Source organism: Lactuca sativa, chromosome 6, assembly GCF_002870075.4.
Source record: "Lactuca sativa cultivar Salinas chromosome 6, Lsat_Salinas_v11, whole genome shotgun sequence".
In the NCBI taxonomy this organism is placed as follows: domain Eukaryota; kingdom Viridiplantae; phylum Streptophyta; class Magnoliopsida; order Asterales; family Asteraceae; genus Lactuca; species Lactuca sativa.
Window position 1 is genome coordinate 6,731,915 of NC_056628.2, and position 72,089 is coordinate 6,804,003.

General features: G+C 36.7%; 2 protein-coding genes and 1 long non-coding RNA gene across 3 annotated transcripts; 2 read left to right on the forward strand and 1 right to left on the reverse strand.

Moving 5' to 3' along the window:
* Positions 1–10,860: 10,860 nt before the first annotated feature.
* Positions 10,861–12,436, reverse strand: LOC122194801 (uncharacterized). The gene is made up of 3 exons (XM_042896032.1): positions 11,847–12,436; positions 11,534–11,741; positions 10,861–11,142 (listed from the first exon to the last, which is right to left on the reverse strand). Exons 1-3 carry the CDS (start codon positions 12,434–12,436, stop codon positions 10,861–10,863), a joined length of 1,080 nt encoding a protein of 359 aa, XP_042751966.1.
* A 6,164-nt stretch (positions 12,437–18,600) lies between these two features.
* On the forward strand, positions 18,601–19,684 carry LOC128126573 (uncharacterized). Its single transcript, XR_008224536.1, has 2 exons — positions 18,601–18,809; positions 19,091–19,684. It is a non-coding gene; the product is annotated as an uncharacterized LOC128126573 (long non-coding RNA).
* Positions 19,685–34,573: 14,889 nt separating this feature from the next.
* On the forward strand, positions 34,574–35,464 carry LOC111913886 (auxin-responsive protein SAUR36). Its single transcript, XM_023909599.3, has one exon. The coding sequence runs from the start codon at positions 34,765–34,767 to the stop codon at positions 35,266–35,268; it is 504 nt and encodes a 167-aa protein (XP_023765367.1). The 5' UTR covers positions 34,574–34,764; the 3' UTR covers positions 35,269–35,464.
* Positions 35,465–72,089: the final 36,625 nt, after the last annotated feature.

Below are 72,089 nucleotides of genomic sequence, written 5' to 3' on the forward strand. Positions count from 1 at the left end.
TTATTTTAAAACAAAGTATTTCTTTTATTTGCGAAATTGGTCCCAAAAATATTATTTCAATGTGAGATAATATTAACATTAAACATTTGTGAAGAAATGTTCGATATTGATATCTTTTCAAAACTTGGGATGTCAAACTTGATACAAAACATAATCATAAACAGACCTTACATTAATGTCTACATCTCATTTAATATCTCAGTGTAATATATCTTCGCATCGATACCTATGATACAAATAAACTGAGTGGGTCGGGTTGGAAAACTTGGTCAGTACATAGGTTTTTCAACCTACAACAATATGTTTAATTATCAAATAACTAACCCAATTACCCATCTTCGTTTTATTATTTATTCTTCCGTAAGGATTTATCATAAGGGTAATCACCTTCATCACATTTACCTATCATGTCCGACATTGTATTTCCTTATATGTTTGTTGCTAAGGATTTTTCCTAAGGATCATCGCAAAGATAGTACTGCTTCCGGGATTACTCCCCGAATATGTGTCAAGTAAGGGTTATAGTATCATCGCATGGATATATAGTTAGTACATCGCGTGAACTCGTAATTCATCACCTATAGGTTATGAACCTGTCGGTGTTTCCACATGACTTGTTTAGATTAGTCAGTGGTCTCCATCTATACTCCGGTAGGTGACTACATCACAACATCACAAGTCAAGGTTAGGACATTTCCTAGTCATCTCCTGTTTATCATCACCTATTTATCATTGACTTTATTTTTAAAGTTATATTTTAATAGGCGTAGACTGTTCAAATCCATTAAAAGTTCATAACTCTCTTTTCTGACATCCATTCTCGACTGTCTTTATATCAACGGACTCCTATTAATAAGATCTTCAATTATCATTTAGATCATTTTGGCTAAAAATCGACCGATATAAAATTCAATTTCTGAGTTGTATGTTGTTATGCTGAATCTTAGAAAAATCATAACTTCCTCTAATAAATTCATATTTAGACGTTGTATATATGCACACTCTTGGTTAAAGACTACTACAACTTTCGTTTAGACCACTTAGGCTAAAAAGTAATTTATCAAAAATTCACTTTTTACGATACGCAGAGCTGTGTCGGTTTAATCGCGAAACTTCAAAGAAGCATAAATTCTTCATACGAAGTCGGATTTCAACGTTATTTGTATGTAAGGAATCTTTGTGACATATACTATAATTTTGGTTCAAATTGTTTATCCTAAATAATCTCCTATAAAAAAGACATTTTCAACGCTTATTATATCTTAATTGACTAGCCCGAATATGCGGGTGTTACAGGAAGCAAGAACATTATTGAAACCCTTGTCATTCTTGTATACCAAAGACACCAAAGAAGACAATAGTATTGAGTGTTTTATGTTTCCTTAGGAAGTTACACAATGACGCAACAAAGTCTAAGAGGGGTTAGGGTCAAAATGTGAAGTTTTAAGGATAGAAATTTGTTTAAAAGTAAAAGAAAAAAAATAGGAGGACTTAATATCTTGGTAAACACTGTCATTTATTAAAAGAAAACTCGTCCACAAGAAGATCCCAAAGGATGTTATAAAGTGGTTTTGAAAATTGTTTGGTAATCAATAATTTGATTTCTTAAAATAGGAATTTGTTTGAAAGTAAAAGTAAAAAATATGTGAGGAATAAATTTCTTGGTAAACTTAATTAACTCTTAGGGGAAAATCTGGCCACAAGAAGATGCCAAAGAATGTTATACAGTGGTTTTGAAAACGATTTGGTAATCAATAGTTGGATTTCTTGGATACCTGATTGATTGTTTATACATATTTTTCATGATTGATATTTCAACCCTACTTTTGCACTAAATCTGGATTAAGATAATTCATTGAATTGAACTTTTCAATTCATACACAAAAATCAATGTTATGGGAGAGAGTAGGAATGCAAGATCTTAATAGACTGCCAATGTAGCATCCCTCGCATGGGCCTATTTGAAATAGCCTTAAATTAAATCTTTCAAAATGATTTCAGAGTTTTAGTTGCGGAAAATGGTCCCAAAGTTTCAATCAAAATATTTTTCAAAGTTCAAAAGCGGATAACGATCCCAATAAAAGGTTTCCCAAAACATTTAGTAGTTTAATACAACATTTCATACGACGGTGTTACAACAGATATCAAAACAAAGGTTTAAGATAACATTATAAACCAAAGATCATCTAAAAATCCAAAGCTTATGAGTCTCCTAAGCTTCTGACAATATCTATTAACCTACAAAATTTTTATCGGCAAGTGGGTTAGGCTACGGGAAGCCTAGTAAGTATAATCCCAGGGTTAGACACGATGGATGGTGTATGAATGAACACTATGGTTCATACACCAACATATAAATTTGTACCTTATCAAAACAACAAAATCAACATCAAAATTTAGCTTGGCGTAAAAAATTACATCAGTCAAAGTACATTTTCATTTATAACAAATCTCATATAAACTTCACAAGTAAATAAACAATATAAAGTATATGTATCTCAAGTAAAAGCTTCTCCAATTTCCAAACACGAACATGATCATATAGATCAAACAATACTCATACGAGTCGCAGTAATGTAACACCTATAAAGATCAAGCCAATTTAAAACCTTTTCAAACATCCAAAAGCCATTAATTATTACAAAATGTTTTCAAAATAGTTTCATATCAGATTATCCCAGAAACCATAAGTCCAAAACACGACGATGTGTACAGTCACGCTTTCGCCTTGCCGAGACATCTGAAGCACCTAAAACAATAAACTGAAACCGTAAGCACAAAGCTTAGTGAGATCCCCCAAAATACCATACATACAATAATACACATTTAATCACATACATCATACTATGGGTCCAGTTAACCATCTGGTCGGAATACCCCAGGCCCTCAACCATCAAGTTGGAATGCCAACATATTATGGGTCCAGTCAACCATTGGGTTGGAATACCCAAGGACCTCAACCATCAGGTTGGAAGCCAACATACTATGGGTCCAATCAATCATCGGGTTGGAATACCCCAAGCCCTCAACCATCAGGTTGGAAGCCAACATACTATGGGTCCAATCAATCATCGGGTTGGAATACCCCAGGCCCTCAACCGTCGGGTTGGATTGCCACCATACTATGGGTCCAGTCAACCATCGGGTTGGAATACCCCAGGCCCTCAACCATCAGGTTGGAATGCCAACATACTATGAGCCTAGTTAACCATCGGGTTGGAATACCCCAGGCCCTCAACCATCGGGTTAGAATGCCAACATACTATGGGTCCAATCAACCATCGATTTCGAATACCCTAGGCCCTCAACCATCGGGTTGGAATACCAACATACTATGGGTCCAATCAACCATCAGGATGGAATACCCCAGGCGCTCAACCATCGGGTTGGAATGCCAACATACTATGGGTCCAGTCATCCTTGGGATGGAATACCATCGGCCCACAACCATCGGGTTGGAATGCCCACATACTACAAGTCTAATCATCCTCGGGATGGAATACTCACAGCCCACAACCATCGGGTTGGAATGCCCAGGTCTATTGGCTCTCACATAAAGCAAATAAGCCTCAATCACTAATCAAACATGTGCACATATATCAGATAATTACATAATAGTCTATAGACAGACAAACCGATTTAACATGTCATAACAGCATAATAACATCCTATCTACCAGGATACCGATCTAACATATCATAACAGCATAATAACATCCTATCTACTAGGATATCAATCTAACAGATCATATGATACTCGAGCATATATAACATATAAGGATGACAATACAAAAAGGGCCAGCCTTAGTGCCTTAGACCCTTGAGTATAGTGAGGAAACTCACCTCACACTGCTGAAGTCTCGCGGATAAAACCCCAGTTGCTGGATGACAGATTCCCGAACAGTCAATATCAAACAACACCCAATTAATAATTGGGTTCCAATCCCAAGGTCTAACTCACACTCCAAAGGCCCAATAGTCAAGTAATGGGCCAAAGCCCAACATATGGCCCAAATTTTCAAATTGGGCCCTGAACTTTACATGGTCTTTCTTTAAGGCTCATCCATTCATTCTAGTCTAAACTCTTGGTATTCCAATGGCCAAATATCTCATAATCGTCAAGGCCCAATTATGGCCCACCTATGGCCCAATTTTCCAAATTGGGCCCAAGTCCTTCACATGGGCATTATCCTAAAGTGCATTCAATTATTTTAGTCCATTTACTTGTTCTTGGATAGCCCATCAATAGTCCACTCACCAAAGCCCAATAGAAAGGCTCAACTCAAGGCCCAAGTGAAATTAGGGTTTTCACATGAAATGATGATTAAGGTTAAGTGTTTCTTACTTAACCCATTAAGGACTTAATCCATTAAGTCCATCACTCTACTAGATAAATCATATGGTGTGATCAAGTGTAATTCACAATTCAATTCCAATGGCCCAAAATGTGGGTCCCGATAAGTCCAAAACAATAATTCCAAAATTAGGGTTTTCTAAACCCTAATTAGGGTTTTCAACTCAATCGTGATCCAATTAGCCCATTTTTTAAGTTTTTAGGTTTATATATTATTAATTAAATTAGGCACCACCCACTACCACCTCGAGCAGTGGTGGTCAATGGCGGCTCACGGCGGCAACCACCTCATGGTGGTGGTGACGAGTTTTTCTTAATTATTCTAATCAAAATACAATATTACAACGAATTAATCAAATGAACACACACACAAATATCACATACACACACACCCAACCACCCTTGTGGCGGCAGGCGGTGGTTGCAGGTGGTGGTGGTGACTTTTTCGGCCGAATAAACACACATGTTTCAGTTTGCAAAATGGACCCAGCCACCCACCTGGTGGCGTACGAAGACGGCGATGACGTAAGATGACGGGCAACAACGGCTAACGGTGGTGTTGACGACAGCAGCCACCATGGTGGTTCTTCACAACTTTACTCGACAGAAAACCCACACACACGAGCATTCGCATCACAAACCATGAACGTTGCCACCATCTTATTGGAACAATCCAACAACGGAAGCAACAACGACGCTACGACCGGCGGCGGGCGATGACGGCTACATTTGACGACACCAGAGCGTAACATACGGCAGGTTGGAGAAAGGAGGGGGTTTATGCGACCCACAACAATGACAACATCAGCCACCCCAGTTCTTGTCTTCATCGGCAGTAGGAGCTATGGCGGTGGCCTCTTGGTGGTCATTGTGTGTTACCGGCGAACAGAAGAAGAAGAATGAAGGACGACAGTTTAGAACAGCAATAACAGTCACGTTATCGATCTCTTCCGTCGACGGATTCGCAAGCGGTCGTCAGTGGTCTTTGCCCGTCGGAAAACGAGTGTAAAGGGGTGCTGGCGGCTGGAGGGAGGGAGGCATAAGGGTGGCGGCTAGTGTGTTGCGACTAGGTTTAGGGTTTGATAACCGGTGGTGCTAGGGTTGTATACCCGGTATTATGAGACTTCACCCCATAATGACAGTAATGGTCCCTCCCCAATAAGAATCTTTCCAAAAGAAGTCCATAATTTACCTGGTATTATGAAACTTCACCCCATAATGACAGTGATGGTCCCTCCCCCATAAGAGTCTTTCCAAAAGAACTCGATAATTTACCATTTTAACCCCACCTTCTGAAATACCTTACAAATCAAGTTCGGAATTTACCAAGCAGCCCCACCCTTTATGAATTGTTTTCATTTGAAGTCATTATGTTACCAAATGGCACCTCCTCTACAAAACCTTTTCAACTTAGATCCAAAATTTACTCTTTTAACCCTAACCATCCAAAACCCTTTCATATTAAGTCCAAAGGATACCAAACACCCCCCGACTTCTAAAATCCTTTGCAAAATAAATATCGAAATTACACTTTAACCCCCAGAGATTCAAATCTTGTCATTTGGCTCCCCGAAACCAACACCCCGCTAATTATTATTTGATTTTTGGCTATAATAATATAAAATAATAATAATAATTACTTCTCGGGGTTACGGGTTTATTATTTAATTATTCTATTTTAAACGGAATGTTACAAGAACACTTGGAAATGGTAATCCAAAAGATAAATAAGTACGCAAAACTTTATACTTTTTAAAATATGTTTTAGGAAGAAACAATCCAAATGTATAATGCAATGCATGCAAATATCCAAACCCAAGTCAATCTTAAAAGTCCAGCTCACAACAATCGCCGAAAAAGAAGTACTCATGACAGACAACCAACTTTTGCACTCACATCCGACAACAAAATAAAGATGGTCGAGTGTGAAAAGCGTATGACATGACATTGCCAATTCGCCGTTGGACGCACAAAAAAGGAACTGGGGCCCATCCAACTTAGGTCACACGAGGGGTAGTGATCCTCTACTCATACACGTGAAGATTGTCAAGAAATGCACTCAGAAACAAACAACTATCCATTTGACTACAAAGTCACACCCATCCTAGTATGATATGCATGTATGCAACAAGTAGGATGTCAAAATCTCTTTTCTTAAAATAAGCATTTTTAACTTTATATAAACTAAAATCATTTCTGAAAAATATAAATTCATAAATACACAAATAATCCTCATATGGGCAACTAGCAATCTGATATACGTTGGATAGTTTTAAAATACAAAACCAATAATAAAGGATGTGTACTCCTGAATGTTATCAAATTACAAGACAAGACTATCTGAATTCTTACTATCAAAGAATAAGATAAAGCACCTCAATGCATAATATTTCCAAAACATGCCCTTGATTTGATTATGAGAATCCCCGAATTATAGAATATAATATCAAGTACAGGAAAACACTTAAGGGATACATATAGACGAAATCGCAATTATATATGTACTTTTACTTTAAATAATGGGAAACACATATAAAATAATCATATAGTGGGGACAGTGTTCCATGGTAAAAGTAGTCAGCGTAAGTCCTAAGCTTGTAACAACAAAGATCTTCTAACTTGAGTTATGCTAATTCTAGCTCCAAACCTCCCAATAATTCACCTAATATCACTACAAGGTTTCTAATGACTAAAATACACTTCAATGGGTCAACTCCTTATTCTAAGCTCAAAAATACTCCAAAAATAATCTAAGTTTAATTTAGGATGTCATAGGAGACCAAAGGAAAAAAGTCAAACTTGAAACACAATGAATTACATCCGAGGAAAATGGAACAACTCAAGGACATGTCGTATCTATAGAACAAATTGCATATTGAATTTTTTTCTCATTTAAGCATCCTACTTTCAATAAAACTCCAAAACAATTCAAATGACTCCAAGGACATCACATAGATTATAATACTTCAAAAGAACATAAGAAATGATCACCAATTGGTTCATATCCTTGGAATAACTTTAAAATGCCTAGATATCTATAAAACTCATTTTAAAGATCCAAGAGGATCAAGAATCAAAAAGTGGAATGATTCCTTCAAAAGACATATTAATTTGATTTCACATATACCAATACTTATTTCGAAACCATTTTCATAAAAGAATGATCTTATTAAAAACCAAAACTTGAAACATAACTAATCATCAAATTCTATCACTTCTTAAGAACTTTACAACCATTAAAACACCATTTATAACACACGATGAATAGATTTTTATACGAATCATCAAGGATGATAAATATCAATACTAGACATGAGGATAAGTTAAATGTAGGAATTCAAGCTTAGAACATAGTTCCATAATCAACAAGGTAAATGATCCCCAACCAACTTCATAATCTCACCATGAGTCAACGATTGCCAAATGGATCCTAAATTAGAATATAAATACATAATCTAAGCATGACATCCAACTCATATCATTGTTTGAAATCATAAATCTTGATTTATGTTAGTCACGTTATATATATATATATATATATATATATATATATATATATATATATATATATATATATATATATATATATATATATATATCAGTGTTGTAAAAATCCCGACTAGATCCCGATTAATCGGTGATTAATCCTTAGATGATACCGACCGATTAATCACTGCTAGCAAAATGAGTGAAGTCATAGAAAATTACGAAATTGTAACACTTTGAAGAAATTCTACCTCAATAGAAACCATATGAGGACTGAATAGTATTGTATTAATCATATTAACCTATTTTATTATGATATTAGTGGTATTTACGAACTTTGTTATGATATTAGTCATATTTAATTTTTAAAAAGTCAATGAATTAGAAATTAATGGTCCTCGATTAATCTCTGTCTAGTCGATTAATCCCTTAACCCTAGCACACAGACTAGCTAACGTCGAGCGTTTTTTTATAACCATGATATATATACTTTGTTTTCAACTTCATATTATTTTGTGTTCTCGGTATATAACATTATCGATTCGAAGCAACCACTCTTGTAAAACTCAGCTAACTAGGGCGGATACTTGGACTTGACCTTTTATTGAGGCGAGTTAAGCCAACTCGGCCAAATAACTTGGAATTCGGTCAAACTCGGATCCACTCGAACAAACTCGATCAAATTGTCAAAATTGACTTAAAAGAGAGAAAAAATAAAAAATTTCAGGATTAATATGTGTATTTTAGATTTTATCTAATATACTAACCCTTACACTAAAGTAAAATACCGGATAAACGAATTGTATATGCTTTTATCTCTCATTATCATCTTCAAGATTTTTATGATTAAAATCTTAATTGTTTTGAACTAATTTAACATTTATATCTTTTTTATTGATATCCCACCTACTTTGTTATAAATATTAATAAACTTTTAATTTTTGGTATATATATATATATATATATATATATATATATATATATATATATATATATATATATATATATATATATATATATAATTTTTACAAAATTAAATTCTTTATAAAATATCATATCCGAGTACTCATCGCCTAGACCGAATATTTGTTACTCTCTAGGCAACCGAATGAGTACCAAATAGTGAGTTCCGCAACAATGATACCAAGTAAACATGTTGGTATCCAAATAAGTTAATACTATATATACGACGATGCTTGTAATTAAATTTATATACTAAATATAGTTGGCAAGGTAAAGTGAACGAGAAAAAAAAATGATATAGTATCGTATTCACTCCTAATTAAACTTAGATAGATAAACATAAACAGAACTCTCTATAAGTTGGATAAACTAATTCTTATATATTTTAAGAATTTAAAATGTTATGATTGTCGACATATGTAATTTAAAAAATTATAACTAGACTAGGACGAGTGATGGATATTAGAAAGTCAACTATTTTCATCATAGAATACCCATCATTAAAGTTAATATTACATGTAATAATTTGATAACATAATAATGCCATTTCGTTCATAAATAAAACTAGAAGACGTAGCATACATGCCCTACATAGAAATATTATTATTGGAGCGTAATTTGAAATAAATATTGGGTTGTGGGCACTATAGCAATGTGATTTTCCTTAACTTAATATGTGCATACAATCTTATAACATGCAGAAACAAGTTTACAATTTATGGAACCTTAATATTTAGCTTTAATCTCCAGCTAAAAAAATTAATAAAAATCATTCCATTCTTTAGTATGGAGTAATCAACTAATCTTTTACAAAAAGAGAAAAAAAAATCTAACTAATATTCATGGTATTTTCCAAGATTTTTTTAGAACGCGACATTAACAAAAAAAAAAAAAAAAGCTAGCAAAAGGTAGGAATTACATATAAAGAGTTTGAAAAAAGCACATTTCACCCGCTCTAATCAATTAAGACAAAATTTAGGATTTCTAGCTCTAATCCAAAAGAACCATTGAGACCGAATAGAATCCCAAATTAAAGACTTAATAGGTATGTGGTTGCTAAAAAGCAACATAGTGCAAAAAGACCAAATAAACCAAAACATGGTCAAGCAAGCATCATCCAACCATCTTTTAACATTGTCGGCAAGACGCACTTGATCAATCCAAGCAACCCAAACCGAAAAGAGCTAAAGATTGGAATGTCCAATTCCCACCAAGTTGCAAAAAGTTCCACAAATCCACCGCCATGCCACAAGAAAAGAAGATATGATTGATTGTCTCCACATCAAGATCACATATAGGACACCTAACAGAGCCAATATCAATACCTCTCATATCCAAATTGACTCTAGTAGGGATTTTATTCAAATTTATCCTCCAAAAAAGCACATTCACCTTGGAAGGGAGAAGCCGATTCCATCAAATAGAGCCGATACCAACCTCCAATAATTTGGAATCAATAAAAGACCTAGCAGAAGCGACATAAAATCCCGTAGAAGCATCAATGGATCAAGTCCATGTATCCAGATCAGAATAAAATCTAACTAGATTAATAAACTCCCGTAAACCTGCAAATCGGAGGGTCTCCACACCTCCTCTCGGAGGCCTTCTAAAAACCGAGAACCATTCCAAAGGACGCAATCGATCAGAGACTTTACACATCTTATCATCTAACATGTAAATCCGAGGAAATTGCACTTTAAGACTTCGAGATCCGCACCAGACGTCATCCCAAAACAAAGTATTAGCACCATCACCCACCTTTCGAATGCCAAAGAGAGCAAACCAATTCCTTTCTCTTTGAGATTTTTAGTAGAATTAAGAATTGCAATCTAAGGACTCAACGCAAATCTAGGCATCCCCCTTCTCCCTATAAAACCATCAACACCATAAATATTGGAGATGACCTTTGCCCATAAACAGGCAGGATACAAATAGAACCTCCAAATCCATTTGAATAGAAGAGATCTATTTAAAGCAAAAATACTCCCAATACCCAAGCCTCCAAGCTCTTTACTAGCCATACACTTATCCCATGCCACCCAAGTCATTTTTTATCATTCAAATCACCACAATAAAAAAACTATTCCTCATTGATTCCAAAAGTCCCTCAACAGTCCTCGAAATTTTATAAAGAGACATGTAATAAGTAGGTAAATTTCCAAGAACTATCTTAATCATAGTTAATCTAGCACCAACAGAAAGGCAATTAGCTTTGCAACTAGAGAGCTTCTGCTTGAATTTGTCAATAACACCTTTCCAGTTAGAAATATGAGACATATTGCAACCTACAGGAACACCAAGATACGAAAAAGGCAAAGAAGAGACCTCGTAACTAAGAACCTGCACCATCAAAGTCACGTCCAAATCAGAGACCCCAATACCAAGAATCTTACTCTTTTGGACATTTATTTTAAGACCAAAAGATATAAAAAAAATATCTCAAAAGACAAATCAAACTATTATCATTTCTAAGCGACCCTTCTCCTATGAAGATGACATCATTAGCATACATCAAATAAGAGACAGTAAGGCCACGAGAATAAATAGGGGTACCTCTGAATATACCTATATGTAAGGCTCTACGAATAACAACATGCAAACCCTCCATAGCCAAGATAAACAGAAAATGTGAAAAATGATCACCTTGACGAAGACCCCTACAAATTTTGAATTCATCAGTAGAAGAGTCGTTAATTAAGATAGAAGTCCGAGCATTCATAAGGCAGCATACAATCCATTTTCTCCATTTACACCCAAACCCAAAATCTGCCAAAATAAGATCCAAATAGTCCCATCTAAGAGAATTATAGGCATTTTCAAAATCTACTTTAAAAATAGGCAAGGATCGATTACTCTTATAATACCACTCCATAATTTCATTAAGAATGAGAGGACCATCCAAAATATTTCTGCCTTTAATAAACGCGTATTGTTCACCACTAACACACCCACCAATAACTTTACTTCACCAATTAGCTAACAGTTTACCAATAATTTTGTATTAGCATTCGATTAAGCTAATAGGCCTATAATCAGAAACAAACATAGCATTAGCAATTTTCAGTATCAAAGCTAAAAAAGAAGAATTACACCCTTTAGGAAAGCATGAAGAGATCGCAAAATCCTCCATAGAGCAAACGACATCATCTTCCACAATATCCCAAATGGCTTTTATAAAATTGAAATTAAAACCATTAGGACGAGGAGCCTGATCACTACCACGATCCCACACAACCCTTTTGATTTCATCACACGAGAAAGGAGTCTCCAGATTTGAAGACTGAATAGAAGAAAGCCAATTTAGCATATCAACCCCACACCAAAACCATGAGCCAGAAACAAGAGCGAAACGTTTCCAAAAATGATCAAAAAACTCGACGTTAACAAGACCCAGGTCAACAATCCAACTCCCATCTCGCATAACACCTATACTAACCATCTGTCTTCGCTTCTTTTCAAGAATACCATGAAAAAACTTAGAATTTTCATCACCTTCTACCGTCCATTTAACCTTAGCCTTCTGTGACACATCAATAGCCTCGCGGTTATTAATTTCAGCCAATTTATTAACCGAATCATTTCTACTTCCCACTTGCTCTTTCGTAGCAATTCCACGATCAATGAGACTATCCATGGCAGCCAACTGATTAGAATGGAATTCCTTATCAACATGAAGTCTAACACGATTGGAAGCATTCCAAATTCTAATGACCTTCTTCAAATTTCATAGCTTCTTTTTTAAAAGCAACCATGCCATTAGAATCAAAAATACCATCTTGAGTCCAGGTCTTGACCTCTAGCTCACGAAAATCATCCATAAGTAACCAAGAATTAAAAAACCGAAAAGTAATAAGACCATAATCAACTTTCTTTTGAAACAAGAGAATAGGTCTATGGTCTGGAATAAATTTTTCCAAAATCACAACTTAAGAATCTAGAAAATTTTCAAGGAGAGAATCAGAAATCAGAAACCGGTCAAGTTTGCTCATCTTTTGCACCATCTATCCAACCAAGGGAAATACTAACCCACTTTATCCTCTTTCTATATTTTTTCTCTCTCATTTTCTCTTGTACCATGTGTTTTAAGACTTGTACCTTAGTTATTTTGCATTTTTTTAATTGAGTGGGTTGAGAAAGATATGATCTTCGCGTGTTGTGAGTTGGAAAAGATTAAAAGAAAGAAGGAAAAACTGATGCGACAGTGGGTTAGGAGGGAATGACTCCCTCCTCCCTAATGGATTTTGAGATCCATTTGAAGATTGAAGACCATTAGCATCAATTTTTCAAATGTATGACTAAACCTGTAAAATGGTGCAAAGCAGAAGGATCAAAACTATAATTCACTTTTTGTTTTCACATATACTAGTACCAAAACAACAAGAAGTGGAAATCACATAGATACCATCTATCAAGTTTGTAAAAATTGGATTGAAATTAGGAATTTAGCAACACACAAAGACTATTTATGTAGTTTCCTCTTTATATACGAAACACAATTCACTAAAACTGTTTGATTTTTTACACGTTTTGTTACTTTTCTCATCTTGGGTCAATTTTTTCCTAAGAACATTTTGCCCGACTGAATTCAAAATATTTCAATATGTATGCCATTGTATTTTCGTAGCTTCTTTTTTAGATAAAAAAGAGTATATTTTTTCTTCAAAAGAAAACATACAAGTTGTAAAACCAGAAAATGGAAGGCGCGAGCTTTAGGGATTGAGTGGGGAATGAGGAGGGTTTGTTAGAGGTGTTTTCTCATGATGTGTCATCACTTGCTATGTCCTACATAGATCTTTCTAGGGATTTGTAGGCTTATAAATGTACAACTTATGAAGCAATATGTGCTATTGTTAAGCTACACATTTAACAACTTGTATCTACATGTGACTACTAAGTGGAAATCTTTTCACACACAAGACTCTTCACAAAGGATAGCATGAGCATCTCTATCCACATCTAATTGATTTTTTATTATTATTTCATTTTCTTTATATTGAATGAAATATAATTTATATAATTACGTTCTAGACGCGTTCCAAACATTTCCTTATGTTAATAACTTTCAGATTGATATAAGCAAGTAAGCAAGTTAGGGGTTATGGCATCTCCAAATCAAGATCATTTATATTGTTAAAAACATTTTTAATGAAAATGCTTCGATCTAACTCTATTCTCAACTTCAAAAACAATGTTATAAATAAAATAACATCAAAAATTAGGTTTTACTTATATTCACCAACAAATCTTTTTGTGTCAATATATTAGTCAGGAATAACTCAATCTTTTCTTAAGCGTAGTCCAATTTTTTTTTTTAGGGATAACGTGGTAATATAAAATAATGCAGAAAAAATTACATTAGTAGACGAAATTTTAGAGGTAGCACGGCCTAGCCGTGGCTTCTTAAATTTGTTGATTTTGTTTGTTTTTGTAATGTTTAAAGGTATTTATGGATCGTATATTTCAGCCATCGAAAGAAGTAGGTTTGATGAGGTTGGTTTATTTACTTATAAATTTTAGCGAGACTCATGTATTATATGAGTTTATTTAAAAAAAAAATATGAAATTTTAGCAATTTAAAAGTTTAAATTTATAAGAAAAATAAGAAAAATTTTGAATTATTAAAATTAATGAGGCTTTAATGTATTGAATACATTACATATATAAACAATTTCTAATAAATATTTTACATATATATTACCATACATATTAAATGTGAAATTTTAATTTAATAAAATGAAAAATACAATAAAATGAAAAGTGGAAAATAGAAAACTCAAAAATTCCAGAAAATGTGATGTGTCTAAACGAAGGAGAAGAGGGCATATGATAAAAAGTTATTTATTTATTAGGAAGGATACGGTGCCAATCTTGAATTTTGATATCGGAAATAAAACCAAAATTTTTGGGCTAATTTCTAGGTTTGTTTTTTTCCACAATTAAGAATTAGCCCTTCTATTTTTCTCAGTGACATCGTTAACACCTGACTTCTATGTACACACCAAAACTATTTGAAAATCTTTTTTCTACTATATGCCACTATTATTTTTTCCAGTGTTACACTTAGTATAAAATATTATGTCCATCCCGTATCAGTGGATGATTATCTTAGTGTCATGTGTGGGAGCAGTAGAGATGAAGTCTCGTGGAGTTATTTCTTATTTTAAAATTTGTTGAATATCAAAAGTATAGAAATATAGAATATAAATCAAAGGGGTATATTAGTCATTTTGAAAAATGTCAAATCAAATCCGTAATTTTGAAAATGTCAGACGGTAACCAAAAAGTTGGTAAACAGCGACCATTTTGGTAAATTTAAAATTAACGAAAAACTTGTATAATAGAAACAAAAACTCATTATTCTAAATTGATGAAATCTAGAGACAAAAAAGTATATATTCTAAAATTAACGAAAACTTGTATACTAGGCAGTAGGGAGGATCAACTTGATGGGCTGTAGGATTTGATCAAGTCCAGCCATAGATGAGGAACTTAGCCCATGGATTTGATCTAGCCCGCTATTCACTTTTTGAGCCATTTTTCTTATAACTCTCATGGATTTTTGACCGAATTAAAACACAATTTTTTTTGCCAACCATTTAAAACTGTTTTGTTCTACCCATTGTAACGGTTTCGATTTGTTATTAACTTATTAATTATTAATATACTCATATATTTCGATTTTCCAATAAACATAAAATAGAGACAAAAATATCTTTACATATAAGGGCCCACGGCTTTAAGCTTTTTGTTCTCATCATTATTTTATACTCTTTTTTAGGGATGAAAGTGAGTCCAAATCCGGCCCCTTAGACATTCCTTATCAGCCACCATTCCCTCAAAAACCCTAATCTCAAATCTAAGTTTGTTTGTGAGAGTTTAGGAGCTTATTAAGTGATCTGGTGCATATTGTTGAAAAAGGAGGCTAGAGAAGAAAGAGGTGTTTCTTCTCTAGCCTCCTTTTTCAACAATATACACCAAAATCACTTATTAAGCTTGTAGATCCAGAAATTACTCCTGTGTGCATCTTTTTCAAGTATAAAGTTTATACCTTGATGAGTTTCCTTTTTGATCTCCATGGATGAGTTTTATGAGCTTTTTGTACCAAAGTTTGGACCTTTATGAGTTTCGAGTACTCCAGAGAATATTAGATGTCCTTTCATGCATTTTAGGTCTTATAGGTTCGTAAAAATGGTTACCTTATCATTTCCCTTGGCCCATGCATGAGTAAAGTGACTTAGAGTGTGATGGAAGTTAAAGTGTGTTGCATTGGGTCCTTTTCTAGCCATGCAAAGACTTAAAGTCAATGACTTTATGGGTTAAGACACCCTAGGATGGTCAGATCTGAAATGGGGATAGGTGTCTTAACGGATTAAGACATAAAAGTTGATGAAGTTAGATTAGGCATAGTACGCCAGACATACTCTTGGCTACGTCCCACGTAGCCTTTCTCGTGCCCGATTGGTCGCTTCCCCGATTGGTCGTTGAGTGAGTTGTACGTACTGGGCAGTTGACTTTTATTGACTTTTGACATTTGGTCAAGATTTAGGGTTTTGGACCATGGGAAGGGTAAAATGTCTCTTTGTGATTAATGGACATAGTTATGGGTTTTGGACTCACGAGTTGAGTTATGGACCTTAATTATTAATTAGGGTTAATTATTGTGTAAAAAGGTGGAGTCTAGTTTCGGCAGTTCGGGTGTGAGATTTATCTGTCATCAGTATCAGATGAGTCTCCTCACTTATTCTTACCTGTGTGGTAGAATAGTCGTATTCGTTAGGACCAACTGGGTCTAGTGTTATTTTGTATTATGTTATTAATGTGTGATTGAGACAACAAATAGTCTCCAGGGTTGCGGATAACCCATAAGGCATGTTATTGCCCACTGGTGCTGTTGATAGTCCTTAGGGTTGTTGATAACCCATAGTTGTTTATTTATGTTGTGTTGTATATGGTATCTTGGGGAACTCACTAAGCTTCGTGCTTACAGTGGTTGATTTGTGTGTTTTAGGTGCGGTGGAGCATGTGGTTTAATTCGATACAACGCGCAAAACCTTACCAGCCCTTGACATATGAACAAGAAAACCTGTCCGTCTGAGTAGGGGTGAGCATGGACCGGGTTGGGTCGGTTTTGGGGTAAAACCGAACCCAACCCATGTATTTCAATTTATGGGTTTTAGAACACGTCGGCTTCGGTTTTTGGTCGGTTTCGGTTTTTGGGTTCTTGGGTCGGTTTCATCGGTTTTCGGCTTCAACCCATGGGTTGATGGGTTTTGGGTTGTAACTTGTTTATCAGAAAATCTTTATAAGTTAAAAATGAAATAAATTTAGCAACCTAGATTAAAGAAACTAAAAAAAAAAGCATTTCAGCACCAACACAACATCAAAAGTATGTTGCTAAAATTTTACAACAACCAAGTTTAACAAGTTTTTAGAAACAAAAACAAGTAGCAAACAACCAGGTAATAATATCGGTTTCAATAAAACAATACCACAACCATATATTAGGTGTAATTTAGTACCAAAATCCACCTCCTTTTGCATTTGACGTATACTACCTTTGACATTGAAAGTCAAATTATAGCATATCATTGAAAAACATGTAATAATATCGGGTTGGGTCGGTTTCAAATCCAATGGGTTGGGTCGATTTCAAACCCAACGGGTTGGATGGTTTGAGGTATTAAAACCGAACTCAAAACCCATTTTTCGGTTATAAAAATTTAAACCCAAACCTGAGAGTTTGGGTTCGGTTTCAGTTTCTTGGTTTCGTTTTTGTCGGCTTTTGGGTTTTCGAGTTCGGTTTTGCTCACCCCTACATTTGAGGACCGCGAGAAGGCAAAGGTTTGATTTTACACGCTCAATGAGAGATTTTTTACTAGGACAGTTTGAGATACTTTGATATTTTGTGATGATGCTTGTTTTAGACACTTATGTTTTTGGTGACTTCGTTTCTAAAAATTTGTTTTGGTGAATTAAAAATGAAAAAATTGGTTTAAAATTTGAGGTGTTACAATTTGGTATCAGATTCCTAGTTTGAGAGATTTAGATGAACCTCAGGATAATTTCAAACTCAAACTGAGGATCTGAAGATTTTTTTGTCTGTATCGTTGGTTATACTTTGTATTGGGGTTTAGAGCGTGTTTTCCCCCCTTTTAGTTTGTCTTTAGTTAGTTAGGTTGTTTTGGTCCCTAGGGTCTATCCCAGGGGCCTTTTTCTTTTCCATAGGTGGAGAGTCCATAACATGTTATTGTATTTATTATTTTTTTTATTAATAAAAAGTTAATGGATTTGTTGCCCTCCTTTACCAAAAGAGAAAAATAATGCATGTTGAAAATTTTCCATTGTTCAACATTGGTAGGGGAGGAACTTAAAGTGTGTGTATAATTGTTTCTCATTGTTGATCCTTCAAAGGCTTTGGGGAATACAAGAGATGAGCCAAACCCACACACGCACGCTCAATAAGAGCATTGCGAGCTTAGGATCTAATATTTTTGACAAGTTCGGTTCGAGTCGATTGGACTAACCCAATCAACACGTTAACCGACATTGACTTTGTGGATAAGCATATAGAATATTTCTAAAGCCTTAGGAAACAATAGCTAAACACCAATTTTGAATCGGGGGAGATATGAGATAACAACATCATTGAAGTTGCATTCGAACCGTCACGTGGAAGCCGATTAGAGGCCAAACATTGTTATCAAATCTACTTTTTGGGGATTTGGTTTTTCGTATTCATTTCAAATAGGGACCTCTCAGTTTTCTTTATTCCATACCAAAAAAAAACACATCATTCATTCCCCTCTCCACTTTCCCTTTGCAAAACACAAATTTCTTTCGATTTCTGAGTAATCAACTTTGCGTTTATCACTTCTTCCATAGTTGTTGGAACGAAAGATATTTTGCATCAAATCATGGGATTTTACGTTGAAGCTTGCAACCTTAAAGCGACGTAAAATGTTTAAGGACAAACTTCTTCAATACAGTCAAGTTCAACAAAAATTTAGGTGAGCTTTAAATTTATTAGTTGTCTTTTAATATGTCCGACAACGAGATAGTCTCATTCTATAAACATATATGATCACGTAGGTTCAATCTGATTTTTTGGACGAAAATCGGTAATTAATTAATTAATTAATAATAATAGTAAATAGATTTATTATTAATAACTAATCGACATTGATTGGTCTATTTTGTGAATGTATTAAATGGTTTTAAATATATTAAATTGATGTGTGATTGCCCAAAAATGACACTACTTTGATGAATTGGTAAATACTATGTGCAGGTAATCATACGTGCTTAAAATCGGGTGGAACTTGCAAATAAAAAGGAAAAATTAAAGCTGAAATTTGACTAGCATTGGAGTGGTACACTAAAACTCCAGAACAACAATCTAAAGTTGGATAGCATTGGAGTTAGCATTAAAGCAGCGTTGGAGTCAACATCTAAGACACCATCTTCAACACCATGGTGTAAAGTGTCCGAAAGATTAGTATTTTAACACATATTTAAAGGAGACTCAACCCTAATCAAAAAGCTTCTTATCCCCCTATGATTTTCCTGCATTTTAGAGGCTTGAAAACAAATTCAAACCTTCTCCAAACACGTTTGTAACCACTCCAATCCGGATTCAATGCGAGATTTCAACGAAATCATCATCAAGCAAGGATCATTCAATCGGTAGATCATCATCAATTCCATTAAGTTTCAAATTTTATCACTTCTTCCTCAAGGTTTTATTGTTTCAATGTTTGATAATCATTAGGTTACAGTTGCTTTATGATTGCAAGTTTGTTTATGGACTTTATTAGTCATTTTATAATTTTCATTCAAGTTATTGGTTTTATGAACTCAATGGAAGGCTAAACCATTAGGGTTACTTTCAGGGATGTTTAGGACTTGTAGATGAACACGGTTGATTATTACTTGGTTCTGATCAATTTTGATTGTTGTTTTGTGGTTAATGTTATGATTTTCAGTAATAATAATTGAAATTGGGTTGTATGAATTTGTTTGATGTTATAACTAATATAGTAAATTGCCAATTCACATATTGTTCCATGTTCAAGTAGCTTAGAAACAAAGACATTTGGTTGAATCCACATTAATTCAAATTCACTAATTGTTCATAATCCAATAAGACATACGAAGTAAGACAACTAGTTAAATGAACATATCGTGTACCCAAAATTATATGTTACAAGATAATAAACCTCAATTACATCTAAGTAATTGCTTTAGGATTTTAAGAAAGGAAGTGTGTGACTCTGAAATGTTCGACAACCAAACCAGGAGTACCATTTTTTTATTGAAGGTTTCTTTTTCATTAATAAAGCTCCAAGCTTTTTGTTTAATATTTTTTTTGTGACAATTACAAGTGATACTTTTTCCTTTGATTATTTTAACACAAAATTTAACCACGAACTCCTTTTGGATTCGACCTGACTTACCTTATTTACGTAGGTTAGTTTGTTTATTTTTTATTGAGACAACGACCATGATCAAACATACAATTTTTAATATTATATGTAGGTTTAATTACTTGTCTATTAAAGTTGATATCCAACTAATACCATGAAAATATGAACCTCTGTTTTCTGATATAAAATTTAACCAAATCAACTAAAAAGTCGCCTATTATTTCATATTACTTCAATGAAACAGCATTAATAACTCGAGTCATGAATTTGTATATTGAAATATGAAAATAAATAAATCAAAAAATTTAGTGATTTTTACATAAAGTTTTACTTTTTGCATGTTCAAATGATCTAAACATAACATGAATATTTTGGTACAACTTAGCTCTTAGTGCCAAATGACCTATGAATACAAAAAGACAACCAACCATAGATCATCGCCAACACCCTTTAATAAATAACTAAAACTTTGTTTTTCATGTCTTAAACAAGTATTTTCCAATTAAATAACTTCTATATATCTCTGTTGGCGTGCTTATAGTATTCCAATCTTGAGTTTTAATAATAAACAATATGTATGATGCAAAGAAATGGATTATATATAACATGTTTGATGTTTCCTACGTTGTTTCGTCTGGATGTCTATCAGGGATTTTAGTACAGGTGCTTCTCGATTATACTAAGAAAACACTCGAACATCATATAATAGTACCATATAGTTTAAAGTACAAATGAAAATAATAATAAATATTGGTACAAGTGACAAATACATCCGGAAATCAAGATCTTTGTATGTTGGAAGCAATGCAAAATGTTATAACAACATTTGTCGTGTTGTATCGTAAAGCATATAACATGCTTATGTCTAAACTGCCTCGTAATCGATAATTATAATTAGATTAAGAAATTGTTCTCTAATCAATTAATTAGTGTCAATATTATTTTTGAATTTTTTTGCTTATCTTCATTTCGGTTTGTCTTATTGTTCGACAATCCATTATTAATTTTTAATACAAAATTCTGAATTCATGTCCATCTTGAGACGATGGAGATGACATATTTATAGATTATGATTGACGTTTCTTATTTCTCCAATAACATGCAATTTGGTTTGTTTGATCATATTTTCTTGTTTGTTAACGGTGACAAATAAGTTTTAAGAAAATTTCTCGCAAATGTATCTTATTTCGACGTAAAAACGTGATTTGTATAGCATTTGTTTTTGGAACAACATGAATTTTATAGCCGACGTTAGAGAGGGCATTACAAAAAGTTACTACGAATAGTTGGGTCTTGTAAACACGAAACCGGATTCAGTCTAGTTTTTCATACATTTATTCAAAATCCAAAAAAAATGCATTGCTAATTATATCACTAAAAATAGTGGATTCTTAGGCAAACCCTTCCAAAAAAAGAAGGCAAATTCGAAACTTCCAAAGCATTCATAAATTAGTAATCACGACCATATCAATCGCCTTACGTTGAAGGTGTATCCTTCACCTTATCAACCAATGTAATACGAGACGCCATCAAACAAACCTTTAGAACACGGAACCCTACCAAACATCTACCTGTCTCCAAATACAAAGTAAATGACACGTTGAAAAAACATGTCTCACAGTCTCAACATGATTCATGTAGGAATGACAAAGAATTAACTCCACCTCCACCAATCTAGTCGAAAGTCTCTCTTTATGTTGAGGGAGTGGTGCCAAGTTTGTCATAGTCTACGTAGACATCATCTAGGATTGTCACTCTCTAATTTTTGTCATTTACATGGCGTGAGTTGCCACATTTACCATGCCAATTTTTTTAATAATTAATGTAAAAAATAAACATTTCAAACATACTATTTTCTTTTAAACTAAAATTTCATTTAACTAGAATTATATATATATATATATATATATATATATATATATATATATATATATATATATATATATATATATATATATATATATATTAAAGCGCATGGCATGTAACAACAGTAATATTTAGAACTTTAGGTTTTTGACAGCATAGAATGGAGGGTTTCATAATTTTGGTCCCTTCAATATTTACCCATGCAATCTCCACCCAAAAGTATCCAATTGTGTAGTCTCCACCCAAAAGTATATCCATTTGTCAAATTGGTCCCTAGCTTTTGTAACATTGTTCTATTTCAATACTTTTTTTTCGCGTTATTACAAATTTGTTCATTCCTTGGTCAATGAATAGTGAGCCTTACTATACATTTTTAGAGTTAGTCTTCGCTATTACATGTTTTTGAAAACTTTGAAACTTCGCTTTTTTAGTTAATTTTATTTTTAGAAAACATTAAATTATTTCTAACCCATGCAACGCATGGGCTCTTTCCTAGTTATAATTAAGATTTATAAGTCAAGGGTTGACTTTGTAATTTCAAAAACTATTTATGTTGAGAGAATTTAGGGCGGGGTATTTTTTGTTACTAGACCAAACCCTAGGGACCTTTTATGTTAAATCTGAAAAAACTTGTTGTCTTCTCCTAGTATTTGGCGCATACGACACGAAGAGTTTCTTCCATTTTTATATATGTGATTAACTACAACTTCAAGAGAAAAATTAATCCTTGCCATGTGCATACTCCTTTTTGTGTCTTTTTTCCCCAAACCATACTCTCTCTCTCTCTCTCTCTCTCTCTCTCTCATCGGCAATATCCCACCGAGTTGTCGAGCCGAGCTCGACATGTCGATTCATCGGCCGGTGTTCGCCGTCCGTCGATGTTACCAAGTGGGTAGCCGAGCCCACTCCCACTATCCTTAGTGGGAATCCAGTCCTAACCCTCGAAAACAATGCATTCAACTTAATCAAGACCCAAGTGTTACATCTCGTGGCCGTGTCACCTCCTAATAACAAATTGATATCTAAAAACACCCAAGCTGAAGAAACAATAAAGTCATCTGAAGAGTCTAAAGTCCCACCCAACCTGCTAGCATAGATTAATAAAATAATATAAATGTAACGTCTCAAAAATCAAGACTAAAAATTTTCGTTTTTAAATTAATAAAATTATTATCTAAAACGTCATCATAAAAATCATGGTGGAACAAGTATATCAACGACATCACAAAAGATCAGAGTAACATAAAATGTGGAACGAGATGGTGTGTGCATTGCAATCATCTTGGGCTCTTCCCCTTCGAACCAGAAGTACCTGAAAACATAAACTAAAAACCGTAAGCACAAAGCTTAGTGAGTTCCCCAAAATATCACATACCATACATAATAAACATATAATGAGCCCCGCCCAGCATCGGGCCCCGCTCGGTATATAGATCTGTCAGCCATCGGGCCCGCCCAATATACATATAAGCATATAAACAGATAAACACATAACACATGCAATAATCACAAAGATATATAACATATAGAATGGTCATTGAGCCCCACCTAGCATCGGGCCCTGCTCGGTAACATATAAACACATAACATATGCAAGAGTCACGCAGACATCTAGCATCCTATACATAATATACGATGGGTCGGCATTGGTGTCTTCGACCCGCTAAACACAATGAAGAAACTCACCTCTACCTGTTGAAACACTCAAATGAATCTTGGTCTGTTGATCTAGAAAACCCCGCACTATCATCAACAAGATAATATCCAATTAATAATTAGATCTTGGCCCATAACCAAGACTCTAAGCTACTTAGCCATAACCAGGGTAAAAGACCATTCTATCCTTTTTTCTTACTTGGCCCAATACCAAGGCCCAACTTAACTACTCAAAAGGCCTAAATCCTAAATTGCAACCTAAAGCCCAATATGGCTCAATCTTCCAAATTGGGCCTAAAACCCATCATGGAACTAAATCCAAGGAAGCCCAACATGTTAGCCCAAAGCCTAATTTAGAAGTCTAATGGCCCATCAAGGCCCAATCGTAAAAGTCCATAGCATGGCCCAAAATCTATGAACGGCAAGCCCATGTTTCCATTTGTTGAGTACGCGGAGCGTACTCAGCTCGTACGCCCAGCGTACACCTCAGACTCCCAAACCACTTCATTAAGCACTTAAACAGTTAAAACCATTTGCTAAACTCTCAAATTTGGTCTGTAACAACACGTTATTTCAGGTTAATGTAATGACTAAAAGTCGAGTCTTATAACCTCTTTGTAAATTAATAAGAATATCATCGAAAATGAAATGCTCAAAAAGCCCTGTTTGGATACACTATGTGGTAGATATCGTGATAAGGTTTCCAAAAATATAAACAACACTAAAATCCGAGTCATAACGAAGGAGTTATGACCAATCAAAGATTCGTAACACTACCGGTAAAGCGTTGTTAAGCATAAAACGAGAAATTTCAATAAAATACTTTTTAGCCTTAGGTATCTAAATGAAAGTCGTAGATATCTTGAAACCGCAAACATACATAAAAAGAACGCCCCAAATCTGACTTCGTTTGAGGAAGTTATGATTTTTCGAAGTTTCTGACCTAGCAGTAGACAGCTAAAAACTCGAAATAGAGATCGAGCGGTCTTTAGCCGACACAACCTAAACGAAAGTTGAAGACCCTGACAATAGGAGTACAACAATAAAAAGTATGACAAAAATGGACACCAGATGAAGGAGTTATGGAATTTAAACGGACTTTTCCAGGCCCGGCCTGTTAAAAATAATATAATAAAAATAAATCATAATTAGTTGATGGAGTCTAAACGAGAGTTGTAGAGCCTTTTCACACCTACGCGTGCATATAAAGAATGTCAAAATCGGAGCTCGTACGCGAAAGTTACGGATTTTACAAGTTCGGGACACAAAACTCGAGGCTGACTCAGCCTCACGACGTGAGCTCATGATTGATGGGTTCCAGAGTGTCAGCCACGTCAATTTGTCGAAGAGGATCATGCTGACTTCACGACGTGAGAAATCCAAAACTCACGACGTGAGACCCCAAATCAGCCCCTATAAATAGAAGCTTAAGGCTGTCAGGTTTGGTGCTCATCTCTTTCCATCTGAGTGTCGTTACTCTGCGTGATTACCTCGAGAAGCCTTCCCGAAGCCCTGGTTTTTCATACTCGAGTCCCGAAGGAAGTTCTACACTCCCGAGATCCCTGAGAATCCTGAGATTTCAACTCTCTCTAGTCGAAGTTCTGCTCGATTCTTCTCTCGACTACTTCAAAACAACCACTTCAATCAAGTGAGTTCATACCCCTTTTTATACACCTTCAAATACTTTATAATGTACTTTTAATACATTTCGGGGGAGAATACAAGTAAACACCCGGTTAATCCCGGGTGAAAACGTGAAAACTCTTGTCATACTTTGCATGCATTAGATTTATACAAAATGCATAGTATCCAGGGTAGCCATCCTTGTTAAACCATTTTATGCATTCAAAGAACTTATGATTTATGCTTTTTCAAACATTGTGAAAGAGGATAAACATTGCATACGAAACTATTATTTTAATACAGACTTAGTTGAGAATCCGTGATACGATTACATCTTTAAATGCTACCTTTTTGTTAAAAAGGTACTACCTAAAGTCCTGTCTATTATAACTAGAGTCTCCCGTTAGGAGAGCGTGTCAAATGTGTAAAGATCTATACGGGAAGTCATGATCCCGCGCCCTGACTGTTAGCTACAGTCCTTTGGGTGACAGTTTGTCATAAACATTTCGACGCCTGAAGACCGTCGCCACAAGCATATTATGTTTAGTCTGGTTATAAAACTCACCGGATAGACAATTATTATGGTATTCTGCTTTTATGAATGGGTAGATATTAAAACTATTCTTCATCTAACGAGTGCGATCTTCTTATAGCTTTATTATATAAAACTATGTCTCAACCTTTTACGCATGTCAGTTGCTTGCGATTTTCAGTCTTGGACATTAGAGACTGCCTGTTACTTTAGGAAAATAAGGGATTTTCATGTATCCAAAACAATCAACTAATAGGAAAATAAGGGATTTTCCTGGTACAACTATTTACAATTCACAACGCGAACATTCATATGCATTTCATACTTTTATAAGAAAATAAGGGATTTTCTTGGAAAACGCACGAACTTTGGAATGCATACATTTTCTCAAAACTGCTTATGAACTCACCAACTTAATTGTTTATACTTTTTCTTTGAAATAACTTGTATTCTCAGGGAACCGCTAAGCAGGTTTGGAAATCAGCTTTTGGGGATTAACGCTCTGATGTTAATTACTTCTTTTGAAAGATGTTTATGTATTTATCTTTTGAACATGTAACAAATACAATTATGTAAACGTTTTGGAAACTTTTTATATATATGGTGGTATGTACTTTCCTTACTATGAACTGTTATGATACTGAATATGACGTCCTCCGCCCCCGAACATTTCCGCCGTTCTGGTTTGGGGGTGTGACATGGTCCCTAAGGGTGACTTAATACGTAAAATTGGCAACTTTATACCCATACATGGCTTAATTGGATCCAACATTAAAAAAGAAGCTTAATAAATCTCTTAACACTTGCATGGACCAATATCTTTCACAAAGTTTGCATTTTTATGAACAAGGGACATCCATGAAGCTAAGATCTAACATTCATTGCTTTTGGAGTAGATAAAAAGCTTAACTCTAACTCAAAAGACTCAAAAATGTATAAATAACACAATAAAATAGATCTAGCACGAATGACCATCAAGGTAAGAGTTTTTTTTTTACCTCAAAAGGCTTGCAAATATGAAGGTAAGTCTAGATCTACAAGCTCAAGCTATTCCTCTAAGTGTTCCTCTTCTTCTTCACAACAAAACACTAACAAATTCACTTTCAAGCTCAAATCTCACCAAATGCACTTAGGGTTTCGTTTTCTAGGTAAAGGGAGATGGAGGTTGGTCAATAAATGTCCAAGAGGTGATTTAAGTTGTTTAAATAGGGTGCAAACCCTAAAATTTAGGGTTTGACCAAACCATACGTACGCCCAGCATACTCCCATGTACGCCCAGCGTACGTGGGTGAAGTCCGCAATCAGCAGGGAGCTAGTACGCTAAGCGTACTCATAAAGCATGCCCCACATACTTTCAAAGGACCAAAATGAAAAGAATTTTGCAATAAGGGCTAAAAGGAAACTTACCACTTTACAAGTGTTACAATTCTCCCCTACTTGAATCGGACTTCGTCCTTGAAGTCCGCTGCACCAAACAACTCTGGGTAACGCTCCCTCATATCGTCCTCCGTTTCCCACGTCCATTATGAACCCTTGCGATGCTACCACTGGATTTTCACAAACTCAACAACCTTGTTCCTCAAGGTTTTTGTCTTCAGGTCAAGAATCACCACCGGTCTCTCGATATAATTCAGGAAATCATCCACCTGAATATCCTTTAATGCAACCACCGTGAAATCATGCACTAAACACTTCCGCAACTGAGAGACGTGGAAGGTACTATGGATCTGACTGGCTCCTCGGGAAGATCCAAGTGATAAGCAACCTGGCCCACCCGGGCCAAAACCCTGAAAGGACCGATGTATCTGGGTCCCAATTTGCCCCTATTCCTAAATCGGATGACACCTTTCCAATGTGACACCTTTAGGAGAACCATGTCCCCAACCTGGAACTCTATATCTGATCGGCGCTTGTCGGCGTAGCTCCTATGCCGAATCTAAGTTGTTTGCAGTCTACTCCAAACATGCTGAATCAACTCGGTAGTATTGTGTACCACTTTGGTACTCCCCATGGCTCGTTGACCGACCTCACCCTAACATATCGGGGTCTTGCATTTCCTCCCATAGAGCATCTCAATAGTAGGTCGATGAATATTGGCATGATAACTATTGTTACATGAAAATTTTGCTAACAGAAAATATGTATCCCAACTCCCACTGAAATCCAATACACACGCTCGAAGCATATCCTCCAAGGTCTGAATAGTTCGCTCGCTTTGTGCGTCAGTCTGTGGGTGGAAAGCCATACTGAAATGGAGATGATTACCCAATTTATTGTGGAACCTCTTTCGAAATTTGGAAGTGAACCGTACGTCCCTGTCTGAAACCACCGAAATCGGCACCCCATGTTGTGCTACGACCTCCCTGATGTATACCTCAGCCAACTTCTCTACAGAAATACTCTCATGAATCGGGATAAAATTCGCGCTCTTGTTCAATCGATCTACGATGAACCAAATCGAATCCGCTACGCGTGCAGTCTGAGGCAAATTCGTAATGAAATACATGGTATTCTGCTCCCATTTCCCAACGGGAATATCCAACGGCTGCATCTTGTTGTGAGGTCACTGATGCTCGGCCTTGACTTTCCTGTAATTCAAGCACCTCTCCACATACCAAGCTATATCACGCTTCACTCAGGGCCACCAATAATAAGGACGAAGATCTCTATACATCTTCATCATCCTGAGAAGAATGGAGAATCTCGATTTGTGTGCCTCTTCCATCAGAACTTGACACACACCACACCAATACGGAACCCATACTCTCCGATGGAGAGTCAATAACCCTCGACTATCATAATCAAAGGAAGCCACCTAACCCACTATGTGCTCACTCTTTTGGTGCTCTTCCTTCATAGCCTCGATCTGAGCCTCTCGAATCCGCTCCAAAAGCGAAGTAATCACGGTCATCCTCAAACAAAAATCTCTGATCAGATTCATGACCGCCTTGAGGCGAAGAGCGTCGACCACCACATTAGCCTTTCTCGGATGGTAAAGGGTCTCACAATCATAATCATTCACCACATCCGACCACCGGCGCAGCCTCATGTTCAGATTCGGCTGATCCATCGGATACCTCAGGCTCTTGTGATCCGTGTAAATAGAGCAACGGAACCCATAGAGGTAATGTCGCCAAATCTTGAGGGTGAAAACCACAACACCTAGCTCTAAATCACGTGTTAGATAATTCGCCTCATGAGGATCCAGCTGCCTCAAAGCGTAAGCGATCACGCAACCCCTCTATATCATAACTGCACCCAAACCCATGATCAAAGCATCACAATAAACCACGAAGTCCTCAAAACCCTCCGACAGGGTCAAAATCGATGCCTCACACAATCTCTGCCTCAGGGTCTCAAAAGCTACCTGCTGCTCAGGCCCCCGTCGAAAAGTGACGGTCTTCTTCGTTAATTGAGTCAGAGGAACCACTATCTTGGAGAAATCCTAAATGAATATTTGATAGTAACCTGCTAAACCAAGGAAAATTCGAATCTCGTATGGAGACCTCAGAACCTCCCATCTTCTCACGGCCTCAACCTTGGCCGGATTGACCAGAATATTGTTCAGGTTGACAAGGTGCCCCAGAAACTGTACCTTGTGCAACCAGAACTCACACTTGGAGAGCTTTGCATAAAGTCTCTCCCTCATCAAAGTCTCAAATACCTCCCTCAAGTGCTCTTCATTCAGCTCCTGGGTCTTGGAATAGACCAGGATATCATCAATGAATACAATCACAGACTGATCCAGCATCGGTCTGCATACACGTTTCATGAGATACATGAACATGGCTGGAGCATTGGTGATCCCAAAGGGTATCACCACAAAATCATAATGATCATAACGAGTCCGGAAGGTCTTCTTCTACACATCCTCCTATCTAACCCTCATCTGATGGTAACCCGCACGGAGATCAATCTTGGAAAACCAAGATACACCCTGAACCTGGTCAAACAAATCATCAATCATCGGGAGTAGATAACTGCTCTTCATTACTAGCTTATTCAACTCCGAGTAATTAATACATATCCGATGAGACCCATCCTTCTTCTTTACAAATAGGATCGATGTTCCCCATGACCCAAAACCAAGGCTCAACCTAACTACTCAAAAGGCCCAAATCCTAAATGGCAACATAAAGCACAATATGGCCTAATCTTCCAAATTGGACCAAAAACCCATCATGGGCCTAAACTCAAGGAAGCCCAACATGTTAGCCAAAAGCCCAATTCTAAAGTCTAATGGCCCATCAAGGCCCAATCATAAAATTCCAAAGCATGGCCCATAATCTATGAACGCCAAGCCCATACGCCCATCTGCTGAGTATGTGGGGCATACTCAGCTTGTACGCCCAGTGTATGCCTCAAACTCCCAAACCACTTCATTAAGCACTTAAACAATTAAGACCTTTTTCCAAACTCTCAGATCTGGTCCCTAAGGGCGACTTAATACGTAAAGTTGGCAAATTTATACCCCTACATGGCTTAATGGGACCCAACACTCGAAAAGAAGCTTAATATTGCTCTTAACACTTTCATGGACCAATTTCTTTCAAAAAGCTTGCATTTTTATGAACACAGGGCCTCCATGGAACTAAAATCTAACATCCATTGCTTTTGGAGTAGATCAAAAGCTCAACTTTAACTCAAAAGACTCAAAAATGCATAAATAACACCATAAAATAGATCTAGCATGAATGACCATCAAGGTGAGAGCTTTTTACCTCAAAAGGCTTGCAAATGTGAAGGTAACTCAGGATCTACAAGCTCAAGGTATTCCTCCAAGTGTTCCTCTTCTTCTTCTTCACCACAAAACACCAAAAAATTCACTTTCAAGCACAAATCTCACCAAATGCACTTAGGGTTTCGTTTTCAGAGTAAAGGGAGATGGAGGTCGGTCAATAAATGTCCAAGAGGTGATTTAAGTTGTTTAAATAGGGTGCACACCCTAAAAATTAGGTTTTAACCAAACCATGTGTATGCCCAGTGTACTTCCACATATGTGCAACGTAGGTAGGTGAAGTCCGCAATCAGCAAGGAGCTAGTACGCTAAGCGTACTCATAGAGTACGCCCGCATACTAGCCATGGACAAAAATGAAAAGAATTTTGCAATAAGGACTAAAAGGAAACCTACCACTTTACGATTGTTACAATAAATTAACAAAATCACAATATAAAGCATTTTAAGCACCTTTTACTCCCAATAATGTCAAAACATTGCTTAAATTAACAATATATATATATATATATATATATATATATATATATAGAGAGAGAGAGAGAGAGAGATTTAGGATCATATATTACCTATAAATATCATGTGAATGTATCACCAAATGTGGTCCACTCATCTCATAATAGTATTATAGTTATTTAATTATATAAATAATTTTTATAAAAAATAAATCCATTTAATTTTAGAAACTTAATCAAGTTAAATATGGAAGAATCACTAATCACGGCTATACCTCTTTTATTAATCAATTTCTATTGATCGTCACTTTTATTTCCTTCGTCCCGAACTCCCACTTACTCTAAACCAAGCAGAAGAAAGAAACTCAAAAATTGAAAATCATTAAATCGAATCCAAATTGGAAAAGCGTGACAGTCTAAATATTTTTCATCCACTACGCAATCCAAATCGGAAAATCATTAAATCAAATATCGATATCTCGTCTTTAGTTGGGTTCATGCTTCGACGAGACATTGGTGGACGTTGTTGAAGACGAAGTTGACGAAGACAAAATATTCGGTGAAATCATCACGAACACAAACTCATGAAGGCAAATCGTCTCGGTCACCATTCTGTACTTCGATGAGATGATGGTGGACATCGGCAAATCGTTTAATCAAATTCTCTCGAGCCCAAATAACTGAATAAGAGACAATCATGAAATCACATAGGTATTCCTTCTTAGTCTTCATTCTCTGTTTTGATTCACTTCTCTAATTTCTTTTTTGATCATTATGTACCTTCAAAGAATTAAAAATACCCATGTAATGTATATGTGAAACTTTGGATACGATATTCCTAGATGTATTTGTAATCAATTATTCATATGCAAGGCTGAACCCACATATGTATGGCTAAAACTATATGTATGGCTTAATCAATTTTGTATAAATACTGTTGAATCTATATATGGTTCTAGAACTAAATGTATCTGTAATTCATCTTCTAACCCAAAAGAAATAGATATATATAGTGACAAATTGTTTCACATCTTTTACCATATCAACATTATTATTACATTATAATATTTGACAAGGACTTTATCGGGCATTAGTCAAATTAAAGTTGAAGAAATCAACCACCTCAATAGTTTATAATTTGTTGACTAAATTACAGATATAGAATTTTTATGGTTAGTATAAGTAGGAATTTTGTGTCCGAGTTTTAAAATTTTGACATGACTAATTATATCAGATTTATATTTTATAGGGTTCAAATGTTATATTTTCATATATAACCCTTTTTTTATGAAAGTGAACTGGTACGGACAAATTTGCAATTTGCTCATATTTCTACCACAATCCTTTTTATTCTTTTCACTTATTTTTGCAGGTCATGTACATAGGATAAAAGCTTGTTTTTCTCACCGTAGTCATTCTCACAGAATTTGATTCCATGGTAACTATTCTCACATAATGTTACGATCAAGGGCCTAAATGCAGAAGATATAAATGGTGTATGAAGGGGAGTATGATGATCAAGGAACTAAAGGCTTGATGATGAGTTTTTAAGCAAAGACACTAGATAATATTTTCACCATGCTCTTCTTGCAGAACAATGAAGAGCTTTACACCATTTGGTTCCTTATCCACCTTTTGGGAAGTAAGAAAGACCTAAACCACATTCATTGTTGTAGTTAGCTCCTCATACAGTACAAAAATCGAGCCATAAGGTTTATATAATTGTACTCTATTTTCATTCTCATAAGAATGTTAAGTTTCAAAATTGTAAACCATCTTCATCCTAATAAAAATGTCATATTTTTATATTTTAATTTTAGGTTCTTTTATTTCTTGTCTTATTCTTCAAAAATGAACTTTTATTATTTCTAGAACTATAAATATTCTTCAAGTATGTTGGTTATTTACTTGGAATTAATGTCTTATTCCGATAGAATTTTAAACTCTTCTTTAAAAATGTAGAATTATTCTTCAAGAATGTCAGTTATGGTCATCAAATTACTGTCTTATTCTAGAAGAATATATTGCAAGAATGTCATTCTTATCATCAAGCATGAACCTTTAACTAAAAATATTGATTTTTTACCATGTTCATGATATGTAAGAAACGTTACTTTTTTATAATCGATTCTTCACATTGTATCAACCATGAGAACTGTAAAAATATTGCAATTCTTAAGTATAAGAATGATAAAAAAAAAAAAAAAAAAAAAAAAAAAAAAAAAAAATTCACAGCAACTAATTCTTAATTGTTCCCATAATCAAGAATAAAATCAAATCTTATAGGTTTGAAAAAAAACCTAATTCTTAAAGAATAGTATGTGTTTCGTGTTTTTTACTATAGTGTAAAAATTATTGCACTACGTAAATTGAAATTGAAATTAATATCACATGAAAGTCTCCTTTCCATATATATATATATATATATATATATATATATATATATATATATATATATATATATATATATATATATTAACCGTTCTTATGATTTTCCCTAACAATTAATTAAAGACAATTATATAGTAAATGTTATCCCATATTATTAACATGTATCCTCATATCTCAACCTTCATTTTTTTTTAATCCAGTGAACAAGATTTAGTAATACACTCACACAATAATTGTAGTTCATATTTGATCCTAACCCTATATATATATATATATATATATATATATATATATATATATATATATATATATATATATATATATATATATATATATATATATATATATATATAGTTCAACAAAGAATCATTTTAAACCTTAAAACCAAGGAACCAATCTTTTTTCAACTTTTAAAGCAAAATTTTCATTTACATAAGTATCATTTTCATTTACATAAGTGTCATCTTTACTCACATACAGTGTCACATCACGGATGAACAAGGACTATTAGCTTAGTGTAGGGGTAGACAAATTGGGGTACATAGAAATTGTCATAATAAAGAAAATAAGATTAAATATAAATAAGAAAAGTCATTACTTTTAGTTTTTTCTCATTTCTTCTTTCATGTGTTGCCATCGTAAAATAGAAATAATGAAACGTCATTGATCATTGTTTCTATCATTTTGTTAATTCCCACACGATTACGTTCGTGATCCACTTCCGAACAACAAATACAGATAAAGATACAGGTGGCAGTTCGTGTCGAGTTTAGGTTGGAGGCTCGAGGTGATTGTTCTAAACACGGAAGTATATGAGACGAACGTGTCAAAAACGTATACCAATATGACCGAAACCGATTAAAATCCAATCTAAAATCGTTTATGTTGTGTTTGTTTAGTTTTATAAGGAATAACACTCCTAAGATAACGAGTAAAGAGCAAAGGGCCACATTATCTATTTGGTAACCTTTTTATTAAATAAATTGCATGCCACATGACCCATCGGAACCGTGTACCGACAACCACCTTCTTCAAACGTACACTTCCCACCTTTATATAAATCCGTCATCATCACTGACCTGTAAGTTCATCTTTCTGACTCACACTCAAACCTTTTTCAACTCACTTTCAAGTTTCAAATTCTAAAGGCAAGTAGGCAACCCTTTTAATCTCATCTAACTTCCAAGTTATTCCTCAACCAACAACATTATCGATTCCCAAATTCTAAACACTCCCACAAACTCTTTATAAGTCTTTCGATCTTATCAAGTTTCAAGGCGATGAAACAGATTCAAGGGTTCAGAATTCGACTGAAGCTCGTTAAAGCCTTCAAATGGGTAACTCATGAAAGAAAGACGCATTCCAGATACAGTAAACTAAAACCAACAAACTGTAGAGATAAAGCAATAGCAAGGCTCTGCAAATTAGGCCGGAGTTTGAAGAGGAGTCTTAAGGAGCTTTGCTGTTCGAAACCCGGTTCAGATTATGCTCGGATCGGAGTGGGAATCTCCGGTGAGAAAAAACCGGTGCCGAGAGGGCATTTGGCGGTGTACTTTGGTGAAGAAGAAGACGATGCACATAGGGTTTTGGTGCCGGTGATATATTTTAATCACCCGTTTTTTGGCGAACTGTTGAGAGAAACTGAGAAGGTTTACGGGTTTGATCATCGTGGTGGCATTCATGTACCCTGCCGGATATCGGAGTTCGAGAATGTACAAATGAGGATTTGTTCCGCCGGTGGTTGTGGTGGAAGACGCGGCCGTTCATGGCGGAGCTGGTTGTAACTCATGGGCTGCTACCTTTTTTTTTCTTTGCTGCCAACTTTTTACGGCTATCTTGTATCCTCTTAAACTTATCTAAAAAAGAAAAGAATAAGTTTTTGGGATTTTGTTGATCTTTTTTTTCTTCCTTCTTTTTATGATTTTATCCTTGGTTCTCACTTTGTAAATAGAATTTCAATTTTATACTTTCTTTAAGTAATTGTGTTTTTAATTCCGCATGAAATTTATAGTTATATTTATTTAAAAAAAATGTCCGCTAAAATCTTAATCATGGTAAGTATAATCTTAATTCAAAAGATCATTAAAAGTTACCCAAATTCATTCCTTCTAAAATGTGATTTCGTATAATTGTTTCTAAAATGTTTAACAAAGGTTTGGATTATAATAATGATGTAGAAAATGAATACAATATTTTGAATACCATATATAAGTTGAATCTGAGTTTATAGGTAAATTTTCTTGTCATCTTGTGGTTTTAATTTGATATTGCAGATGTAATTAGACAACTCAGTTATAAATTTATAGGTAAATTTTCTTGTCATCTTGTGGTTTTAATTTGATATTGCAGATGTAATTAGACAACTCAGTTATAAATTTATAAATTAAAACGTTAAAAGTAACATCAAAACAAGATTAGTAACCTTGTGATGCTAATGACAGTTATAAACAATTGATTACTCACGATATAGATAATAGATGTGATTGATCTTGTATCACGACCATCAAGTTAGAACTATCTCTAGAGGTAATTCCACGTATATTACTATAGGCAAATAGAAAATATTGGTATGGATTCGAGGTTATTAGGCCCTTAACGGGTTTTCATGGGCTAAAATCTTTGGGTCAAAACTTTATATATGTATGAGTAGGCCATGAATGGCCGAAATCCATTGGACAAAAAATAAATAAATAAATAAATAAAAATAAAATACACGAATGGTCCTATGGTTGGGGTAAATTATACGTTTGGTCTCTAACTTACTTTTTTAACGTGGAAGCTCTCTATAGTTTGTTTTTTTGCATACTTAGTCCCTATCTTACCTAAAAAGACTATTTTATCATTGATTTTTGAATTTATTTAAATAAGGCGGGGTAGCTAAGGTGATGTAAGATGAGGTGAAAGTGGGGTTAGTGTGTGTTTGTTTGAATAAATTAAAAAATCAAAGACAAAATAGTCTTTTTAGATAAGATAAGGACCAAACATATAACAAAAACAAACAATAGGGTCTTTCCGAGTTAAAAAAATAAGTTATGGACCAAACGTGCAAATTACCCCAAACCAAAAGGAACATTCATGTATTTTACTCTTTCTTAAATATATTTAATCTTTAGAATTCCACGAATTGTCAATTGTAGTATTGTACTTTCAATTTTTTTTTTTATTTAAAACGTTACATTTTGAAAACATCTACACAGTTATTTCAGTTAAAACTGCTTCGTATTAGGATGAAACCATTTATTCTAGAAAGATCTTTGTAATAAGATCTCTTAATTTTTGTTATACAAATAAATAATGTGAATAAGCAGCTAATAAATATTAATTTTTTTATATTGCATTCAATACTATACAATGATACTGATGATAGTTGGTACAAATGTGTGACACAACGTTCAAAATTTTGCTCTCGAACAAATTCAAATACTACAAGGTATTAGATATATGATATTTCAGAATATATATATATATATATATATATATATATATATATATATATATATATATATATATATATATATATATAGTCACCTAAAATGCATACTTCCTCTATCCATATTTATTTTCTATTTTTGATTTTTGAAATATTTGTTCTTCAACTTTGTTCTTAAATATTTTTGTTTTTGATATATAATACTTGATGCAAAATATATGAATGAATTGTATTTTTTTATATATATTGTTGTAAGTTTCATCAAGTAATTTATAACACAAATAAAAATATTTATGGTCAAAGTTGAAAAATAAAGACTTCAAAAGTCAAAAGTGAACAATAAATATGAAACAAATAGAGTATTAAATTTGACATAATGTCATTCTTGTTTCTTTTAATTTTGTTTGACCATTTTGCATTTTGCAGAGTAGGTCACTTATGGACATTAATTTTGGTATCATGGTTTCATGGATGTACAAATAAATGAAAACAACCAACACCACCAACAACAACTATTTGCACCCTAATTCTTGACACGAGATGACTTGTTTATTTCTAAATGGTTGATTAATTTTTAAAAGCTTAAAGAGTTGTTGATTTGAATTGTGGTTTTTTTGTTGTTATGTTATATATCTTCTTTGCATACGCAACAACTGAAAATGGAGCTATTATGAAGAAGATGGTAGCAATGAATGGATTGGATTGTATATAATGAAAATTCCCAAGATAGTAATTTACTTCTGACTCAGAAGTACTTTGCTATTCTATAGTGGGTATTGTGCTGTCATTATAGGTTGTGGTTATGATTACATAAGCTATCTCTTTGCAATTGCTTCATATACAACATGTTGCTGGACTTTTATGTAACTCACCAAACAACAAAATGTTGAAACAACAAAACAACATCAACAAAATCTGACACGTGCAAAGCTTGTGCTTTTTTATTAGTTATTATTCATTTGACGATATTAATAATTAGGATCTTTTAATTGTATAACATTTTAATATATATATATATATATATATATATATATATATATATATATATATATATATATATATATATATATATATATATATATATATATATATATATATATATAAACTCTTCATTCTACATTAAAAAAAACTATGCATAAAACTTAAACAAAGATATAAAATATAAATCGATTATAAAAATATAAAAAAATAACTTTTTATGTTAAGAGGCTATAAATGAAATAGTATTACGTTTGATTGTATAAAACTATAAATAGTTTGAACGTATGGTAGAATGGTGGGGCCACCACCTTATTTTTTACATATTCGATGTTAAAAATGCAATAGCCTTTTTATTATGGATGATTAGATGAAGCACAAGAAAGAACAAGAAACGGGTGGCCATCTTCAATTTTAATTTAGAGATGAATAAATAAATAATAAATAAAATATTTAAAAATGTAATAGTCTTTTTATTATGGATTTTTGTCACGCATCAAAGCGTTATCGAGAAGCTTTTGGTTTTGGATAGATACTTCAAGACTCAAGAGGAAGACCGGTTCAAGTGAATGAGACCGCGTTTCCATTGAGTTCGGCCGGTGTGAGCATTAACTTATACACTTAAACCAGGGGACCCTACTCCGGTTTCATACGTATTGTCGACAGATGTTTTTCTTCTTTCTATGTTCAATGCTTTCATTGCACTCCATTTTGTTTTTACTACTTTAAACTAAATAAATTATTTCAGTTTTTTTTAGTTACTACACTTGCACTTAATTTTTATTTACCATTAGATATTTTTTATTTTGTCAATGATTATCGACATTTAAATGATTGAATAACTACCCAAATACTTTATTAGATTAATACGAAACTAGAGTGATGTTACTGTGGGTGTAATTCGATGCGGAGTTAATAGTAATACTCATACAACATGTAAAACATACGTGGCTTTACAAAATATCAATATAAAATGACAGCACATACCAATCGACAATAGTATTTAAAAAAAAAAAAAAAAAAAAAAAAAAAAAAACAGTACCATTATGCAGAGGAACCAAACATATTAATACACAAAAGTCTTGGTCAAAATCTTAAACCCAAAAAAATACCACTATGTAGAGAGAGCAAACCTTCTGCCAACATACAAAAAATATTGTAGCCAAAATATAAAATTCAAAAACTGTTGTGGCAAAAATGTCAAATCTAAAACTATAATATTGCTAAAGTCATTTGATTTTTATTTAATATAATAACATGAATAACGAATTTTAAAAACAAACTCAAAAGGTTAGATGAGAATATAAAAGTTTAGCAGAACGTGATGTATTTTTAAAAAATTATATAAATAAAATAGTATGTGATAAATATATTTTGGCAACCTAAAATATTTTTATAATACATGATTTTAAATAAATGTGTATTCATAAACCAAAGAAATGACGGATATATATATAGATTCATTAATATAATAGTTTTTTAATATATAAACCGTTCTAAAAATATTGATGTTTTTTGTTTTATTTATATCAATTTATGTTTTTTGTTTTATTTAAATTTTTGCATTATACAAAACGATTATTTTCTTACATATCTACAAATACAAATTGTTTATTTGATATTCAAACGATTACCATTTCTTAATTTCAACCAATCATTATATCATTATCCAATTACATACAAAACATTGCTAAATAATTAAGTTATAATTTAATTGATATTATTTTTGAAATTTCTCACACGTGATGTCCACGAGTTATAACCTAGTTTATTAATTTAATACTAGTTTTTGTATATATAAACCGTTCTAAAAATAGTGACGGATTCAGCCCCACTTAAGTAGGGTGTATGGGCCCCACTTAGAAGTGGGTCCCACCATTTTTGTTACTAATAAGCCCTTTAAAAATCATATTTTTATTAAAAAGATCCTCATTAACACCCACTTCTACATAAATTTGCCCTAATATTTCTTTTTACCGAAAAACCCAATAAAAAAGTTGAATTTTATGCTTTTATATATTTTTATGAAAATGGACCCTAGTTATATTTAGTTCTGGATCTGCCACTGTCTGTTAGGGAGGTTGGAGTAGGGATGAAAGTGGGTCCAAACCCGAACCGGATGGACTCGTTTGGACCCGGACCCAAAAAACTCGGAACCATTTAACGGAATTTTGTAGAACCGAAAACCGGACCGGTATATAGGAACTAGTTCCGATTCGGTTATGCGTATGGTACCGGGTAAAGTGGGTCTAGAACCGGAAAACCGGAAACATCAAAGTAGGTAAGTTGGAACCGGCTAAAGTGGGTTTAGAACCGGAAAACCCGAAAAAACCGAATTTTTTTTGGCAATTACTTACTACTTAGTGGGTTGAACTTTGAAAATTTTCATATTGATATCCCAACTTCGGGGGGCTGTAAGTCATTGAATATGAAACCAAAATTGACGAAATTATAGTCTAAAATAATGTACAAACTCTAAACTACACTCCTGAAAAAACTGCATGTCAATCAAACTTTAAACGAAAGCGAAATGCTTGTGTTAACGTTTTCACAAAATACAAAGTACAAAAACAAATAGTTGAAAAGTTGGAAATTTTCAACTTTGATATTCCGACTTCAGGGGCTGTAATTCATTGAATATTAAACCAAAAATAACAAAATTATAGTTTAAAATCATGTATAAACTCTAAACTATAAGTTGGAAAATACCGCATGTCAGTCTGACTTCAAACGAATTATATATGCATGTTTTAATACATTCACAAAATACAAAAAAGCTAAAAAACATAAAACTTATAACTTTGATATCTCAACTTTAGATGACTGTAAATCAATGAATATAAAACTAAAAATGACAATTTTATAGTCTAAAATCATGTACAAACTCTAAAATACACGTTGGAAAAAAATTTATGTCAATCCGACTTAAAACGAATGAAATTTGCATGTTTTAAACGTTTCACAGAAACCGGTTCTGGACCCTAAAAGTGGTCACGGTTCTTAGACTCGGTTTACCCGGACCTGATGGACCCAAACCTGGATTAGCTGGAACCCGAATAAAGCCAATTTTTAAACCTGGAATCGAATCCGGTTCTATATATTCCGGTTCCGGTTTTATATCTCATCCTTAGGTTGGAGTGGATTGGAGAGGAGGAGTTTGGGATGACGATACTATTGAGTCTTCCATAATTTGGATCTTTTTTCATGATATTTCTTGATCTTCATAGTTTTGTAGACTCTTATTCACTCAAACTTTGCAACAACTTTTTTTTTTCTATTTTGTTTTTCTTTTCTCACTTTTTTCACTCAAAACTAAAAATCCTAAAAAAAACATATGCTTAAGCAAGGGAACTTAACATCAACCCATATTGGTTAGAGATATTGGTCTAAGTGCAATGACTACATACGCTCTCATAGATACATTTTTGATACACGATACTAAACATATTGTGTCCCTCAAACTAATAAGGTCGTGTTTTTGTTCCATGATTTCACCAGAATAGGGAAACGAAAAATACACTATAACATATATATAGGCTCAAATAAACATTGAAATCCGCATCAGATCATCCCACACAACACTAGAAACCTAGATTTCAACATAATAATACAATAATTTTTTAACTAGATTCAATTTTAGATTATTATTTCTAATATTTCTAATAATTTTTTAAATCCTAGTCATTTTTTATTTTTTATTAGTAAGCTTGTATTCCTATATTCAACCACCTACCCCACACTTAAACGATTCAATGTCCCCATTGCACATTTAAACAATTAAAGAACATAAAATTAAAAATGAAGAATTGAAACAGACTCCCCTTGAGTAGTAGTGGCGAGATCGAATTCTCAAACTTGTGTGGTAAAGCTTGGACTTCTTGTATAATGGCTGGAAACATTACTTATGGACTCTTCTATTGTGAATACAAATATGTTGGATCGAAATAAATCAAAGAATCATGTAACAACCTCAAAAATACGACCCAAAAATTTTTGTTTTAATAATAATAAAAATCATATACTGATCGTCATATCATAAAACCATACGTCAAATATCTCAACTCATAATAAAACGTCGTGAAACAATTGTGTCAAAACAAACTATGAATCAAAACAAACTCCTAGGATAAAAACTGAAGTTGTGGTGTATGCGATGCTATCATCCCGAGCTTTTCCCTTTACTTGCGGAAGTACCTGAAACCAAAACTGGAACTGTAAACACGAAGCTTAGTGAGCTCCCCCAAACTACCACATACCATACAATAACATATAAGCAACTACTAGGCCTTGCCCACTGCATCGGACTGAAGCCCGGAAACTGCATAGGACCGAAGTCCGAAACTGACCAGGGCCTTGCCCTCTGCATCGGACCAAAGTCCAGAACTGACTGAACATAGTATAACATAATCACAACTACTGGCATAAACACATATACTGCATACTGCTTCAGACCGAGGTCCGGAACACATAATCATAATTCCATGCTTGAATCACAAAGACATCAAGCACACCGAACTACTACATCAGACCGAAGTCTGGAACTACTACTAACTAAACGGGTCGGCGTTGTGGCCGTAGACCCGTTCCTACTGGAAGGAAACTCACCTTGTAGCCTAGCTGCTGAAAGAACTGCTCCGGAATCTGTCTGTTGCGGCTCCGGTTTCACCCTGGCTACAATTTCCATAAGTACCCTCAATCAAATATTAATAGATATACTGAGGGTAAAATGACTATTTTACCCCCGGTTAAAGTCAACCTATTGGTCAAAGTCAACATTCAGTTGACCTGACTCGTCGAGTTGGGTCACCAACTCTTCGAGTCCTTACTCTCACTTTCTTACTTATGCTCGCTACTACTCGTCAAGTTTGGCATAGACTCGACGAGTTCCTCTTCGATACTAACACTCAGTCAATCTGCATCCGACTCGCCGAGTTGTATGAACAACTCGTCGAGTCCTCCTTCAACACATGAATACTCTGACTGTGACTCGCCGAGTTGTATGAACAACTCGTTGACTCTGATCTTGAGGCATGAAGATTGCCTTGGACTCGCCGAGTCAGGGCATTGACTCGCCGAGTCCTTCCATGAATGAGTCTAACCTCCAGCTCACTGAGTACATCTCTCACTCACTGGTTCCACTCGGCAAAACTCGAAAAAGGGAAAACAGGGGACTCGCGACTCAACTCGCCGAGTCGTATACATGCAATCACTATATACTCGATTCTGCTTGATACCAGTTCATTCCATTCATAGATCTGGGTTCTTAGGGCTTGTTTAACACGTAAAGTTTCCAACTTTACGTGTAACTAAACACCAAATGAAGGTTTTAAGGCTCAAAGCACACTATAAGAGTAGATCTAGGGCTTTCATGCAATATGGCTCCATAAAGGTATAAGATCTAGGCTTCTGGAACTCAAACATAGCTAGATCCGAAGGCTATTCGTCTCAATGTATCCTCTATGCTACTACCAAGCCAAGAAATGGTTCAAGAATAGCTTTAATGGTGTTCCAATGGGGATTTAAGCATAGAAACAGTAAAGGGGTCGAGTTATACCTTACTATACTCCGAAATGCCACAAAGATCTTGGATCTCCTTCTTCTCCTCTTGATCTACCTTCCTTCTTCTCTCAAGATCTTCAAAGAATCACACCAAAACACACAAAATGCTAAGAGAGTGCTAGGGTTTCGAGGAGGATGCTCTGGGGTGATGGGGGCTGACTTGAGGTCCCAAAAAGTTGATTAAATAGGGTGCAAACCCTTGAAATTAGGGTTTCATCCAGACTGGCAGACTCGCCGAGTCCAGAATATGGACTCGTCGAGTCGCCAACTTAAACGTGCTTAATATCCCAACTCTAGTCGACGAGTCTGGCTACTGATTCGTCGAGTTCCTCTTGAAAACTGGAAAAATAATTATTTAAATAACATACCAGAATTTGGGGTGTTACAACTCTCCCCCACTTGTCTCAGACTTCGCCCTCGAAGTCTGCTGCTGCTGAATATGGAAACAACTTTGGGTAATGCTCCCGCATCTCCTCCTCGGACTCCCACGTCCACTCTGAACCCTTCCGGTGCTACCACTGCACCTTCACTAACTGAATCACCTTATTCCTCAGGGTCTTCACCTTCCGATCCAAGATCGCAACTGGTCTCTCGACATAATTCAGGCTGCTATCAATCTGAATATCCTCAATGGGTACTACTGCCGACTCGTCCACCAAATACTTTCTCAACTGAGAAACATGGAAAGTGTTGTGGATCTGGCTAAGCTCTGCCGGAAGATCCAACCGGTAGGCGACCCGACCCACCCAGGCCAAAACCCTAAAAGGACCAATGAACCTGGGGCCTAGCTTGCCCCTCTTTCGGAATCTGATGACACCCTTCCAGGGTGATACTTTCAGGAGGACCATGTCACCCACCTGAAACTCCAAGTCTGAACGCCTCCTATCGGCGTAACTCTTCTGTCGACTTTGTGCAGTCTACAGTCTACTACGAACCTGCTGGATCAACTATGTCGTCTTGAGCACCACTTCGGTGCTCCCAATGACACGCTGACCGACCTCGCCCCAACAGATCGGGGTCCTGCACTTCCTCCCATATAGCATCTCGAAAGGAGGGCGGTCAATACTCGCATGGTAGCTGTTGTTATACGAAAATTCCGCTAACGGAAGATACGTATCCCAACTGCCACCGAAATCTAGAACACATGCCCGGAGCATGTCCTCGAGATTCTGGATCGTCCTCTCGCTCTGCCCATCCGTCTGAGGGTGGAAAGCGGTGCTGAAATGGAGACGAGTACCCATCTTGTCGTGAAATCGCTTCCAGAATTTGGAAGTAAAACGGACGTCTCGGTCTGACACCACCGAGACAGGCACTCCATGTCGTGCCACCACCTCTCGCACATAAATATCGGCTAGCTTCTCTACCCATATACTCTCTTGGATTGGTATAAAATGAGCACTCTTCGTCAACCGATCCACAACGAGCCAAATCGAATCCACTCCACGTGCAGCCCTGGGAAGCTTAGTGATGAAATTCATGGTGATGTCTTCCCATTTCCACACTGGAATGTCTAACGGCTACATCTTGTCGTGAGGCCTCTGGTGTTCTTCCTTGACCTTCCTGCAGGTCAGGTACCTCTCCACATACCAGGCGACATCCCGCTTCATGCAGGGCCACCAATAATAGGGTCGAAGATCTCTATACATCTTCGTCACCCCTGGATGGATGGAAAATCGAGACTTGTGGGCCTCATCCATCAGTACCTGTCGTACCCCTCCCCAGTACGGCGCCCAAACTCTCCCATGAAGGGTCATTAATCCTCGATTGTCATAGTCGAAGGAAGCTAATCGGCCCACGATCCTCTCACACTTCTGCCTCTCCTCCTTGAGGCCCTCGACCTGAGCCTCTCTGATCTGCTCCAATAATGGAGAAATCACTATCATTCTCAGACATATATCCCTGATCGGGGCTGCTGCCGCCTTGCGGCTCAGGGCGTCGGCCACCACATTGGCCTTCCTTGGGTGATAAAGGATCTCACAATCATAATCTTTCAATACATCTAACCATCGCCTCTGCCTCATGTTCAGATTCGACTGATCCATGAGGTACCTCAAACTCTTGTGATCCGTGTAAATGGTACAACGGACCCCATAAAGGTAATGTCTACAAATCTTGAGGGCAAACACCACTGCCCCCAACTCTAAATCATGTGTAGGATAGTTAGCTTCGTGAGGCTTCAACTATCTTGAGGCGTAAGCTATCACACGTCCTTGCTGCATCAGCACTGCTCCCATACCTGTGATTGAAGCATCACAGTAGACTATGAAATCCTCTACTCCCTCTGGCAGGGCAAGAATCTGTGCCTCGCACAATCTCTGTCTAAGGGTCTCGAATGCTGCCTGTTGCTCAGGCCCCCAGTGAAACACCACCGACTTCCTAGTCAGTCGGGTGAGCGGTACGGCTATCTTGGAGAAATCCTGGATGAATCTCCTGTAGTACCCTGCCAAACCTAGGAAGCTCCGAATCTCAGATGGAGACTTCAGGACCTCCCACTGCATCACTGCCTCTATCTTGGCCGGATCTACTAGAATACCCTTCTGGTTGACGAGGTGACCAAGGAATTGCACCTCGCGCAACCAGAACTCGCATTTGTAGAACTTCGCAAAAAGTCTCTCCCTCCTCAAAGTCTCTAGCACCTCCCTCAGGTGCTTCTCGTGCTGCTCCTGGGTCTTGAATAAACCAAGATATCATCAATGAACACTATCACAGACCGATCCAACATCGGTCTGCACACGCGGTTCATGAGATCCATGAACGCGGCTGGAGCGTTGGTGAGCCCGAACGGCATCACCACAAACTCATAATGACCACAACGGGTCCTGAAAGCAGTCTTCTGCACATCCTCATCTCTGACTCGCATCTGATGATACCCAGAGCGTAAATCGATCTTGGAAAACCAAGACGCTCCCTGCAGTTGATCAAACAAATCATCTATTCTCGGGAGTGGGTAACGATTCTTCACCGTTACCTTATTTAACTCCCGGTAATCTATACACATACGATGCGACCCGTCCTTCTTCTTTACAATCAAAATCGGTGCTCCCCAGGGCGAACTGCTCAACCTGATAAAACCCTTGTCTAGCAGCTCTTGCAGTTGCGTAGACAACTCCTGCATCTCTGGAGGAGCCAACCGATACGGTGCCTTGGCAATCGGAGCCGCACCAGGGATCAGGTCAATCCTGAACTCGACCTGCCTCTCGGGAGGTATTCCAGGAAAATCCTATGGAAATACATTCGGGTATTCTCGCACTACCGGAACATCATCAACCGTCAACTTGCCCTTCTCCCGGGCATCTACAACATAGGCAATATAACCGGCGCAACCCTGCTGGAAGTAACGCCTCGCTCTCGCTGCTGAACACATAACTGGTCCGCGCTGTGGCTTCTCGCCCTGAATCGCTAACTCTCCCCCACTAGGAGTGCGGACCCTCACCAATTGTAGCTCCCAATCTATCACCGCCCCATTGGGGCTCAGCCAATCCATGCCTACTATAACCTTATTCCCTCGCAAGGGAATAGGGACCAAGTCCACCAGGAACTGGTCATCGAATAACTGCAGAGAACATCCTCTGTGTACCCTTGCAACCCTAACGGTCCTGTCAGCTGCTATTTCAACCTCAAGCGGACAATCTAGCTCCCCTAGAGCTCCGCTAAACCTCTTACTAAGCGCAAGAGAGACGAATGATCGGGTAGCCCCCGAATCAAACAATACTGTAGCTGAAATGTCGTTCACTGAGAACGACCCTATACAAAACATATAACCATAAGAAGCAAATAACAATAAATGCAGAGATAAGGGAGAAATACATACTCGTCACCACATCAGGAGTCGCTCGTGCCTCCCCTGCTGTCAGCTGAAAAGCCCTACTCTTCGCCACCAGCGTCTCAACTCGGCCCTAACGGCCATTCGTAATCCTCAAAGTAGCAGGAGCAGGTGCTGACACCTTCCCTGCAGCAGCTAAACTCAGACACTGAGACTTTATATGTCCCCTCTGATTGCACTGAAAGCAGATCAGATCTGATGCCGCAACGGTGGTAGTAGTGACTGTACAATCTCTGCTCATATGCCCAGTCCGGCCGCACCTGTAGCAGTCGACACTCCCTGCCTTGCACGCCCCATCGTGCAATCTCCCACACTTGCCACACCGACCATAGCTCTGCTGACTCCTAGCTCTGTGATCTGAACCCTTGGGCTTTTTACCCGAACTCCCTGAACCTGGAGCCGCCTCCGGCTTCCTCTTTCTCTCCATCTCAAGGTCAATCTCTCTCTCTCTCTCTCTCTCTCTCACCCTAGCAATCATGTCATCCAGCGTTTTACATCTGGATCGGCTCACAAACTGGCGGATATCACTCCGCAACATCTCATGATACTGAGCCTTCTTCATTTCCTCATCAGCTGCGTACTGAGGAACGAGAAGTGCTCTCTCCCTGAACTTGGCGGTGATCTCCGCCACTGTCTCTGTCGTCTGGGTGAGGTCCTGAAACTCTCTGGCCAGCTGCTGCACCTCATTAACCGGTGCAAACTCAGCCCTGAACCTGGTAGTAAAGTCAGACCAGGTCATAGCATCCAAAGCTGCGTCATCTCCAATGGCATGTCTGACCTCCTCCCACCAATCCCGTGCCCTGTCCTTTAGAAGACAGGACGCCAAGCTGACCTTGTCCCCCTCGGGACATCTGCTCGTGCGGAAAGCATTAGCCACATCCGCCAACCATCTAGTACTCGCTATAGGGTCCCGCACCCCGTGGTAATCTGGTGCTCCACATGCACGGAACTCCCTGAAAGTAAGCGTGTGCGACCCCATCATGGCTACTACCTCAGTACGGAAAGTGCTCAACCTCTCGTCCATCAACTCTAAGATACCCTCCTTGATCGAACCGAAGATCACAGGATTCTGCTCAAGTATGGTGCGAGTAATCTCTAAAGAGAGAAACTCCCTAGTCTGCTCATCCAACTACCCGGCCTCCGGGTCTGGTCCTGATCCCCCTCCGGCACCTGAACTGCCGACTGCTGGTCTAGGGCGTAATACCACCATTCTGAAAACACACCATAATAAACTTCAGGAACATATATATATATATATATATATATATATATATATATATATATATATATATATATATATATATCGAGGGATCACTACTACCACAAGTTTCCTGGTCTCATCTCAGCTTTCCTTGATTCGAGTACGGATCCTCTGCTTTCAGTAGTACGGGCCCATACTACCTTCCACATCTATCCGTACTTTCCTCAAGTATTTCCTTGACTCCACCAAGTCACTTCTACTGCTACTAATCTCTGCTACTCCCATCCTAGGCTTGCCCTAGGGAAATCTTTGACTCTACCCAATCCACTCTCAGCTGCTGAAGGCCTCCTTGTAATGCCATTTAGCCATCACCTAAATACCATCACATGTGGCGAGGCTCAGATAATCCTTCGAGTAAAAGGCCCGTCCCTACAACGGTTAGACTCATACAAGAGTTGTGCAATAGGGCCAAATCTAGCACTCTGAGATTATTCAACCCTGTTCACATGTGACGTGACGTATTCACCTAATGGCTAACTCTCATCACTCAGAGCCCCACAAAGCACAAAGCACGCAGCATTCAGACACAGGAAACAACTCAAGCAATTCTATCCTCATAACAAGGAACTGTACCGGCATACAATACTAAGCTTATACTATCAGGCATAACCTAAACAGGCTATCCTACTGCTGTCTACTCAAAACTAGCATGCAGTTATCATAAAGCTGAAACACATATAGCAGGCACATAAGGCATCCTCATAGATCCTTAGTCCTTTTCTAGCATGTTGTTCTACTGAAACTGAAACTGATAATCATAACATAAACTTGTATGGGTAATTTGGGAGTACTTACCTGAGCTCGACTGATCGCATGCACCACACCCTTTTCCTTTTCTCAAAACCCTTTCTCTTTTTAGGTTTTTCTTTTTTCAAAATCTTTTTGAAAACACTGTTGAAAATCTTTCTACCATTTCCTCAGTTTGAGTCCAGTCACACCCGAGAGTGTGCCTGAATCTCTCAAACCAAGGCTCTTATACCAACTTGTAACAACCTCAAAAATACAACCCAAAAATGTTGTTTTAATAATAATAAAAATCATATACTGATCTTCATATCATAAAACCATACGTCAAATATCTCAACTCATAATAAAACGTCGTGAAACAATTGTGTCAAAACAAACTATGAATCAAAACAAACTCCCAGGATAAAGACTGAAGCTGTGGTGTGTGCGATGCTATCATCCCGAGCTCTTCCCTTTACTTGCGGAAGTACCCGAAGCCCGAAAACTGCATCTGACCGAAGTCCGGAACTGACCAGGGTCTTGGCCTCTGCATCGGACCGAATTCCGGAATCTGCATCGGACCAGAGTCCGGAACTAACCAGGGCCTTGCCCGCTGCATCGGACCGAAGTCCGGAACTGACTGAACATAGTATAACATAATCACAACTACTGGCATAAACACATATACTGCATACTGCTTCAGACCGAGGTCCGGAAAACATAATCACAATTCCATGCTTGAATCACAAATACATCAAGCACACCGAACTACTACATCAGACCGAAGTCTGGAACTACTACTAACTAAACGGGCCGGCGTTGTGGTTGTAGACTTGTTCCTACTGGAAGGAAACTCACCTTGTAGCCTAGCTGCTGAAAGAACTGCTCCGGAATCTGTCTGTTGCGGCTCCGGTTTCACCCCGACTAAAATTTCCATAAGTACCCTCAATCAAATACTGTTAGATATACTGAGGGGAAAATGACTATTTTACCCCCGGTTAAAGTCAACCTATTGGTCAAAGTCAACATTCAGTTGACCTGACTCGTCGAGTTGGGTCACCAACTCGTCGAGTCCTTACTCTCACTTTCTTGCTTCTGCTCGCTACTACTCGTTGAGTTTGGCATAGACTCGACGAGTTCCTCTTCGATACTAACACTCATTCAATCTGCATCCGACTCGCCGAGTTGTATGAACAACTCGTCGAGTCCTCCTTCAACACATGAATACTTTGACTGTGACTTGCCGAGTTGTATGAACAACTCATCGAGTCTGATCTTGAGGCATGAAGATTGACTTGGAATCGCCGAGTCAGGGCATTGACTCGCCGAGTCTTTCCATGAATGAGTCTAACCTCCAGCTCACTGAGTCCATCTCTCACTCACTGGTTCCACTCGGCAAAACTCGAAAAAGGGAAAACAAGGGACTCGCGACTCGACTCGCCGAGTCGTATACATGCAATCACTATATACTCGATTCTGCTTGAAACCAGTTCATTCCATTCATAGATCTGGGTTCTTAGGGCTTGTTTAACACGTAAAGTTTCCAACTTTACGTGTAACTAAACACCAAATGACGGTTTTAAGGCTCAAAGCACACTATAAGAGTAGATCTAGGGCTTTCATGCAATATGGCTCCATAAAGTTATAAGATCTAGGCTTCTAGAACTCAAACATAGCTAGATCCGAAGGCTATTCATCTCAATGTGTCCTCTATGCTACTACCAAGCCAAGAAATGGTTCAAGAATAGCTTTAATGGTGTTCCAATGGGTATTTAAGCATAGAAACAGAAAAGGGGTCGAGTTATACCTTACTATACTCCGAAATGCCACAAAGATCGTGGATCTCCTTCTTCTCCTCTTGATCTACCTTCCTTCTTCTCTCAAGATCTTCAAAGAATCACACCAAAACACACAAAATGCTAAGAGAGTGTTAGGGTTTCGAGGAGGATGCTTTGGGGTGATGGGGGCTGACTTGAGGTCCCAAAAAGTTGATTAAATAGGGTGCAAACCCTTGAAATTAGGGTTTCGTCCAGACTGACAGACTCGCCGAGTCCAGAATATGGATTTGTCGAGTCGCCAACTTAAACGTGCTTAATATCCCAACTCTACTCGACGAGTCTGGCTACTGACTCGTCGAGTTCCTCTTGAAAACTGGAAAAATAATTATTTAAATAACATACCAGAATTTGGGGTGTTACAAATCATCTTCAAAAAGTGTGTTGAACCTCTGCCACGACGTGTTATAGGAATGCCACGTCGTGGTGTCGACTAAATGGTCGTAATGATCACAAATTTTAAAATCGCCACAGCATGGTCTAGTGATGCCACGTCGTGGTATCAGATCGAATGAAGTCATGATAAAATCAAATGCCACGACGTGGTGATGATGACCATGTCGTGGTTTCTTCTCAGAATGCCTTAAAAGGTCCAAATAATGCATCATTCTTTCTTAATGGCTTTAGATCATTCCCAACCTTTTCTTTCTGTAAAAAAAAGTTAAACTCTTCTCTTCATCAAGTGGAAACCCCACACTTATTCAAAAATATGGTCTTCAATTGTAATCTTCTAAAAATCTCACGACTTTTTCATCAAATAAGCTCATTCAATGCTTCACCTTTGTTCAATACTACAAAATAAGATCAAAGACTAGAGAAACACATCATCATTCGGTTAAAATAAATTAAAAACAAAAAAAACTAAAACTAAAAAGAAATCAAAGAGAAAAGATAATGCAAACTCTCAAAAACCGGGTCACCTCCCGAAAAGCGTTTTGTTTTTTCAGGATTCGTTAGCTGGACTCCTTCCTACTTTACATTGAGTCAGGTGGAAGTGCAACCTCCCTGTTCTTCATCATCTTGAACCTTTCTTATTTGTAGCCAACCCGTCTGTTGAATGTTCTTTTCGAACTTTCTGGCATTTTCGAGTGGACATATTCATTATGCTTCCTCTTGGGTTCTTTCTTCATTCCAATGTCTTTAGCTTTTGTCTTGTTTCTTTTCGGGATTTTCTTGTCAAAATGAGACTCGTCACTCTCTTCTTCTTTTTCTTCAATTGGCTCCGAGGTTTGATATGGAGGTCTTGTAAAAGCAACACCTCAAAAACCATAGGCGTTGAAAATAGAGGTTTCGAATGATTCACTTTTTATTCTAATTTCTCTTCAAATTCTTTACGCTCCATGATCTTTGTGTTTCCTTACTTCACCAAATTGTCCTTGGCACGATATGGGTAAGGAAGAGGTGGTTGATACGGCTCGAAGAATGAAAAATCATAATTTTCTTTTATTGCCCACGACGTGACACTATTGCCTCCATGTCGTGTCGACTAGGCAGCTTCGCGATACTCTTCTTCTTCCTTCACTTTTACTTCGAGTGACTGATTAGACTGCTCTTCTATTGAATCAAGGACCCCATATGCACCAATTCCTCATCTTCTTTTGTATAAACCGCCATGACTTGATAGATTGGGATTGACTCGGTTTTTCTTAAAGGTGAATCTGGTAGCTTTTCTTGCACAAGCTTCGTTAATTGCCTGACTTGTGTGTGGATGCTCATGATATATGCTTGTTGTTCTCTAAGTGTTGCATCGGTAACATCATGTCGTTTTTCACTAGCTTCCATAAATCTAAATAGCATTGACTCGAGATCAGATATTTTGTTGTTGAGATCATGATTTTGTTGTTGAATTTCTTTTGTATCTCGATATCTCTTGTAGTCCAATACACAATCTGTTGTAGAATGGGGCCCCCCACAAGCTCCACATCTATCTTGAATTGATCCACCCATTTTTGTGATCCTTTCTTCCATTGCGTCGAGCTTTGCAATTATTGAACTGGTAGCATCTTGACCTCCATCTTTACTTGATTTTCCTCTAGTGAAATCCTCATTTGGGTTGTGATACTCTCTTGAATGCTTAGCAAATTCGTCAATGAAAGCTTTATTTGTTGTCAGATCCTTCTTTGTCATGGGCCCTTAAGAGTCTAGAAGTTGGCGAGTGCACGCATTGACTCCATCATAAAATATCGAGATATATTGTTGCACATTGAATTCATGTTGAGGGCAATGTAGTAACAATCTCTTGTAACAGTCCCACACTTCGTATAGCGACCCCCCTTCTAATTATTGAAAAATATGTATGTTTCTTTTAAGCTTCGTCACTTTTGAAGGAGGGGTAAATTGGTTTATGAACTCGGTCTTAAAATCAACCCATGCCGTGATTGCTCCAAAGGAAAGTGATTTTAACCATTGCCTATCTTCACCCTTCAATGTGACCGGTAAAAGTCGAAACATCACCGCATTTTTACTCACATTTGGATCATTAAAATAATATGAAATCTCCACCACCTCTTTTATATGCTCATAAGTGTCCTCGTGCTCCTTCTCATAAAAAGGTAGTTCTTTTAGCATGCCAAGAATATGTCTCGGTAGTTCAAACTTTATAGTGGTTCATCACGACCATGATAATGGAAGAGTACAAGAGGCATATGAGGAATGGCAACATATAGGGTAAAAGGAACAAAAATAACTAAACTAAAAAATGATTGTAACACGACATGGTCAAGATACCCACGACTTGGTTGCCAATCAGACCGAAAAAATAAATGCAGAAAAATTAACTTTTTGCGGTTTTTACCCCCACAAAACTAATAAAATAACCACTAAAAACTAAACTAAGAAAAACAACTAAAAGTTGAGGTTTTATCTGATTTTACAAGTTCAGAAAAACTTAAACCAAAATACTTAATTAATGACTAAAAATAGGATTTCAATCTAAGAATAAAAGCTACTCTCGTTTAGATTCGAATCTCTCATTTTTCCTATGGTTGGTTTCAAGACAATGGATGAATTTCGTTAGTTACCAAATAAAAGTGAGTAGTCATCATGGTCAGACTAAATAGCATAAGTCAATTTAACAACTTTAACCCTAATCATCATGCAAGTTAAAAACACTAAATTGATTTTAAATGTAATTTTGACTCTTAATGATAGAATCTATAGACTGCTATTCTTTGGTCAAGTCTAGTAATCGAACAAATATTATGATCAAATACACTTAAGCAACTAACTTATCACTTATACTAGGATATAACTAATCACTAGTTTTAACAGTTTAATGATCATAAATAGTTAGGTAAATCAATTGTATGCAATTAATTGTAGTTTAACTAACAATCTTGAGACAAGGCAATAAAGACAAAAACTTTAACAAGATAGGTTTAGATTTATTAAACATTATTTAAAACAAAAACCAACTTCATCTATCCATCAATGTGACATCCCCAAAATCACGGCCAGAAAAGTCCGATTTCATTTATGCTTCTTAAAATAATTTCAGAGTAATTCCTTTTGATTTAAAAGAGTTGCGGAATTTGTTCCCAAAACAAAATATGATAAAATAATATTTATCAAAGCATTTCATCAAGAGATGCCTTTTCATTATATAATCAAAACTTGGGATTTCATGTTCCAATACATACCATAAAGCATAAACGATAACATTACAAGTCATTCAACAAATATATACATATACAGACTTGTAAACAAAACAACTCGATGATTCATCCATCTTATGCCCTTGCGCCACTTCCTGTAATATAAATTAAACTGAGTGGGTCAGGCTTGGGGGCCTGGTGAGCATATAGGGTTTTCAACCCACAATAAATAATTATATTTAATTTCACCAACCAACAATAACCCGATTACCCATTCCCGTTATCCTCACTTTATGTCCCTAAAACAACATCTATCTCAAGGGACCTAATCTAGGATTTTCATCGAGACGGACATTACTGTTAAGGGGTTTCCTCAACAATAGATATCCTAAAGGCAACCATGAGGGGGATAGAGTACACCGGTGAACACATCGTTCACAACACCTACAGGTTATGAACCTGCTAGCGTTCCACTGGACCGTCTAGAAAGAGTCTGTGGTCGTCATCCATACTCCGCTAGATGACTAGGTCAACATCAACAACATTGAGGCCTCTCATTTGTTTATCACACATCAACTATCTACCCATGTTCTACCCAACATATTAGTAGATAAAAATATATATTTTTATATATAGTTTTAAACTAGTATAGCTTGTTCAATCAATACATATTCCATATAACAGATGAGGCACACACACATAACACGTATTTCATAGAGAATAAATCAGATCTATGAGATAGAAGAAAGTGAATATACATTCACACTTATAACAACAAAATATACACATAACACGTATTTTATATAGAATACTTCATAATTATGCGTTAGAAGAAAGCAACTACACACTCACTTGATCAGAAGATGATCGGACAGCACTATGACTTGCAGAAGTAGTATTCTTCGGTAGATCTGGAAGATCTTCACAAAATCGGCTTCTTGCGGGCAGAGCTTCGACTCGGAAATCTTACTTCTCAAGATCTTCAAGGCCTCGGTACTTGCTTCAGGGGCTCGGGATTGATACCGGGGCTTCGGGATACTTATGGCACGCAAAACGATGCAAAATGAGAGAGAGAGAGAGAGAAGAGAAAAAGAGCAAAACTCTCGGCTGCCCTCGCAAGCCTTTTATAGAAGGCTGAAACCTCGCATTACGTTGGGCGTAATGCTCTATGCGGGGCGTACGCCTCAGAAATCATCACTGCTTATGTATCCGAAGAACTCGAGTGCGAGGCGCGTCATGCTTCGCTGTACGCTGGGCGTACAGCCCTACACTGGGCGTAACCCGGATAAGTTCGGTGACTCCCCTTCGGATAATATCGGATTAATAATTAAATTTATATATTAATTATTTAATAAACTTCAAAAATTCATATCTTCTTCATATGAACTCCGTTTTCGATGTTCTTTATATCCACACGTAGGTGAGACTACGCTCTACAACTTTCGTTTGGATTCCGTCGGGTAATTTTGACTTTATTTTTATTATTTGGTTTAGTAGGCCGGGACAGGAAAACTCCGTTATAAAATCATAACTTCTTTATCCGACGTCCGTTTTCGCCTATCTTTTTATCATTTCACTAAAATTAACGAGATCTTCGATTCTCGTTTAGATTGTTCCGGATAAAAACCGCTTGGTCTCAAATTGAGTATTCGGGCTGCATACTGCTAAGTCGAAACTTCAGAAAATCATAACTTCCTCATACGAAGTCAGATTTGGGCATTCTCTTTATGCACGCTCTCGGTTTAACGAACTCTATGATATTCGTTTAGATCACTAGGGCTAAATATAGCTCTAACGTAAATTTCACTTTTTACGTCATTTAGCGTTGCCGGTTCTGTCGCGAAACTTCGACAAATCATAACTTCTTCGTTATAACTCGGATTTCGACATTCTTTATATATTCGGAAACCTCGTTCCAACTACTACAACATTATACATAGATATCAGCTTTATCTAACATTTTATTTTGACGCTTATTTTTATTCTCAATTACATTAAGACACACAATTAAGCACAAAACACATAATACTCAAATAATACACTTCTATTATTTCAAAACGGGTTACAAAGGTTAACCTAGACTATTATATCAACATTAATGACAAGCCCAGAAACATAGGCGTTACAATTCTCTCCACCTTAGAATGATTCCGACCCCAAAATCACACATCAACAAACAAATGCGGATAGCGACCCATCATGTCACTCTCCGTCTCCCAGGTGAGATTCGGCCCATTTGTGTGTTTCCATCGGACAAGCACTGACTCGACCATCTTGCGTCGCAACTTCTTAGTCTTTCGGTCAACGATTGCCTCTGGTTCTTCAATCAACCTTTTGTTCTCATCGATTCTCAACTCCAAAAGTGGAATCATGTCGGGAACTTCTCCCGTGAACTTCCTCAAATAACACACATGGAAAGTGTTATGAATTCCATTCAGTTCTTTTGGTAGTTCGAGCTTGTAAGCTTGGTTCCCAATCCTCTGAAGAACTTTAAAAGGTCCTATAAACCTTGGACTTAATTTTCCCCTTTTACCAAATCTTATAATTCCCTTCCACGGTGATACTTTAAGCAAAACCGAATCTCCAACTTCAAAATTCATCGGTCTTCGCTTGTTGTCATCATAGCTTTTTGACGATCCTGAGCTGCTAACATTTTGTCCCTAATTATTTTCAACTTTTCAGCAGTTTGATGGACTATCTCCGATCCCATAAACTGCTTTTCGCCAGCCTCAAGCCAACAAGACGGCGTACGACACTTCTGTCCATACAAAGCTTGATAAGGTGCCATCTTAATGCTCGAGTGGAAACTATTATTGTAGGAAAATTCTACCAAAGGTAAATGTTCATCCCAATTACCTAGGAATTCCAGGGTACATGCTCTCAGCATATCTTCAAGTGTTTGTATCATCCGTTCGCTCTGACCATCAGTCTGTGGATGGTAAGCTGTACTCAAACACAACTTGGTACTCAATTACTCTTGTAGACTTTTCCAAAATCGCGAGGTGAAACGGCTGTCACGATCTGACACAATCGTTAACGAAACACCGTGAAGCCTCACAATTTCCTTCACGTAAGAATTTTCAAGCTTATCCATATACCATTTCTCCTTGGATGCTATGAAATGTGCACTCTTAGTGAATTGATCAATGACCACTCAAATCATGTCGTGACCATTCTTTGTTCTGGGTAGTTTAGTGACAAAATCGATAACGATGTCTTCCCATTTATCCATAGGCACAGGTAATGGTTCTAAACTCCCATATGGTTTCTGATGTTGTGTCTTGACTCTCGCACAAGTCACACACTCGGCCACATACTTTGAAACATCAAGCTTCATCGTCGGCCACCAGTAGTAGGGTTTCAGGTCCCTATACATTTTAGTGCTACCGGGATGAATCGAATACATGGTCTTGTGAGCTTCTTCCATCAGAAGATCTCTAAATCCTCCTATCTTAGGTATCCAAATCCGATCTTGGAACACCTTCAGTCCATGACTGTTTATACCGAACACCAACGTTTTGCCCAAACGTTCCTCCTTTCGGTCATTCTTCTCAGAAGCTTCCTCTTGAGCTTTCTTTATACTTTCCACAATGGTCGAGACAACTTCAATTCTCAACGCTCTTGGCCTTTTCCTTTCAAGATTAACTTTCCTACTGAGAGCATCAGCAACAACATTTGCTTTACCGGGGTGGTAGAGTATCTCACAGTCGTAGTCCTTAAGTAACTCTAGCCAGCGTCATTGCCTCATATTCAATTCTTTCTGATTAAAGAGATATTGGAGACTCTTATGATTAGTGAAAAGTTTGCACTTCGTGCCATAGAGGTAATGCCTCCATATCTTCAGAGCGAAAACTACCGTTGCCAACTCCAAATCGTGAGTAGGGTAGTTCTTTTCATGCTCCTTCAGCTGTCGAGACGCATATGCTATCACCTTTTCTCTTTGGGTCAAAACACAACCTAACCCAACCCCAGACGCATCGCTATAAACAACGAAGTCTTCAAATCCATCGGTTAGAGAAAGTATCGGTGCCTCACATAGTTTCTTCTTTAGCTTCTCGAATGCTTCTTTATGCTTATCACTCCAAGCATAAGTAGCTCATTTGTGGGTCAAAGCTGTCAATGGACTAGCGATCGTAGAAAAGCCTTGGATAAACCTTCGGTAATATTCGGCTAATCCTAAAAAGCTTTGGATCTCATTGGGACTTTTCGGTTGTTCCCACTTCATCACAGCTTTGATCTTCGCTGGATCAACCATTATCCCTTCTTGGTTGACCACGTGACCCAAGAATTGGACTTCTCGAATCCAAAAATCGCACTTGGAGAACTTTGCATACAACTTCTCCTTCTTCAAAACTTCTAACACTTCTCACAAGTGTCTGTCATGCTCCTCTTGGATTTTCGAGTAAATCAGAATGTCATCTATGAACACTATCACAAATTTATCAAGGAATGGATTACAAACCCGATTCATTAAATCCATGAATGTTGCTGGAGCACTGGTTAGTCCAAACGACATAACCAAGAACTCGTAGTTTCCTTATCTAGTTCTGAATGCAGTCTTCTCAATATCTTGCTCTCTTACTTTTAGCTGATGATATCCTGACCTTAGATCGATCTTCGAGAAATAGCTCGAACCTTGAAGTTGATCGAACAGGTCATCAATCCTTGGCAACATGTATCTATTCTTTATCGTTGCTTTATTCAGCTCTCTGTAATCAATGCACATCCTCATGCTCCCGTCTTTCTTCTTCATGAATAACACCGGAGCTCCCCAAGGTGATGAACTAGGTCTAATGAAACCTTTGTCCAATAACTCCTGAAGTTGCATCATCAGCTCCTTCATCTCCGCCGGTGCTAATCGGTAAGGTGCTTTTGTTATTAGCGTCATCCCTGGTAACAAGTCTATTCTAAACTCCACTTGTCTATCGGGCGGTAATCCGGGAAGATCTTCGGGAAATACTTCGAGATAATCACATACGACAGGAATGCTCTGCATCGCCTTTTTCTTCTTCTTTGCATCAATCACAAATGCTAGATACGATGTAGATCCTTTGGCCAAACACTTTCTGGCTTTCATCAATGAAATGATTCGAGAATTTACTCTGCTTTTATCTCCATACACCATAAACGACTCTTTCCCTTGCGGGTTTACCTTTATAATCTTCTTCTTGCACAATATATCGGCGTCATTGGCGCTAAGCCAATCCATTGCCAACACGATGTCGAAACCATTAAGTTCTATAGGCAATAATTCCTCGCGGAACTTATTCTCATTCAAGTCAAATAAGATGTTTTTCATACGATGGCTAACAGGTACAAACTTGCCACTAGCAACTTCGACTAATAAGGCATTATCTAGTCTATCAACATGCAAAGCTAGTTTCCTACCAAATTCATGCGAAATAAAGGAGTAGTTGGCTCTAGAATCAAATAAAATTTGGGCAGGCAATGTGTTTACGAGAAAGGTACCTGAAGCGACATCAACTTCATCTTTAGCAGCTTCCAGTGTCATCTGGAATGCTCTCGCCTTCGGCTTTGGCAGAATGTTGGGTCTTGATGCCTCCTTCTTTTACGGGTAGTCCCTCGACATGTGTCCCTCCTCACCACAACCATAGCAAACTTTCTTAGTGAGGGTGCATTCATTGACATAGTGCCCTGGCTTTCCACATTTAAAACATGTGGCCACCACTTCACATTTCCCATGATGCTTCTTCTTACATTTGTCGCACCATTTCGCTTCGCCTCCTCCTCCTCTTGAACTAGACTTCGAGAATTTGTTTTTCTTGTTGGACCATGAAGGTCAATCAAACTTCCTCTTTTCACCAACTTCTATCCTTTCCAGACCCTTTTCTTTCTGCTGGGCCTCCACATTCTTAGCTGCTCGAACAGCTGTTTTCAGAGTGGTTGCCATCTTGACTGTCGGGCCAAAGTCGGCAGGCTGTCCATTAGCGAACCTCTCAATCTTGGAGCGTTCCGTTGGCACTAGGTACGGAAATAACTTCATTTTCTCAGTGAATACAGTAGCATAGTCATCTATGCTCTTCCTCCCCTTCTTCAAGTTTTGGAACTCATTGTTCAGATCAATCAGATCTATCTCTGAACAATACTACACCCTTAATTGTTCCAAGAACTCCTCCCATGACATTTTCAGGGCTTCTCCTCGTGGCATAGTATTTGCCAGCAACTTCCACCAACTCAAGACTCCAGTCTTCAGTTGTCTAACTGCAAAGACAGTCTTCTGTTTGTTGCTACAGTCGCAACTTTCAAATACCATCTCCATTTCGGAGATCCAATCCATAATCTCAACAGGCTTCGGGCTTCCAGAAAGACTTGGTGGCTTGGCGCCCAAGAAATTCTAGTACATTCGCCCATCCTTGTTGTTTCTCCTTTCCGGGTCGTTCCTTCGTTCTCCTTGAGTCCCAACTTGACTCATAATGCGACTATTGTTTCCTTCCTCCGATTGCTTGGGAATCAATTCAGGTTCCTCGATGGGCATGATAGGTTCGTCCCTATTATCATGCAACATTTGTTGCATCTCATCCCTTTGTTTGGCTAACATAGCCCGAATCATGGCTTGCACCCCAGCCATTGTTATTGGTTCTGGTTCTGGTGCTACAACAGGTGCTTGCTCAATCACCAGTGGTTGATTCCTGTTTTCATCCGCGTTTCCAACGCCACTTCTGGTTCTTACCATTTTTGATCTACACACCAAATAAGGTGAAATTAGATCCTCATCCATGATAGATATTCAAATCATCCTTATCACTACGAAACGTTTACATGCTAGTTCTAATACCGTCGTCATACGCTTAGAATCCTACACACATAAGGTTTCCAGATCCAGTCGGCAACAGACCATAGATCCGAACAAATAATATCATATATGGCAACATATAACATTTAGCACATAAAAGCATTTTAGACAACTTTCCTAAAATAAACTAGTGCTCGTGTCTATAATATAACAGACACACATCTCACAATCCCCATTTAGCATTCTAAGTTTAAGTCTATAAATCCTACAAATTCCTAGTTCGCTTAAACTAATGATCTGATACCAACTGTGACATCCCCAAAATCACGGCCAGAAAAGACCAAATTCATTTATGCTTTTTAAAATAATTTCAGAGTAAATCCTTTTGATTTAAAAAAATTGCGGAATTTGTTCCCAAAACAAAATATGATAAAATAATATTTATCAAAGCATTTCATCAAGAGATGCCTTTTCATTATATAATCAAAACTCGGGATGTCATGTTCCAATACAGACCATAAAGCATAAACGATAACATTACAAGTCATTCAACAAATATATACATATACAGACTTGTAAACAAAACAACTCGATGATTCATCCATCTTATGCCCTTGCGCCACTTCCTGTAATATAAATTAAACTGAGTGGGTCAGGCTTGGGGGCCTGGTGAGCATATAGGGTTTTCAACCCACAATAAATAATTATATTTAATTTCACCAACCAACAATAACCCGATTACCCATTCCCGTTATCCTCACTTTATGTCCCTAAAACAACATCTATCTCAAGGGACCTAATCTAGGATTTACATCGGGACGGACATTACTGCTAAGGGGTTTCCTCAACAATAGATATCCAAAAGGCAGCCATGAGGGGGATAGAGTACACTGGTGAACACATCGTTCACAACACCTACAGGTTATGAACCTGCTAGTGTTCCACTGGACTGTCTAGAAAGAGTCTGTGGTCGTCATCCATACTCCGCTAGATGACTAGGTCAACATCAACATATGACACCCAAATTTTTGCAAAAATTTTGAACTTTTAAAACCCATCTTACATTAAATTAAAACAACTGAAATAGTCATAACATAATCCATCTACTTAATAATATTATAAAATAAGTGCGGAAGTAATAATAATAATAATAAAGTCCCAAAAAAATAACTAGTAGTGATGTCCCGGTGCTCCGTGTCAAGCCCTAGCCTCTTTAATCTTAACACCTGAAAAGTTATAAGGGAAACCGTAAGCACAAAGCTTAGTGAATTCAAACACAGACATTGAACTAACATTCATATTTACTAACCCTAATCCATTTTCCAATTATAGTTTTATAATAAGGCAAAGAACGAATCAACGCCAATAATACAAGAAGGACTCTTAGGTTTGAGCCGCACCGGGAAGATCCCGTATCACTTGGCCTTAATCACCGCACCTCACAATGAGTATTACGTTGGTGATCTTACCTATCCACCGCACCGGTAAATCCGTATCCTTTGGTGGTGTCCCCATATCCATGATTAGTTACATACAGTGCGCATGTACGAATTAAAACAATACTTATATAACATGCTTTTATAATAAATTCAAATAATCACACACGAGCTAACTAGCAAACACAATCATCAATACAACGGTGTGAGAGAACTCACCTTCAGTGAGTAGTAAGGATAGCTAAGAATCAAATAATGCTACCAAGCTTGAGCAAACTTCAAAACCCCACCTAAGAAGGACTAAAGGTTAGAAAGGAGAAGTAATGAAGCTATGAGTTGAGAAAAGTGTAATCACAGCAAGGTCTCTAAAACAGACATGCTGTTTAAAACGGATTTACTTCAAAATCTAAAACAGAAACATAGCTTTAACTAAATTTTATTGGAAACTATGATTCCTCAGGATTCCACAACTATAAAGAACTCATTCTAACTCCAAAAGATGAATTAAATATGAATTTTACAAAATGGTGTATCACTTCTGTCTCCAACAATACAGTCAAGTGATGTTGGCCAATTCTACCTAACTTGTGAGTAGAATTCGTCCAAACCAAAATTAATAGAAGTAAAGGACATACAAGTGAAAGTATCAGAGTTGGAATTGAATGAAAAGAATCTCCCAAACTCCAGATATAAAATTCACATTGTGGACAATCACAGCACTAGCAAAAGCTGGTGACTGCCCACTGATCTGGAGTGTGGATTCATTCTAACCAATTTATAATTCGAAATAACACCCCATCTTCTCCAGATCTTAAATTCATGATATAAGGAACATATAGAAACTCGGAATCACTCTGGATCCTTTTCCAAGCCTTAGAAATGATGAAAACAAAATGGCATATCAGAACAGACCCGGATCAGACCTAACAGCAAAGATGCCATTCTTTCCCATAGATAAATTCCTTATCAGTGAGGTTGTCCTTCTTAAGAAAGTTAGCCAACTAAATTTATGAACTATTGGAACTAGTTTGGGGTCCGTTTGAGTTCTAGAGCTCAAGATATGAGTTTTACAAAATGATTACAGATCTGATGGAAAACAGAATCGTAGCCACCCGTGATTCCTTTTTGGCTTATCCATCCTTCTCCCTTTGAAACACATTTTAAGATGTGTTCATCATACCAATTTAGTCCCCATGATCATGGTGGTACTAAAAAGGGTTAGGTATCATTAGGATTTCATTTTGCCACAATATTGTAATAACAATCAACATGAAAATGAACATAAAGCACATAAAATCACCATTCTCCCTTTTAGGGTTTCCATGATCTTTTGCCACATGTAAAACCCTAGATCCATCATCCACCATATATGGGGTGAAGATAGGACCTTGAGATGATGTATAACATACAATTACAAATCAAATAAGAAGGAGAAGAAGTAAAGATGAAATCATAAAATTAGAACAAGGTTATGAATCAGGTTGTAAGAAATGATAAGGAGGTTCATACCAATATGAATCAAGGCTGGAAATGAACAAGAATTAAGCTCCAAACAACATCCCCTTGGCTACTCTTGATCCCAAAGAGATATAGGACGATTTTAGAGAGAGAGAGAGAGAGGGAGGGTTTAGATTGTTTTTCTTGTGTGTGTTCCAAATGACTCAATTAACACATTAAGTACTATTTACTAGATGGACTTTGCAATTAGGCCCATAGTCCATGGACTTCAATAAAAGGAGTTTACAAGATGATCAAAAGAGTCCAATAACATAAGAAATCAGATATTGGTTAAATAAATTAACCCAAGGTTACAAGGATAATTAAATTAAAATAACCAAACGTACCGTGAAAAACCGGGGCGTTACACAACAACATTGAGGTCTCTAATCTGTTTATCACACATCAACTATCTACCCATGTTCTACCCAACATATTAGTAGATAAAACCAGTATAGCATGTTCAATCAATACATATTCCATATAACAGATGAGGCACACACACATAACACGTATTTCATAGAGAATAAATCAGATCTATGAGATAGAAGAAAGTGAATATACATTCACACTTATAACAACAAAATATACACATAACACGTATTTTATATAAATTACTTCATAATTATGCGTTAGAAGAAAGTAACTACACACTCACTTGATCAGAAGATGATCGGACAACACTACGACTTGTAGAAGTAGTATTCTTCGGTAGATCTGGAAGATCTTTACAAAAATCGGCTTCTCGCGGGCAGAGCTTCGGCTCGGGAATCTTACTTCTCGGGATCTTCGGGGCTTCGGTACTTGCTTCGGGGCCCGTGATTGATACCGGGGATTCGGGATACTTATGGCACGCAAAACGATGCAAAATGAGAGAGAGAGAGAAGAGAAAAAGAGCAAAACTCTCGGCTGCCCTCACAAGCCTTTTATAGGAGGCTGAGGTCTCGAGTGCGAGGCGCGTCATGCTTCGTTGTACGCTGGGCGTACAACCCTATGCTAGGCGTAACCCGGATAAGTCCGGTGACTCTCCTTCGGATAATATCAGATTAATAATTAAATTTATATATAAATTATTTAATAAACTTCAAAAATTCATATCTTCTTCATACGAACTCCGTTTTCGACGTTCTTTATATCCACACGTAAGTGAGACTACGCTCTACAACTTTCGTTAAGACTCCGTCGGCCAATTTTGACTTTATTTTTATTATTTATTTTTAGTAGGCCGGGACACGAAAACTCCGTTATAAAATCATAACTTCTTCATCCGATGTCCGTTTTCGCCTATCCTTTTATCGTTTCACTAAAATTAACGAGATCTTCGATTCTCGTTTAGATTGTTTCGGCTAAAAACCGCTCGGTCTCAAATCGTGTATCCGGGCTGCATACTGTTAAGTCGAAACTTCAGAAAATCATAACTTCCTCATACGAAGTCAGATTTGGGCGTTCTCTTTATGCATGCTCTCGGTTTAACGAACTCTACGAAATTCGTTTAGATCACTAGGGCTAAATATCGCTCTAACGTAAATTTCACTTTTTACGTCATTTAGCGTTGTCGGTTCTGTCGCGAAACTTCGACAGATCATAACATCTTCGTTATAACTCGGATTTCGACATTCTTTATATATTCGAAAACCTCGTTCCTACTACTACAACATTATACATAGATATCAGCTTTATCTAACATTTTATTTTGACACTTATTTTTATTCTCAATTACATTAGGACACACAATTAAGCACAAAACACATAATACTCAAATAATACACTTCTATTATTTCAAAACGGGTTACAAAGGTTAATATATACTATTATATCAACATTAATGACAAGCCCAGAAACACAGGCGTTACAATCAAACTAGAAATCAACACATAGTAATCAAGAGTTCATCTAATCTAAATGAAAGCAAGGGTTTTTAGCCTATAATCACAGCTATAATACACATAAACGAAAGGAAAACTAGGCTAAACATGATTAAACCAGGAAAACTAAATGTGTAGATGCGAATCCTTACTCCAATCTCTTTATCCTTTGATCTTTAGTCGAATTCTGACGTCCAAGGGTTATTGGAAGGGTTTTTCTTCATTAATCATCACAACCCTAAGTCCCCCACCCCTAGAAACGACCTAATGTTCGAAATAAATATACTTTCCAAATTTTGGCCACCATGTTGTGGTCTTCATAAATATCTCATATTCTCCAAGTCAGCGTCAAGAATCGCGAAGATTCCATTCACCATGCCGTGGTCGTTTGGAATCTGACTTTTCTCAAAACACAAATTTCGTTCAAAATTTTATCTAGGTTTTAGATAATTTCGAATCACATCAATCGAAGTTACGAGTCATGAGATATGGTCAAAATATTGACGAGGGGTCAAGCTGTCCAACAACATCATTTTTGTGTCTTCTTCTTGCCTAAGCTCGCATTTTCCTGCTTCCTACTCCTCGTTTGCTTTCTTTTCATCCCGAGCATGTCTTTGCTACTAAAAAATATATTCCAAACATAATAAGTACCTTTTTCCCAAAATAAACATAATTATAGCTAAAAGTATTAGAAATATGGATTAAATGTGTAGTTAATTATGCACATATCAGTACCGATGGTACCGCTAGGATCATTATCGTGAGCAAAATAACGAGTTACTCAACCCACTAACGTCTATCTTTCTCTCTCTCTCTCTCTCTCTATATATATATATATATATATATATATATATACACACACAAACACACATTATCTCTTTACTCTTTAATGTTTTAGTTGTTTGTTCTTCATGTATAAATGTTTGTACCATAGTAGTTTTGTTTACTTTTAATTAAATGAGTTGATAAAGATGTTATATCCGTAAGTTGTGTGTTGAGAAATAAATACATAGAGAAAAAAAATTGATGTGAGGTTGGAAGGGATCCATTATCTCCTCCCTTAAAAATAATAATAAAAAAAAATACAAACTATGATATTGATGATAACTATGATAACTTTTGTGTATCTATTAAAATAACAATTCAAACACTATAGTTAATAACTTCTTTTGTACAACTAACAAAAGACTTCACTTATCCTTTTTGTAAAAAATGGTAAATGAATTATGTATTTGTGTAAAGAGAAATTAATTTTTTTATACTTCCTACTATTTATACTCTTATGCATATTAAATGATGATAAATGTATTAAAATATTATTAGTTTTATTTAATATGATACATGTCTACATTTAATATAGGTATGAAGATGAGTATGAATATAATGTAAAAGGATAAAAGAGGAGATATGAATGAGATAAATAAATTAGACACGAATTTTATATATATATATATATATATATATATATATATATATATATATGTATGTATGTATAGACACACACACACGGGATCTGGGAAGACCATAGTTGTCGTACTTTGACATCTACAAAACGGGAGAAAACAAATTCAAGTTAGTTGATAGATTGAGTCCTTAATAAATCACCCAAATGAGATATTAAGGCTAGGACCCAACACAATACGCTACAACCTAGAAAAGGGATGCCGTAATCTAGTTGCAGAATATTTGAAGGTAAGTGAATGACGATTCACTAATTTCCACCATTAAAAAACGAAAAAGAAATTTAAGTTTTAAATTTATGAAAACTCCTAGATCCTTTGAGATTCATTGAACATTTCAATGGCATGTTTAAATCTCGATATGCCCCTCCAGTTTGTGACTGGGATGCCGAGGATCACAAAGCGGGTGTAAATAACCATGCAAACTTACATGGTGCCCTCACATGTTACATTCACCTATTCGATGTGCCGGTAAACCACACACGCTCCACCGAACTATGACAAACATTGAGTCACCCTTTGCTACCTTTGCTTAGAACCATTTAGTGTGCCGGTTAACCACACACGCTCCACTAACGTCTTCGCAAGGGCACAAGGTGTAATTTTATGGAATTACATCAATTCACTTTTGCCTAAAGTAACTAAGATTGGGAATTTTATGAAAGTATTTAGTTACTTTTATACTTCATTATACTTATAATGGAAGGTTTCTGTCCTATCCTACCCGTTCGGCTAACGACCCTCCACTAGTCAAGAGTGCGGTGGGTAAGAGTGGATACCCATTCAATCGCCATTTTATAGGCAATTTCCTTAAACACCCCTTATAGACCAGCTTCGTGAATGAGGCCTACTAACGGTAAGACTGAGTTTTACTCATACATATATATAATGTTAGACTTTTAATGTTATATATAGTATAGGGTGTATTTTACACTTTTAAAATACTAGGTGGTCTAATTTAATAATTATACTTTTAATTAAATTGTACACCAAAACTTTATGGATTTACTAAATCTCTTTTAATTATACACTTTAATTAATTAATAAAACCATAAGGGTGTGATTTGAACTTTTCAAAACAATACTAGGGTTTTAGAATTTAACATTCCTAAATTAAACTTTTAATCAACTTTTAAATTCCAAAACTTGAGGGCAAGTTTTGAAACCTTTTTCAAAACATTAGGGTTTCAACTATTTAAATTTCAAAACAAAACTTTTGAGTTCAAATTTAAACTATAAAACCTAAAAGGGAAAATTGAAACTTTTCATAACACAAGGATCAAACAACAAATAATATAAATTAAACAATTTATTTTATCATTATCTATATTTGACCTAATTTCAATTTCTTGCAAAGTAAGTTACCCAATTAATATAAATAATTAAACTTTATCATATAAGGAAGTTATTATCTAATTAATTGGTAATTATCTTTTGTTTAATCAAGGATATACTCACAAATATGAATAAAATCGGATTTTAATGACCTTGAACAGATAAGGCAAGTATCCATGAGTAAAACAGCAAGAAATCCCGAAAATAGCTCCATCTGACGCTCGAACTCGCCGAGTATCACATTGTACTCGCCGAGTTGAGGCCTACTCGCCGAGTACACTGTGGTACTCGCCGAGTTCATCAGGCAGGGAGCTCAAAACTTGATTTTGCAACTTGAACAAACATACAAGGCATCAATACAATAGAAACCAATCAATGGATCTGATACCACTGATGGGTTTTAGCCATAAGAACATCCTATGTGCTCATACAAACCCTAATGCTTGGATCTAGGTTTCTCTATTGTACATGCAATTCATCCAAGACTATAAACCCTAGATCTAATATATGATAATCAATATAACATATGAATTAGGGTTTAGATCATACCTTGATTGTTATGTATCAATAACAATCTCAAATCCTTCTTGTATTGACTTTAGAAAGCTTAGAGTCACAAATGTCACTCCTCTAATGGTTCACAAACACCAAGAGCAAGAGGATGAAGAGGAGAAGAGAAGGAGGCTGCCCAAAACGTGTGGAAACCCTAGAGAACAAGTTCACCACGTTTTTTGGGCTTAAGGGTTCTTTAAATAGTGAGACTATCAGGGTTATCTAACAACGAAACCCTAATTTGGATGCTTAGGCCCTAAGCAACCCATGAACCCCTTTTTAATAAGCCTTGGACGATTTCTAATGGGTTTCCCCATAGAATTCGTCCAACCTTATATTATAAGGTAATCCATAGCCCAATTGCAATTATCTTATAATTACAATTCCAGTCCCTTAAGTTTAATTAATCTCTTTTAGCCACAAACTTAATTCTTATTAATTCTTGACTAATATTAATTAAACAATATGATTTCTCCTTTAATATATTATTCTCATAATATATTAATAAATCATATTTAATCCTTTCTCTCCATAATTCATCCTATCAAGTTGCTTTGGTGAAGGCAACCCAAAAGGACCATGCACCATCGGGTCAAGTACATACCAAAATAGTTATGGACTTAGACACTAATCCAACAGGTATCACTTGAAGTATGAACTTGATCTTCTATGTTGATTAGTGGAGAAGAAGAAAAAGCTTGAATGAGTTGTTGTTGCTTTGCTTGTTTGGCTAACTTTTTCAACCTTTTTGCTTCTTTTTCAATCTCCGGATTGTAGAGTAGTTCACCGGTTCTTGTAGACCTAGGCATACACAATCAAATAACAACAACTAATTTCCCCCGCAACAGCGCCAAAACTTGTTGGGTGTCAAGTACACCAAGCAAATACACCATTTGTTTGCAAATAAAACGTGATATGATGGTAAAAAGGGGTATCGATCCTCGGGGAAATAGTTGCATTCAATCACCAATGTAATCTAATAGAACTAGTTTAAATAAACTAACTAACTACAATTAAATTAAGGGGGGGGGGGGTGTTGTGATTGCTTGAAAACTAAAAGACTTAAATAACTAAAAAGCTTGCAATTAAGCAAAATGATGAGATACTCAAATATTAGGGAGAACTGGTTAACCAAGGCAATTCAACACAATGAACATTTGTGTGTTTATCATTAGGATTCAATATGAAGCTTATTATTCATACCAAATTGGTTATAGCAATCATGAAGCATGATATGTCAACATTCCTCATAGGTAGTATGGAGGTTGGGGAAGCCCACAACACACCTTCTTAATCAAAATCAAGGATTCAATTGAAACAATCAAATGTGACAACGGTCAAATTTTTGGTCAAGCCTAAGTCAAAAAAGTCAACAAGTCAAACCGGTCAACTCAACTAACCCTTGTATATTAGGGTTTACTTTATGATTACTATTGTACAACTACCTATCTTAATACAAAGTATCACTTATAAATTCTGTGTGTTCAGGAAATCTAAGCCCTAATCAGGGTAAGTGGTGTAACGACTCGATCAAACACTATTACATACCCTTCGGGGGGCGTATAACACCCATAACAAGGCTTATCGAGGTTTACAAACCTTGCTTTACGAAGCTAAACACTAACAAATGTCACAAACGAAGTCTCTCTCGATCTCTCTCACTCTGTCTCTCTCTCCCAAATCTCTCTCAAAATCTCTCTTTTATCTTTTTGTAAGCACTTGGGGATCCCGACCCTTAACTTAGTCAAAACCACTTGAAACGGGAAGATTATTTGAAAAACAACCTTATAGGGCCGAACCCTCTTATAGGACCGAATCCTCTTAGAGCCGAACCTCCCTTAGAACTGAACCCCCCCCCCCTTCGGTCCAGGTTGCTCTCGATTTCCAGCTTCTCGGTTCATCTCGCTTCGGTTCTACCACCTTCTGTCCCTAGCCTTGCAACTGAACACTCCTTTGGCTCGGATCAACCTACTTTCGATTCTCAACCATTCTTGGACCGAAAACCTTCGGTTCTGACACCCAAAACTTCGCAAGTTCGCCTCTTTTTCCCGGTTTTCGATCCCTTTCGCCTGCTAAACTCGTTTTTGGTGATTTTGACTGGAAATTTTCACCCAAACTCATATTTTAACATATTAAACTCCATAAATTCATATTTTAATCATATTTTGAAGGGAATCTTTACTATTGATTATATCTTTTGTACAAGCTTTTATCTAAAAGTGGTTGACCTTTCCTAAAAGCTATGACAACAAGCCATCCCCCATACCCACTCTATGACAACTTTATGTCACTATTCCCCTTTGTACCTGGTCAAATCAAGATCTTTCCCCAACACTCCATCATATTTCCCCATCCTAAATCCACTCATTAGATCTCCAATCCTCACCTATAAAATCCCAAGCACATCCTCCAAAAATACACATTTTCTCCCTCTCACTCCTCTCACTCTCTAGAACTCGAGATTCTCCAAGAAGCATTTTGCTTCTACTTCACTCTTGGTA

Bases quoted from the DNA above. Each gene is read 5' to 3' on its own strand.
- LOC122194801 (XM_042896032.1), bottom strand. From the start codon at position 12,436: ATGGATAGTCTCATTGATCGTGGAATTGCTACGAAAGAGCAAGTGGGA. The intron at 11,742-11,846 runs GTTTGTTTCTGA...TGGGTGTGTTAG, and splicing joins CTGAAAATTGCTAATGCTAT to TGGTGAACAATACGCGTTTA. The intron at 11,143-11,533 runs GTATGCTGCCTT...TTGATGGTGCAG, and splicing joins GTAAATGGAGAAAATGGATT to GTTCTTAGTTACGAGGTCTC.
- LOC111913886 (XM_023909599.3), top strand. From the start codon at position 34,765: ATGAAACAGATTCAAGGGTTCAGAATTCGACTGAAGCTCGTTAAAGCC.